Source organism: Ricinus communis, chromosome 6 (genome assembly GCF_019578655.1).
Source record: "Ricinus communis isolate WT05 ecotype wild-type chromosome 6, ASM1957865v1, whole genome shotgun sequence".
Lineage (NCBI taxonomy): Eukaryota > Viridiplantae > Streptophyta > Magnoliopsida > Malpighiales > Euphorbiaceae > Ricinus > Ricinus communis.
In genome coordinates this window covers 4,796,335-4,858,657 of record NC_063261.1, presented here as the reverse complement: position 1 = coordinate 4,858,657, position 62,323 = coordinate 4,796,335, and the positions used below count along the sequence as shown (strand labels likewise).

At 34.8% G+C, this 62,323-nt stretch overlaps 2 protein-coding genes, 1 long non-coding RNA gene and 1 pseudogene across 3 annotated transcripts; all 4 read right to left on the bottom strand.

Annotated features, from left to right (window-relative positions):
• Positions 1-1,947: 1,947 nt before the first annotated feature.
• On the bottom strand, positions 1,948-3,692 carry LOC125370449. The gene is made up of 3 exons (XR_007216420.1): positions 3,013-3,692; positions 2,540-2,604; positions 1,948-2,413 (listed from the first exon to the last, which is right to left on the bottom strand). It is a non-coding gene; the product is annotated as an uncharacterized LOC125370449 (long non-coding RNA).
• Positions 3,693-24,448: 20,756 nt separating this feature from the next.
• On the bottom strand, positions 24,449-25,507 carry LOC125370257. Its single transcript, XM_048375256.1, has one exon. The coding sequence runs from the start codon at positions 25,505-25,507 to the stop codon at positions 24,449-24,451; it is 1,059 nt and encodes a 352-aa protein (XP_048231213.1).
• Positions 25,508-25,786: 279 nt separating this feature from the next.
• LOC107260890 lies at positions 25,787-27,094 on the bottom strand. The gene is made up of 3 exons (XM_015716386.2): positions 26,671-27,094; positions 26,462-26,625; positions 25,787-26,377 (listed from the first exon to the last, which is right to left on the bottom strand). The coding sequence occupies exons 1-3, from the start codon at positions 27,092-27,094 to the stop codon at positions 25,787-25,789; spliced, it is 1,179 nt and encodes a 392-aa protein (XP_015571872.2).
• Positions 27,095-27,230: 136 nt separating this feature from the next.
• LOC8285422 lies at positions 27,231-47,510 on the bottom strand (annotated as a pseudogene).
• Between the last annotated feature and the right edge of the window lie 14,813 nt (positions 47,511-62,323).

Sequence of the window (62,323 nt, the reverse complement as noted above, 5' to 3'; positions counted from 1 at the left end):
ATATATACCTATTATATATAAAATATATACTAATATATAAAAGATAAATATAAAAAATAGTTTTAGATACTAATTATGTATACTAAATTAATATTATTGAATGGATGTTAAACATACGCTAAAAGTATACTAAACATGTAAGAAAGAACTAAATTCTATAAAAATTATAAAATATATATCAAATTGTTAATAATATATACTATTTTGTAACCGCTATATTTTTAAAAGAGAAAATTTTAACAATAAAAATGATATTTTAAACTTTTTTAAAGATATTTCTAAAAAATCCCAATTTCTAAAGCTAGAAAAGAAGTAACTGGATTAGATTTTGTTGTGCTTAAATAATTGTTAATAGATTTTATTCCAAAGTTAGATTTGCATTATATTTGGAATACATTGATGAGGAAAAAAAATGAATTATGTTCACAAGTTTATTTGTGTAAATTATATTTTAGATTTCCATAAAACAATAGAACAATTAATAAAAACTCCTCTTTTGATTGGGATTTTAAGATTGCAAGTATTTTTTTTCTTACTTAGTTGTTAATTGGCAAGGTTCTAGGGCAATTTTACTTGTATATTACAGGAAAAATGGATTTTATCTTACAGTAAACCCTCAACGAATGATGTTGAATAAATTAAAGATTTCGACTAAATAATAAACTTTTTTGATATAAACGAATGAATGTTTGATAAATTAAAAAGGCAAAAGATACAAATATATTTTTAATTTTTGGCCAATTCTCAATTAAGTCCCTAAATTTTAAGTTGGAATAATTAAGTCCATAAACTACATAATACGGAATAACTAGGTCTCTCTATGCAATTACGTTACTGCTATCGTTAATTATTTTGGCAGAAGATATGGATAACTCCTAAATTATTGAATAAATATAAATTAAGCCCTAAACTATAATTTAGAACAATTAAGCCCTTAAATTAAATAATACAGAACAATTAAACCTCTTATGTAACTTCATTACTACTACAGATAATTAATTTTTATTGATAAAGACAAATAAAATGACAAGGAATAGCATGAAGACACATAGATTACGAATTCTATTTTTTATATTTCTAAAAAATAATATAAAAATTAAAATAATATTTCAACAATAAAAAAAAAAATAAAACCAACGTGTGAAGAAATAAAAAAATTAAGATAAAACCTAGGTGTGAAAAATGAAAGGGTTTTATCTTTTTCTTTTGTAGAAATAGTAATATTTTAGTTTAAGGCCTTAATTGTTCCACCTCATATTTTAAAGGCTTAATTGAGATTTAGTGAAAATTTTAAGGAGTTATTCGTATCTTTTGCCAAAATAGTTAAGGCCAAAAGTAAAGAAGTTGCATAGAAAAGCTTAATTATTCTGTATTATTTAGTTTAATGGTTTAATTATTCCGACTTAAAATTTAAAAGCTTAATTGAATTAGACCAAAAATTTGAGAGTTATCTGTCACGACCCGATCTGTGGACCCGCGACCGGCACTAGGGAATGGGTAGGCATAAGGCCACCGAATCCCGTAATAAGCCTGACCACTCACTAACTTAATTAAACCTTATCTAACATCACTGATGTCACAATTAATCTTAACCATTAAATTCTACATATTTAATTCGGTCTGCCAGTAGAATTAGGCAAGACCCGAAACTACATAAAATTACAACTGATAAGTTTATTACTTCTACTGTGGAGAATCTAAAATCTTACAAGTCAAACATACCAAATCAAATACATCACCCGATGATGAAGGAGTCTGGTTATTAGATAAGAGCCACAAGAGGACTAACAATCACAAATCTGAAAAATAGTAAAATTGAGACTATCAGTCTCGAGAGTGAGTTAAAATCATATATCCAAAAACAATTACAAACACTTCAATAACACATTTATTTATTTAAATAAATGTTAAGCCATGCAAAAATAGACGTGTCATGCCATGCTTAAATAAAATAATTTTCACCTACTACGGGACGGAGTGCCTCAGCAGAACCCTAATCCCAACACTAAACATCTCGACTCTCTCTCATTCTAACAGAACTGGCGCCCAAAGAGCGAAACTCAACTAGGATCCTTAAATCCAGTTCAGACACTTAATTATCACTAACACTCTTAGCCTTTCGGCTCTCTTACTCCAATAAGACTGGCGCCCAGAGAGCGTAGCTCAACCAGGGTCCTTAACTCCAGTCTGGTCACTTAGGTTTCCAAATAAGGCGGCGACCAGAGAGCAATGCTCGACCAGGGATCTTTACTCCGGCACACTCACTCTACTCAACCCAGAGAGTAATGCTCGACCAGGGCAATTCCTAATTTACCTTTTTAAAATTTACAGACCTTTACTCCTTTATTTTTTGTCTCTGGTTCATGTTCTACAGTCGTCCCATCTCGAGTCAACACAAAACAATAAAATCGTACTGCAGAAAATGAAACTTATATAAATAGCGATTAAAATAACTGATTAAAGTATTAAATCATGTAATCAAAATTATTCGTAAAATCTCAACATAACACATGTAAATAGAAATATGACTTTAACTCACAGCTTTGACGACCTCCTAGCTCTGCTCCGAGGCCTCGGGTGGAGCGAGCCGAACTGATGGATTATCTAATTACAAAAACAATTCATCAATAACATTGAAACATTTGACCGTTTACCCTAGGTCTAGATTCTTAGGACCGACTATCTAAGAATTTCGACTAAGGTAAATTCTACCGAAAATTCGGCAGAACCTCCCCTAAAATATAGATATTTACCTGCCCCCCCTCCCCCCCTAAAACGGGTCTAGGACCTGCTAGAAAACACTTCAAATATTCAACAATTTATTTTAATGGGAGTCGGGTCCCCAATATTTCACTATTTTTTCCGACTCCGCTACACATCACAAATCACGACTAAAGGCAGACAGACCGACAAACCATTATTTTAACACATAAAATCTCTAATGCTCAACACAATTCAATAAACATATAATTTACCAAAGAATTCTAAAATCAATGGGCCAGAGAAAATTACAGAGACGCTTGATCGCTCGGTCGACTCGCCCCCAGCTGCCGGAGTTCGATCGATGATCTGAATGCACCAATGGACTCGAAACGATGCGCTGATGATGATCCCCGCTTCTGATCTTCTGATCCGACCCCCGATCATTCAAAGAGATTTACGGATGATCTCGGTCGTCAATTTTCAAACGGAGTCCGATCGCCACGAAACCGGTGCCATTAGAAAGCTTGAGCTGAGAAAAGTCCAGATATGTCCTCTGATCAGCCAAAGTCGCCGGAGCTCGCCGGAAAAACCAGAAAACGCCGGCTGCCATCCATTTTCTCTTTCCACCGCGAACTTCCAACTCCAGCCACCATTAGCGTCGCGTCGCTACTGCTGCCAAAATGAAGCCCAGGCCAAGGGGAGTCGATCGCCACCAAAAATAGTGGCTACCGACGCCGGAAACGCTATGAACGGCGTCCAAAAAAGTTGCTGCTTTCCTCCCTTTTCGCCGCCTGCCGTCGTCCCTAACGCTGCCACCTTTGCCACCCTTGAGCTCGGCGGCGCTAGTTGCACCTCCGGCCAGCTTCGCCGAGCCCTAGACGGGCGCCTCCTCCGTCGGCCATGGAAGCTGACGTCTCTCTCTCTCTCTCTCTCTCTCTCTTTTTCCCTTCTTCTTCCTTTCGTCTTTTCCTTTTCTTTTCTTTCTTTCCTTATCGGCAATTAGTCCCTAAACTTTTTTCTTTACCATTTAGTCCCTCAACTTTTTAATTACTAACAATTTCATCCTGCAAAATTTTTAATTAATCCTTAAACTTTTTTTTTAGTTTTTCAATTAAGCCCCTAACTATTTAATTTAGGCCAAATTATAATTATTGAAAATATACAATTACATAATTACCTTTGCTTTTAAATGTAAAATTACCAAAAAGCCATTGCCGACATATTTAATGATAAAAATACCAAATACACAAATTTTCATTAAAACCTCATATTAATAAAATTATTCTTTTTATCTTTATTCCAAATTAAATTTTCAATTTAATCCTAACACTTAATTAATTTAATTAATCAATGTACTAACTATTTTTCAATTAAAATCAACACCATTAGCTAATTAAAATGCCCTTTTCCCCAATAATTCTTTTATAAAATATCCTTTACTAATTCTTCCATAACTCTCAAGTATAGAATCTTAATACATATATATATATATATATATATATATATATATATATATATATATATATATATTTGGAGAAAGTATTAGATGACCAAAAATATAATTTATTTTTTCAAAAAAATTTATTTAATTAATTTCTTAAAAATCAAACTAATTAGATATAGAAAATAATTTCTTTATTTGTCTAGCATTAAAATTCCAAATTGCATTTAAATCATTCCCTTTAAACCAAATAAAAGTAAAGTAAAATTTACTGAAATAAAAACTCATTTATTATTTAATATTAATATTATCATTATTAAAAAAAACATTTTGGATATTACATTATCTGTACCTTTTGCCAATTAAAAACTTTAATCAAATAGTAAATCTTTTCGGCATTGAAAATCAATGTACTAAATTAATGATTTCGTTTATAGAATAAATATTTCTTACAAATCCTTTAGGGGCCAATGAAAATGTCAATTAATAATTGATCAAATATATAAAAGAAAGTTAGTCCAAAAATATACATAAAGAAAAAAAAAATATATAATAAGACACCTTTTTTTTGGACAACTTGAAGCATTTTGTAACATTTTATTTTCTAAATATTAGATTTGAAAACTCTATTTATTATATTTATTATATATCTATGTAACTATTATCATTTCTAAAAATTTTGTCCCTAAATTAATTGTATATCTTTATTTGGGTAGTTATTCTTTTTATGTATATACATAGTAAATTTTAAAATTTTATATACGAATAATAATTTTTGACTATATATTTTTTTAATATATAAGTTGTATATGAATTTTGATAAAAGAATTCTTATACAAATAATTAAAATATAAAAATTTAATAAATATTAATTGACTGATAATTTATAAATTATTCATTTATCAGTAGATAACTTTAATAAAATATTTTTTTTAGTCTTTAATTATATTATTATATAGAAATTATCACTTAGCTGTTGAAAAAAGCTTTTATTTCCTTGAAAAGGAAGTAAAATATAAAAATTTAATAAATATTCATTAACTGATATTTTATAAATTATTCATTTATCAGTAGATAACTTTTATAAAATATATCTTTTCTTAGTTTTAATAATATTATTATATAGAAATTATCAATTAGCCGTTGGAAAAAACTTTCATCTCCTTCAAAAAGAAGTAAAAGAATAAAACGAAGGTTCCCATATCTTTTCCAACCTAAATTAAGTCGGCCTAGTGTTTAGCTTTTTCTTTATACATTTTTTTTATTTTTAATAATAAATATAATTAGTATATTAATATATAGCGCTAGAAGAATATTGTTTTTGGAAAAAGGTACATTTTTGCCCCTAATATTTAATATGAGGAAGCAAATTAGCCCTTAAACTAGTTTTAAATGCAAATAAGTCATTAAACTATCAATAATTTATAATTTGAACTCTTCAATCCAACAAAATGATTAACAGCGTTATTTAGTAATGATGTGGCTAGCAGTAAATCCATTAAAATTGAAATATACAGTGTTTATTATTTTGAAATAATTGAATACATTTATGATAATATTTAAAAAAATAAACAAAAAACTTTCATTTTCTACTCGTTTGAGTTCTTCCTTTTTCCCAAAAGGAATATTAACGTCTTCAAGATAGGCAGATAGAGTCATAGAATGTTTGATTTCCTCTTTCACACGCCATTGCTTGTGTTTATTTCATTTCTCTCACCTACTCTGCTGGGACTAATGGTCATGGTCGCTGGAGACTTCTGCCCGGGCGTTGAATAACTTGGACTTTGGATAACCGCTGATCTCAATATCGCTGGGCAAATCATCTTCTTCACATGGTTTTGGAAAATCTTTACAATTTTCAATTACATTAGTCATTGATTTTACTACCATATTACTTAAAGAGTATGGTGATGCCGATGGCTAAGGCCATTGTTGACCATGTCATCACTTTGTAAACAGAACATGTGTACAAAAGCTTCTCATCGACATGTTAGTATTTATATATCAAGAACAATTAAAGTATTTAGTGAGAGTATGGTTTTGAAATACCTATACATAAAAAAATTAACCTCTAACACTATTTTGGTGAGAGTATCATCTTCATAACTGCTGCATAGATATCAATCTCATATTCTAATTAATTCTTCTTGATTCTCAAACCTTTTTCATAACCTCGAGTAATATTGATACTTTTATCAAACCCAAAAACTCAACATGCCTATATCAAACTAGAATGTTAAGAGAAACAAACATTAGACGTATAAAAGCAGCATATGAAAGTAGAGAAGTAAAAATGCTGAAAGCGAAAGAACAACACAAGCATGCTGCCAGAACAGAAGAGTTGAAGCTTCTTTAACTGCATAATCTCAAGCTTGCAACAACTCCAAGCAAAATAGCACTAGTGTTTTGTATTGCAACAAAAGCACATAAATAAACCTAATTTTAAAACAAAGAAGATCAAAGTAATGAAAAGGGAAAATTACAATGAATGAACATGGCAGTTCCTAAAACATGGCAAATCTCTAAGAACATGGACATTAAACTAATCATGTAAATCTAACATGCCTAGATCTAAATTATGTGAACATATTGATTATCAACATTACCTAACATATTGATTTATACATGTTGTAGAATAATATAGAATATTATAGAATATGGAGTAATTAATAGAAGATAGAGTATAATTAATTAGAGATAATTCTAAAAATTAGAATATTCTAGAATAAAAACTTTTCCAATTGTATATATATATACTTCCATGATCAATAGGAAACACAACAATATTTTCTACTTTTACATGGTATCAGAGCCTAATATGATTATCTGATCCTCCTTTGCTTCAGATTGCCCAAGTGAGCAATCATTTGTTAAAAATAATTTTCTGTCTTAGTGAGCAGTACTGTGAGATTCTTGTGGTGTTTCTTTCTTTGTTGCCTGTGTCTTTGTTATTTGGACACTGCTATTATCCATTTTGTTCTCTGCTTCCTACTGTTGTAATCATGAGTGGTACCAAATCAGTTTCTGTCACTATTGATATCATTCCGGCAATGACGAAAATTACGGATCAAAAATTAAATTGGTCCAATTTTCGTGGATGGAGCAAGACTGTACGTGTGTATTTACGAAGCATCAACAAGGCTTATCACCTAACAGATAATCCTCCGGATGACAATACCAAGGAAGCTTGGTTAACAGATGATGCCCGCATATTCTTACAGCTGAGGAACTCAATTGACGGTGAAATACTTCCTCTCATTGATCACTGTGAGTATGTTAAGGAATTAATGGATTATATAGATTTTATGTATTCGGGTAAAAAGGCAATATTTCTCGTATTTATGATGTGTGTCGGAGCTTTCATCGTACTGAACAGCAATATCAATCTCTCACTGCTTATTTTATGAACTTTAAGCGTACTTATGAGGAGCTTAATGTTTTATTACCCTTTAGTCCTGACGTGACAGTCCAACAGGCTCAACGAGAACAAATAGTTGTAATGAGTTTTCTTGCTGGTCTTCATCCTGAATTTGAGTCGGTAAAATCTCAAATTCTTTCCAGTCCCCAAATTCCAATGTTGCAGGAGACTTTTAGTAGGGTTGTCCGCAATGAATCAACTGCATCAGTTGCTCCATCTCAGCCGACTAATGCCTTCATCAGTCGAAATACTGATTCTGGGCGATTCAGCAGGAACATTAATAAAGGGGGAAGTTCAAGTAATCGGGTTTCAGAACAAGGGGGAGATGTCTACTACTATTGTCATGAGCCCAGACACACAAAATGAACTTACAAGAAATTGCAAAATAGGCTTCAAAAGAATCCGTCTGCGCATATTGCAGCTACTACAACTCCTTCTCCTCAACCAACTGATAAGACAATCATGGTTTCTGCAGATGAATATGCTAAATTCTCTCAATATCAAGAGACATTAAGGTCTTCCTCGTAGCCTATCACTGCTATTGCCGACTCAGGTAATCCAAGTCAATGTCTTCTTTCCTCTTCATATTGATTCTGGTACTACAAATCATATGACAGGCAACCCCAATCTATTTTCCTCTTTTCAACCACATTCCTCTTCTAGCACTGTTAGTTTAGCAGATGGATCGCCCTCACGTGTTATTGGCTCAGGCACTATTAATGCAACTTCATCCCTTTCTTTATCATCTGTCTTACATCTTCCACAATTTTCCTTTAACTTAATCTCTGTTAGCAAACTTACTCGAGCATTAAATTGTTGTATCTCATTTTTTCCTGACTACTGTCTCTTTCAGGATCTTATGACAAAGAAGACTATTGCTAGAGGACATGAGTCAGGAGGACTATACATATTGGATACTCAGGTGCCTAAACCCATTGCATGTTCCAGTGCCCTCAGTCCATTCGATATTCACTGTCGATTGGGTCATCCATCACTTCCGCTACTTAAACAGTTATATCCTCAGTTTTCTAGTATATCTACTTTAAATTGTGAGTCTTGTCAGTTTGCCAAACATCATTGTGTGTTTTCAGGTCCAAGAGTCAATAAACGGGCTAGTAGTCCTTTTGAGTTAGTTCATTCTGACATTTGGGGTCCTTATTCCGTAGTGTTTAAAACTGGATTTCGTTATTTTGTCACTTTTGTAGATGATTATTCTCGTGTTACTTGGCTTTATTTAATGAAAAATCGTTTTGAGTTATTTTCACATTTTTTTTTATTTTTGTGCTGAAAATAAAACACAATTTAATCTTTCTATGCTTAACTTAAAAAGTGACAATGCAAAAGAATACTTATCCCACTCTTTTCAAACTTACATGACTCAAAATGGTATTCTTCATCAAACTTCTTGTGTTAATACACCTCAGAATGGTGTAACTGAAAGGAAAAATAGGCACCTCCTTAAAACAGCTAGAGCTTTTCTATTTCTTATGCAAGTTCCTAAATCATTATGGCCTGATGCGGTTTCAACCGCTTGTTTCTTAATCAATCGTATGCCATCTTCTGTCCTTCATGGTAAGCCTCCTTATAGTATTCTGTTTCCTAATAAACCTCTATTTCCTATCAAACCACGAATCTTTGGGTGTACATTTTTGTCAGAGATGTCCGTCCTCATATTACAAAATTAGATCCTAAGTCTCTTAAGTGTGTCTTTCTTGGTTATTCTCGTCTTCAGAAGGGTTATCGTTGTTATTGTCCTGATCTTAATCGATACTTGGTATCTACTGATGTTACTTTTTTCGAAAGCACTCGATTTTTCTTTGTATCTCCTTCTTCAGAACAAGCTGAGGATGATGATTGGTTGATTTATATGACTACCAGCATAGTAGCTACGGACTCCAATCCACCACAAATTCAGCAACCACCTATTCACCATGTCTATTCCAGAAGGCCGGTTTCCAGCGATTCATGTCCTGTACCTATGGCTTCTTCATCATCAAATCCTTCTCCCGACTTGGACCTTCCTATTGCCATTCGAAAAGGTAAGCGTCAGTGCACTTACCCCATTTCTTCCTTTGTATCTTATGATCATTTGTCACCTTCTTCCTATTCTTTTATTGCCTCTATCGATCCCATCACTATTCCTAAAATAGTGCATGAAGCTTTATCTCACTCTGGTTGTCGTCTCGCCATGATAGAAGAGATGAATGCATTAGATGCAAATGGTACTTGGCAATTGGTTGATTTACCTACAGGCAAAAAGGCGATCGGATAGGTCAGTGGCTCACCTCAAAGCCCGCTTAGTAGCAAAAGGCTATGCTCAGACTTATGGAATTGATTATTCTAATACTTTCTCTCCTATTGCTAAAATGGCATATGTTTGGATTTTTATCTCTCTAGCCGCTACACATGACTGGCCATTACATCAACTGGACATCAAAAATGCCTTTCTTCATGGTGATCTTAAGGAAGAAGTTTACATGGAGCAACCACCTGGATTTGTTGCTCAAGCGGATTCTGGGAAAGTATGTCATCTTCACAAATCATTATATGGGTTGAAACAAAGCTCGCGAGCTTGGTTTGGAAAATTTAGTGAAGCTGTTGAGACATTTGGGATGAGAAAATGCAAATCTGATCACTCAGTTTTCTATAAACACTCGGAATCTGGCATCATTCTGTTAGTGGTATATATGGATGATATTGTAATCACTAGGAGTAATTCTACATGTATTTCATCACTTAAGTCCTTCCTTCATTCCCAGTTTCACACGAAGGATTTGGGAAATCTGAAATATTTTTTGGGTGTTGAGGTAATGAGAAGCAAGAAAGGTATTTTTCTGTCCCAGCGAAAATATGTCCTTGATTTACTGCAAGAAACAGGAAAACTGGGGGCAAAACCATGCAATGCACCAATGCATCCTAATATGAAATTCACAGAAGATGGTGAATTATTTGAGCATCTTGAGAGATATAGACGGCTAGTTGGGAAGTTGAATTACCTGACAATAACTCGACCTGATATTGCCTATTTAGTTAGTGTTATTAGTCAATTTATGGCAGCTCCAACAGTTCATCATTGGGCAGCCTTAGAACAAATATTGTGTTATCTAAAAGGAGCTCTAGGACAAGGAATTCTCTATCAAAATCATGGGCACACTCAAATCGAATGCTTCTCGGATGCAGATTGGGCAGGTTCTAAAATGGACAGAAGATCCACTACAAGCTATTGTGTTTTTCTTGGAGGGAATCTAGTCTCATGGAAAAGTAAGAAGCAAAATTTTGTATCCCGATTAAGCGCGGAGTCAGAATACAGAGCTATGGCAAAAGCAACATGTGAAATTATATGGATATACCAACTTTTGATGGAAATTGGTATAAAATTGTCTTTACCGGCAAGACTTTGGTGTGATAATAAAGCTGCACTTCACATTGCTGCTAATCCAGTGTTTCATGAACGAATAAAACACATCGAGATTGATTGTCACTTTGTTCATGAAAAACTACAACAGGGCCTAATCACTACTAGTTATGTGAAGACAGGAGAATAGATAGGGGATATATTTACGAAAGCTTTGAATGGAGTTAGAGTGGACTACTTTTGTAACAAGCTGGGCATGATTGATATCTATGCTCCAGCTTGAGGGAGAGTGTTGTAGAATAATCTAGAATATTATAGAATATGGAGTAATTAATAGAAAACAGAGTATAATTAATTAGAGATAATTATAGAAATTAGAATATTCTAGAATAAAAACTTTTCCAATTGTATATGTATATATACTTCCATGATCAATAGAAAACACAACAATTTCATATTTATTTTTTACTTTTACAATACATATGATTATTTAAGATTGAAAATTCAAGAATAAAAATTATCAGTTTCAAAACCCGAGAAACATGCATGAAGGAGAATCTCATAAATCTCATAGGAGAATTAATTCTTAACATGTTAAACACAAGAAAAACATGCCATCATGTTATCTAACATGTTAATCTATTCATATGATTCATCAAATTTGAAATCTAGAAACATGGAAGTTATCTAATTCAAAATCCAAGAAGCATGCATATTACAAATCAAATAAATCATACCAAGAATTATTCCTAAACATTCCTAGCATTTGAAAATGTCCAAACATAGTAGATCATGTTGTTTCTAACATATTTCTACCAATCGAAATAGCAAAATCATAAGAAGTCAGAAAAGAAGAAATAATGATGATATGAGTTTTAGAACCCTCAAATTGTCACTGTATTTTGTGTTTACTTTTAGAAATCACAGTATGTATGCCAAAATCTTATGAATCATTCTGTACTCAGTTACTAAACTCTAAGCCCAAGGCTTTCTTTTTCTATTTATAAGGGAAGGTTTAATCAAACCCTAGAGCTTTAGATAATATTCTAATTTATTTGATAAATATCCATAATTAGAAAACTTAGTTTTTAAACTTATCAAAATGTTTAATGAAGATTATCGATAAATATTGAAAATTATGAAAACCATTAAAAATTTGAATAATTATCAATAAAACATTCTAGAAGAGGTATTTTTATTTATTTTGGCATTTTAAAATGAAAAGTACTAAAAACGATGCGAAAATCCAATTTTTGAACCAATTGGCACTATACAGAGCCAACCAGCATTATCTAGAGCCGAATAACACTGTACAAAGTCGATTCGCTCTATGTTAAGCCAATCGGCTCTGTGTACAACCGATTTGGCTGTACGCAGAGCTAATTGGCTTAGGGGTTAAAAAGCTCTAAGAAATTTTATAATGTAGTCACTAAACTTGTATAAACTATTGTTTCACCCCTCAAACTTAATTTTTCCACCAATTGGGTCCAAATTGATTCTAGAAAATCAAATTGATTCTAGAAAATCAATTTGATTCAATTATTCTTAATCCTAACTAGGATTCACCCATTCTCAACCTTTCGAGACTTGAGAAAGGCAGTAGCTTTTGGGTTTTCTGTAATTCTCTCAATATCTAAATCCGAAAAATGGGTGCTGACAGTCTCTATACATTAAAGGCCTACATCCTATTAGATACATTAAAACCCAAATTACCTAAACCTTATTAGATCACTTTTAATTAGGCTCAACCTTATATGATAGTCTACAATACATAATTATTCACATACAAGCTCAATGATGGATTAAGGATCCAACAATCTTCCACTTGAGCTATATGTATAACCTTATAATTATGCGTTGCCAAAATAACCATATAAGCTCAACTTTGTTGTCGTATATGAAATGCATCTATAACCAATCTGATCCGTCAACCATACCAACATAGGATCAAGGTTGCCTTTGTTACATCTTTTCTAACTTGACTTATCAATGGTCACATATATTGACACAATTGAATGACATGGATCATGATATGGATGTGTAGTAAGGAAATTTCATGTAATATGATATTAACATGTCTATTTCTAACTGGTCCATCCTTAAACCTTAGTAAGATCAAACCATACTAAAATTAAAGTGCGAATAAACTAGAACTTTATTTCTATAGAAGACAACCTCAAAATACTATAACCGAAATAACTGAAAATATGTCTATAATATATAAGCATATAAAGTTACAAACATCCACTAAAGCTTAATATAATCAAATGACATGACATCTATACGAGCATGTGCTCATGAAACATCTTGGATGGCAATCCTATAGTAATCGGATCTGCAATCATGGAGTCTATACTGATATGCTCTATAGACAACTGTCTACTCTGAACTCTTTCTTTAACAACTAGAAATTTAATGTCTATATGCTTCGACTTTGTCGAGCTCCTATTATTGTTAGAATACAAAACTGTTGATTTATTATCACAAAATAACTTCAGTGGTATATCCACACTGGCTACTATTCGTAGTCCTATGATAAAATTTTGCAGCCATATCTCGTGATTGGACACCTCATAACATGGTATGAACTCTATTACCATGGTAGAAGAGGCTATAAGGGACTGTTTAGCACTCTTCCAAGAGATACCACTTACAGCTAGCAGATTTTATACTATCTTGGCATCCAGCAAAATCAGAGCCAATATATCCAATGATCTCAAGCTTATATGACCTCTGATATGTGAGCATGAAGTCTTTTGTTCTTTATAAGTACCGCAATGGTCTATTCCATGATTACTTAAATATTTGCTCAACATCCTAGTAATGTATGTGATATCAGGTTGTGTACAAACCTGAGCAGACATTAGACTCCCTATCGCCGAGGCATAGGGAATCTTCTGCATTTCCTTTTTTTTTTCAAAACCATACTTAGGGCACTGATTGAGAGTAAACATGTCTCATTTAGCTAGAAGGGTATCACCTAGTTTGCAATCTTGCATGCCATATCTTTTGAGAACCTTTTCGATATAGCTCTTTTGTGATAATCCAAGAATACCTCGAGAGCGATCCCAATATATTTTTATGCCTAACATAAAAGAGGCATCACCAAGATCTTCCATCTCAAAATTCTCAGCTAGAAATCTCTTTGTTTTATGCAATAAGCCTATGTCATTGTTAGCAAGCAAGATGGGATCGACATATAAAACCAAAAGAATGTATTTACTCGTACAAAACTTAGGTATATGTAATCATCGACAAAATTCATCTCAAAATCGAATGAGATGATCACTTGATGAAACTTGAAATACCATTACGTGATGCTTGCTTGAGCCCATAGATGGATTTTTTAAGTTTGCAAACCATATTCTTTAAGTCTCAAGATTCAAAGATTTCTAGCTGCACCATTTAAATCATCTTATCAATGTTACCATTAAGAAATATCGTCTTCACATCCATCTGTTGTAACTCAAGATTGAAGTGTGCCACTAATGCCATTATAATCCTGAAAGAGTCTTTCAAAGATATCGGAGAGAAAGTCCCTTTATAGTCTATGCCTTTATTCTATGTATAGCCCTTTGCAACTGAGCAAGCCTTATATCTCTCCATGTTTCCTATTGAATCCCCCTTAGTCTTAAATATCCATTTACAACTAATGGGTTTCGCTCCTTCTGGTAGCAAGATAAGGTCCCACACGTCATTGTTCTTTATGAACTTCATCTTTTCATTCACGGCATCTATCCATTTTTAAGAGGTAGAACTTTCCATGGCTTGACGAAAGTTGATTGAATCATCTTCCACCACTCCTATGTTTGTCGCATGTTCTTAGAGAAATACAATATAGTCATATGGCACTGCACTTCTCCTCTCTGTAGTGGATCTCCTGAATGGCATAGGTTCTTGAGGTGCTTAAGTTTGTTCTTCTATAATAGTTTCTTGAAAAGGAGGTTCTCCAACATTGTTTTGATCTATTGTGTCTTGAACAAAGTTAGGAATAGGATTTTGATAAATGCCAATAACACTTGTAGGAATATCAATGTTTCCTCTTTAAAGACAAAGTTCTTAGTTGTATCTCCCCCCGTAAACTCGGCATCCTCAAAGAACCGGACTTCCTGTCTTGAAAATTAACTTGTAGGATTATAAAATCTTTACCCCATAGATCTTTCAAAATATCCAATAAAATAGTTACTCATCATTCTCGAGTCTAGTTTCTTTTCATTAGGCTTATAAGGCCTTGCCTCAATTGGACAACCCCAAATATGTAGGTGCTTTAAACTAGGCTTTTTGCATGTTCAAAGTTCATAAGGAGTTTTGATAGTTGCTTTAGGTGGAACTTTGTTAAGGATATATGTTGTAGTCTTAAGTGCTTCTCCCTGGAGTAATTATGACAAGGTAGAATGACTAATCATGCTCCTCACCATGTCTTTAAGCATTTTATTTCATCTTTCAGCTACACCATTCATAGTGGGCGAACCTGGCATGGTGTACTATAGGACGATACCGCATTCCTTTAGAAATTTGCTAAATGGTCTTAGACGTTGTTTACCTTAACTATCATATTTGCCATAGTATTCACCAATACGATCGGATATGATGCTTTTGATTCTTTTATTGAGTTAGTTCTCAACTACAGCCTTATATTTTTTGAACACATCCGATGACTGTGACTTTTTATGAATGAGATATACGCAGCCATATCTAGAAAAAATTTCTATGAACATTATAAAGCATTGTTGGCCATCCTAAGCAACCATAGGGAATGGTCCACAAATGTCCACATGTATAAGTTAACATAAACATCAAAGTTTGTGAAGTCTAAGGGATCTAGAATTTTATCTGCCACAAGTCTTCCTATTCTCCATCTAGAGATATGGCCTAATATCCTATACCATAACACAACTGAATTCTCATTGGTTAATTCTCTTTTAGTACCTCGTGTACTTAATTATAGGGATTCATTAAATGAAGCAATTGTATCAATTGAATGATTATCGTATCTTGACAAAGAATCGAGGCTAACTAATTTTGAATCATGAAATACACTAAAGTTTCCATTCCCAATTGAATAAGAATAACTTGATTTATCTAAAGTAGAGATAGAAATCAAATTTTTTCTAAAAGACAATACAATAAATGTTTCATCAAGATCCAAATAAAATACAGTCCTTGATAATAATCTAAAAGTTCCCATTGCTTCAACTTGAACTGTTTTGTCATCGCCCATATAGATGTATCTTTCACCATCACTTGGCTTATAGGAATTTAGGCAACCCTGCATAGACACATTGATGTGAGTCATTGCACCAGAATCTATCCACCATGTGTCTCTAGGAACTGCAGTTAAATTAACCTCCAAAAAAACTAAATTAAGACATATACCTTTCTTAGCACGCCATGCGTGATAATTGGTGCATTGCTTCTCCTTATGCCGTTTAGCTCCACAAATGAAACAGCTAGTACTTTTTGGTTTATTCAATTTCTTTTCTTGTTTCTATTGAGATGCTTTATTTACAGCCTCTTTATCTTTTTTTCTTTTGTTTCCCCTTGCCCTAGTCTATAAAGGTTGAGGCCAAGTGAGCACTTTCTGTTCCTATTTTGCTTTAGCCTTTCTTCTTCTTGAGCACAGTATGAGATGAGCTCATTCAAAAACCAACTCTCTTTCTGACAATTGTAGCTCACCTTAAACTGGCTAAACAGTGTTGGAAGTGATATCAAAACCAGATGCACTAGCAAGTCCTTAGAGAGTTCTAGCCTAAGTGCTTTCAACTTTGGAGCAAGATGAGACATCTCCATGATGTACCCCTTGATATTGCCTTTACCCTCATACTTCATAACTAAAGAAAACCTAAAAAGTATATAAACCCTAGAAATTCAATCTTTTCAGTAACAAATGGTATTTTAAGGCAGATTTCCAATTTTAATATGTAGTTCTAGAAATCTAATTCAAGCAAACATAGTTTAATTGTATTTTCCTATCATTTAACTAATCATATTCAAAACCTACTAAAATCACAATATAAAATTCAAAACTCTACATGTTCCTATTATCAGATTCAAAATCTAATAAAATCAACATGTTAAATGGAAAGAAATCCTAATCTAATCATGTTTCTAGATCCATAAATAAACATAAAAGAACTAGTTGAGAAAAGGATGCTGATGATGTGGATGTAGGGGAACCCTTAGGTTATCACTGTTGGTTGTTGTTTTGTGAGTCTCAGGAGATGAGGAAGCCGCTGAATTAAAGATTGATCGAGAATCCAATTATGCTTTTAGATTTCAGAAAAACTTCTGTCATTCTATATGGGTTTTTCTAATCTAGATTCATTTCTTACTGGCTTGCTAAAACTAACTCACTATATATGTCGATGTATCAATGTAGCTTAAAGAATACCTTTAGGAATATAGCTAACCCTAGATCTAGGGTGTATCATTTCTATTTATAGCAGTAGAGTTAGGAAATCCTAGAAAAAATAGATAAATATTCTATTATTTGAAAAATAAACTATCAATTATCCCTTCCCTTTATCAGATTAACGTCAAATAAAAAGAAATTAAATCTTTTATATTCAAACAATTATCATAAAAAATATTTAAAAATTTCAATAATTATCATAAATACCTAGAAACTTCTTTTTACCAATTTTGACGTTTTAGGTCAAAAATACGCTTAAAACAATATCAGATTTCCAAAAATGACTAATCGGTACTATGAGAGCCAATCGGCTCTGCACAAAGCCAATTCGACTCTATGCTAAGTTGATCGGCTCTGTGTAGAGCTGATTGGCTCTAACAGGCAAAACGTTTAAATTTTTTGACAACTTAGTCTCCAAACTTGTAAAAACTACTGTTTCACCCTTTAAACTGTATTTTTTAATTGATTGGGTCCAACTTGATTCTAGAAAAGTAATTTTAAGTCTATTCTCAACCTTTACTCGGATTCACTCCTTTTTAATCTCCCGAGACTCGAGAAAGGTAGTAACTTTCATCATCGGGTTTTCTATAATTCCCTCGATATCTAGATCCAGAAAATGAGTGCTTGTTTTGTGTGTTATGATTATCTTAATCAATGAGATCCTTGGTGGGAATTGAGAAAATTTTTAAATTGCTTCCATTGCGTCTTTCCTTATGTTTTAATATCAATTCCTAATATAAGAAGACGACCAACATCTAGGAGCTGCTGATGCACTCACAAGACCACAAGAAGGCTCTGATTCAGGCCTTATCTAGCATCACCACAAGCACAACAGCTACCCTTGAGGTAATTATCAAAGTGGTAACTGACAAGACCAACGAAATGATCACTTACTCGGATGAGGACTTGTCACTAGAAGGAAGGGACCATAACAAGGCTCTCTATATCGTGGCTGAAGTGAAAAGAAAGAGGACCCCATGTGTAATGGTAAATGATGTGTCAACCATCAATGTATGTCCTTCTCACATACTTCTTAAATTGGAGATGACTGTAAAAGGCCTGAAGCCATCCGACATGGTGATAAGAGTCTATGATGAGACCAAAAGGGACATCGTCAGCACTGATAAAAACGATCCCCATAGAATCCTAGGTCGAATTCACTATCCTAGACATCCCACTGACCTTTGTTTTATTATTGGGTAGGCCATGGTTTCATGCCCTAGGAGGAGTTCCTTCCATTGTGCACCAGAAAGTCAAATTCCCCTATGAAGGAGAGATAATCACCATCAATGCTAAAGGTAGTAAGGTTGTCTCAGCTACTCAGAAAGCCACTAAGGAGCTTGAAGCCCTTACTAGATTTCAGGTTGTTGCCCTCTATAAGGACTATATGGATCCAAAAGTGGCGAGTATGTTCAAGAAGATGGACTTCATGCTTGGAATAGGTATAGGAAAGAATCAACAAGGATTGTAGAGCTGCTAGACTTTAAGGGATAAAAGACCTGATATGGCCTGGGATACCATGAGGACGAAGATAAGGGCAAACCAAAGGGTAAGACTCTAAAAGACATTTTTGCCCAAAAGTATAAGCCCTACTTTATAGAGCCCAAGCCTGTTACAATAGCTAGGACTGAGGTGCTGGAATTTGAGATTTTCAAGAGTTTAATCTTCAATAGGATGGTTGTACTAAGCATCAAGGATGTCTGAAAGAAGGTCACAGCTAAGGTCGAAGAGTTGAAGCTAGAAGAGTTCATATACTTATCGAAGAAATTTGAGTCCGCAAGGGTTAGCTACTTTAATAGAAGAAAATGTCATTGATGTATTTTATGAAGAGATTGATGAAATAACATCCGATCTTTATAAGGACGATGTCTTTTTTGCTTCTAAGATCAATGATATGAACTCTGATTTTACTTAGTTGTGTGATATCTTTCTTGATGGTAGTGTGCATTTTAATAATCATGGCATGTGCATGTTTGACATAAATTTCATACAAATTGATTCATTTAATTTAGGAATAGATGAAAATCCAAGGCATATTTTGATTGCTCATGATATAATTCCTGAGGAGAGGAGAGAATTTGAAAAAATAATAGAAAAGAGAAATTCGGTATTTGCTTAGTCATATGAAAACATGTCAGGGTTAGACAGAAAGATAGCAAAGCATCATATTCTGACCTATCCGCACATCAAGCCTATCAAGCAAAAGAATGAGAAGGCTAAGGCCGGAAAGGGCAGAGAAGATCCGACAAGAGGTCGCTAAGCAAGTAAAATCTAATTTCCTCGATGTAGTTGATTATCCCAATGGTGGCAAGTATTGTCCCAATCTTGAAGAAAGATGGAAAAGTCAGAACGTGTGTAGATTATTGGGACCTAAGTAAGGCAATACCCTAAAGACGGTTTTTCCCTTCCTCACATAGATGTGATAGTCAACAGTGCCACCTCAAGTGTGATATACACCTTTACTGATGGGTTCTCCAGATACAACTAGATATGATGGCAGTAGTAGACAAGTTGAAGACGGTGTTCATCATCGGATGGGGCACGTACTGCTACAGTTTTGAACTAAAGAATGCAGAGGCAACTTATCAGAGAGCAATCACTACCCTATTTCATGATATAATGCAAAATGAAGTGGAGGTATATGTAGACGATATGATGGTTGAAGTTGAAACAAGGTAAGGGCACTTTCAGGCTGTTGATAGGTTTCTAGGATGAGTGGAAAGGTATAATGTAAGACTCAACCCGAAGAAGAGTGTATTCAGAGTGACATCATAAAAGCTGTTAGGGAATATAGTGAGTCAACAAGGTATAGAATTCTATCTAGACAAGATAAAGACTATTCAGTAAATGCAAACATCGAAGATAGAGAAAGAGGTAAGAAGGTTTCTAGGATGTTTGCAATACATTAGTAGATTCATTTCTAAGCTCACATTGATTTGTGATCCTATCTTCAAGCTTTTGAGGAAACACTCGCATGTTGTGTGAGATGAGAATTGTTAGAAAGCCTTCAATAGGATTAAAGAGTACTTAATGAAGCTGTCGTTATTGGAGCCACCTGAGGATTGGTAAGTCGTTGATTCTCTTCTTATCCTTGGCCAATTTATTGCCGGCACCCCGGTTTATCTTGCAGTGTAATTCGTAGACAGAGCCATACGTGTGGGACTGTCTGCTTCTTTAGGTTTTTTTTTCTATATGAAATTATAATAAAATAAATTATAAAATTAATATTATATAATTTAAAATTATATATATTGAATAAATATTTTTATTTATAAAATTAACTTTTTTTTACCTATGCGTTGTACGATTGTTATAATTATTTTAACTTTAAATTATAATTTAAATTGAATTTATATATAAAGTTAAAATTTTTAATACTTTATAACTATTTATGATATTTTTAGAAATAATAATAAATTAAATATTTTTAATGTCTTTCTTAATTTTTTATACATAAACTTAAATTTTATGTGTTAAAAATAAGCATACATGTCAAAATTATGTCAAAATATAATAATACATTTTAAGAAAATTTATATCTCAAAATTTAATAAATATATATATATATATATATTATAGGTAAATAAAATTTAAAAATTAACATAATTGGTGATATATTTTTTTATTTTTTCAATTAGTCATACTTTAGAGAATTAAAAATCGATATACTATTGGCAAATGATAAAATAAATTATCTATTAAAGCTAATATAATATAATTTTTAGAAACTCTTTATATACTAAAATTTCATATTATTAGTGAATGAAACTAATTATTTGTACATTTGAAAATTTAAGAATTTTAACAAAATATGATTGATAATTTCATAACGAAAAGTGTTATATTTTTATAATGGATATTAATATTTGTCATTCATAGGATAACATTCATTGCTTAATGTAATGATGCTCATTTTGTATTACGACAATTTTTAAATGCTTATTATTTTAATGAAAGATTTCATCATTTATGATTTTTATGTTCATTAATTTATTCTTGTTAATTGAGTAGTTATAATTCTATCTATGTTTCTCAAATCACTATGAAGTAATTATTTTCAGATGAAAATATATATTGAAACATTTTTATGATTGATAAAGATATCCGTCATTTATTGACATAATATAAATTGTCTTTACAGCTAATAAAAAAAAAACGTCAAGCTAAAATTATCTTATAAATTTTTATATTATGGTAGAAATATCTTTTTAATAAAATAAATAAATGAATATTTAACGCTTAAGTAATAAATATTAAATATATGTTTAATAAAGAGTTAATGTAAATTTAATACAATTTAATGTATATAAATTAAAAAAAAAAAAAACACATTAGAATTCTAATACATGATACCTAGCAGGACCACATTACAATGTGGTCTGGATTGAATAATATAAGGATAAAAACCGGAGTGCATAATATAAGGCTTTCTATACTTGTAGATATATAATTGATTGATAAATGATTGTTAAGTAAAACTACTTGTTTGTATTAAACTGCAGAGTCGTAAGTCAACAAATTTGGGGTCGGTGAAATTTCAACGTTTTGTATAAACGAAAAGATGTTAAAAAACAAAAGAAAATAAAAGTTAAAGTGAAACAAGACAGGGAATAAGAGTATGAAAAGGAATAAGATGCTAAAATGTCAATTAATTCAATACTTGATTTAATTATTTAATCAACAAATTTCACCATTAATCTCTATTTCAAAAATAGAATAATAACTCTAAAGTCTAAATAAGCCAGAACCACAAATTTCACCCTTCCTTTTTGCCCTGCTGAAGTCAACAACCCCATGTCAACGACTCAGAAAAGCCTCCAAAGATATATATATATATATATATATATATATATATATATATATATATATATATATATATATATAAAAGTTAATGACAAGTTATATAGAAAAGAGATTAAATACTATTTACTTACTGAAGTTTGGTTTCTATATTATTATATTTAATTTTTAATTTTAATAAAATTAACTACTACTCTTTCCTGTGTTAGTCGAATGATTAAACTAGTGATTTAAGACTATAATCTGATCATCAAACTTATTATCAAGTATCAAATTTGTCCAAATTAATTTTTATTATCAAATTAGAGTAAAATTTTATTTTTAGCATAAATTAATTTTAATATCTAATTAAAATCATAAATATAATATCTTTTTCTTGCTCTAATTTTTTCTTAATACAATTTAATTCAAACAAATTTAAATATTTTAAAACTATCTATATTACAACAATATTATTAAATTACTATAATAATATAAAATAAACATTTCTAATTAAAAAAAATCATTCTATTATTATTTTTATTATATATTATAGTTAAACTATATTAAAAATAAAAATTAAATTAAACAATCATGCCTTAATCTAGTAAAATAATCTAGATACTAATTTGTGTTAAGAATAAAATTTTATTCTAATTTAATAAAAAATTTATTTTAGACGAGTTTGATATTTAATAATAAATTGGCTTAATTGCAAAAGAATACTCGACTTTTGGTGTTTTTTTTAATTTAATCACGTGTTTTTAACTGTAATAATGTCATGCGCGACCTTATCAATTTTTTCAAATCGATATATAAATGAGATTTTCGGTGAAGTTTATTCCACGTGGCTACCAGAGCTTTAGTAAAGTAAACACATAAAAACAGTGCGTTTTAAAGCCAAATCAGAAACGGTGCGTTTTGGAGAGGAGAAACAGTGCGTTTTTGACATCTTAAATTGAAGATCCTTGTTTCCAAATTCATTGTGCTTCATATGCCCCAAATATCTTAATTTTCAAATTCATCTGCAATCTCTAAACCTAGTTATTCTTATTCTCGTGCTTCATATGCCCCCAAATTCACATTCGTCTGCTAGTTTGAAGCTAATGGTGTTATATTAAGTTGATTGAAAGTTTTTTTTTTCTGGTCCTATAATGCTTCAATTGTGAGCTCGATCAGTAGTTCGATGGCTTCACCCTAACATAGCAATGGCTTCCTTATACGAAAAAGGTGATGAATCATTTGAAGGCTAGAAGGGACGCATTATAAGAGGTAATGAAAGTGAAGATGGTAATGGAGTCAACGATGGTTGAGAAAGTATGTAGCTGTGAAGAAAAGAATGAATAGTTTGAGTTACTGCAGAAAAATGTTGATGACTGCAGAAAACTATTGTAGAAAACTGTTGATGACTGCAGAAAGCTTAATTCTGAGAAGAAAATGCTACAAGAGAGTGTTCTGATGTGGTTTGAGAAAGTTTTATGTTCTACTACTCATGACTGTGGTTATTGGTATTGATATTGTACTACCTATGAGTTTAGCATAACTATTGGATAAATATTTGTATTGTAATTTGAACAAAAATGTTGAATAAATGAAAATGTTAATCTATGATTATTGAGCATTTTTACATAGGCCATATAACTTGAAATTGGATGCCTTGCACATATATGGTACTAGTAAAATCATAAATGGAGAATACAAGTATTTAAGAAGAATATTTTCTGATGAAAATAAAGGCATTATCTACCTTCAAAACATTCTGTTAATAGGTGTGAAAACAAAGGCAATATTTGCCTACAAAAAAAGAGTATAAAGATTGCTACAAAGAAAGGCACAAGTCTGCAAACAAGATAATAGATACAATATGTGTCTAAAAAAGAAAATGTTCTGCTCTACATTTAATCACAATTGTAATAACCAATCAAATTGTTCGACTCTCATGGGTTCCAATAGGTGCAACACCTCTCCCACCATTTTTAGCTTCTCTGCCATGACCTCTGCCCCCTCCTCTTCCACCTCTATTGTTTGTTGAACTTGCAATTATTGGTCTGGCATAAGAGGGAATTGATTTGCCCTTACTTGCTACTGTCTTTGTACCAGAAATGAATTTCACTCTCCTTGATTCAGGCATCTAGAAACCAAACATAATTGTTCCGTTAGACTAGGCATAAAATCATAAGAAAAAAATAGATATTATATTATCCTCAAATACATGTTGCCAAAATCTTCAAAGATTCTTACTCCATAACCTTGGTTAACCTGTTTGTATAACCATAGTGAATACAAATTGGGCTTCCCATTGTTCAAATGTAAACCAAATACAAGTGTTCAAATAACTTACTAATGCAGTTTCTTTTTTCCTGTTTTGAGACCTATTTTTGGTGGTTTAGCCAGATTGAGGTCCATTTGAAGGTATGCTAGCAAATTGACTTGGTCCAGAGAAGGTGTGCCAGCAAATTGACTTGGTCCACTTGAGCTAAGGACATCAGACTGAGTTGTCAGGGAAGTTGCAGTAGATCCAAGTCTAGAAGTTGCTTTTCGTGGCCTGCCATGCTTGACTGACAATTTAGGAGGCCTCTTGAAAGATGGATCATTTTTCATCTTACAACTCCTCTTGTTGTGCCTGACTCCTCCACAAACTGCACAAGTCATTTGAATTCCTTGTCTGGACAGCTTATTAGGATTCTTTGAATCTTCAATGATATCTCTCTTCCTATTCTTCTTGGGTCTACTAGACATTTTCTTAAATTTGGGTGCCTTGATTAGAAGCCCATCAGCTTGTGGCCACATTTTTCTACCATTCAGTAGCTCAAGAGCATTTTTGTAGGTTTCAATATAAGTTTTTACAGTATAGTACTTGTCCATAAAGGTTGCACTATCCTGGTTCATCCAATGAATGCTAGAACAGGCATGGATACAAGGAATGCTTGTTATCTGCCATGCTCTACAAGTACAAGTGTGCATATTTATATCAACCACAAACTGATCCTCTCCTATTTTCACTTGAAACTTGCCACCAACAGTAGGTTTGCAAGTACATAATCTACTATTGTACTTGGTTTCTTCAAGCTTAGTTCTTATTCTAGGTGTGATGGAGTCAGTTAAACCACTAGCATGCATCAACTTACTGTGTATTCTCTCTATTAATGCACATCCGATCTCTTCTAGCATGTCTATAATGGTCATACTCCTAAATTTCACAATGTAACCACTGAAGGTTTCACTGACATTGTTATCAATCATATCACACTTAGAAAGCTCACGGATAAATGACTTACAAAATTTGGATGGATCCCTCTGTAAAAAATTGTTATAGGCAGCTTCATTCTCTACTTTAATTTGATCAATGGCTTCCTTGTAAGCATCTTCATAAGTACTTCTAGCTGCACTCCAAAACATGTTTGTTTAATACTTTCCCCTTAAACTCCTTCCAATTACAATAAACATGTCTAGCACAATTCCTATGTTCAGCAAAAAGTGCTAGGTTTTTTATAGCATTAGTAAGACCCTGTGCAATAAAGCAAATACAAATATAAACTAAACAACAATTAAAATAGTTAAGAAAAATCACATTTTGTTGGTCTGATATAAAGGTCCAGCCTAAACCATCTGTAATTTGCAGCTCCTCTAAAATAATGGTTAAAAACCAAGTCCAAAAGTACTCATTTTCACATTCAACTACAACCCAAAAGATGGGAGCATTTGATTGTTCCCATCTTTAGCAACTGCACATAATAATGCCCCTCCTAAAAAACTTTTCAAAAAACACCCATCAAATCCAATAATGGGCCTACAATACTTCAAAAACCCTTTCCTCAAGGAACTAAAGCCTATAAAGAACCCTTTAAAAGTGCAGTCTTCATCAAGGAGGAAATCAAATCTGCCTTCCTTATCCACCCTTAGCAATTCAACTTTATAGCCTCTTAACTTAGCATAATGTTCCTGTATAAACCCTTTTAGCATATTAAGTGCTTTCCATTTTGCCCTATAGCATTTTGTTCTTAACACTTGAACACAGAACTTATCAAGTAAGTCATCCTCCAAGTCCTTCACACTCCAATTGGCATTTCTTCTGAATCTATGTATATATTCCTTAGCTATCCATTCAGAGGTAGCTTGCCTATTTTTCATCTCGCTAGGGCACCTATGCTCACCAACATATGTCTTAATAGCAAAGGTATGCTCTCTTTTAATCATGCTTCCATACAGTCTCCATGGGCATCCCTTGTCACATCTCATTTGAAATTGGTACTTGCTGCTTCTCATCACCTGCACTTTGTGACCATTAATAATTGACCATTTACAAATTGTAACTTTGTACTAATGTGCATCTTCAAATCGCATTCCAAGAACCAGCTGTAAATACTTATAATCACATCTGGGATCATATACAACCCTCTTTCTCCTCTTTCTTGAACCCTCTTCAATGTCATCCTCATCAGTACTGTCTGAATTCACATCCCCATTAGAGTCTTCGTATTCACTTACAAAGCCAGATGCTTTATGTCTAGCATTTTCTGCCCCAGTAGTGCTATCAGTAGATGATCTTTTGAACTACAAACCAGTGTTTCCATGTAATCTGTCAGCAAGCTCATTAACAGGCATATAATTCTTATACTTTGCTATACTTTTCCTTGCTTCCACATACTCATCATCATCTGACAGTTCATTATCATTTAGTCCATCATCTGTGTCACTCTCATCAACTGGTAAGTATTCATGATCCTCTTCCGATTCTACTTGCTGCTGCAATTGCTCACTATGCTCAACACTGACATCAATCACAGTGTTCAACTCATCACACTCAATCTCATCCTCAGTTTCATCTAAATTATCTACACCTTCTGAATTTTCACTAATACAACTAACACCACCATCTTTTCCATGAATAGATTGACTTATACCACTAGGCAATGCTACTTGTCCTTTCTCTTCTTCAACATAGACTTGTAATACACTATTGGCATCATCTATATACTTAATCATATATACATTAAACCTTTATCATCCACCATTTCCCTTAACCCATCATTCAAACTCAATCCTGGAATCTTATAAGAAATCTTTGCCCCGTAATACCCTAGTTTTTTCTGCTTCATCAAGTATGTCCAAAAATCTTATCCTATCTGGGGTCTAATCCATGTTTAGGCATAATATCTCCACCTACATAAACCACATTCCCACAAACAGATGCAAAACGCCCACCATAGTTTATATACACAGAAAACCTGTAAGACATTCTGTTGAAAGAGTGCATGAATGTTAATATTTCAACAAGACAAACAAAATCATTACATGAATAAGACCCTACAGACCATGACAAACTCAAATAAATTAATACCAAAATCACAGTACTCTAGAATGACAAACTCAAATATATTTTGACAAACCCGAAAGTGCAGTAATAAAAAAATAATTGATGCCCTACCCTACACATATCGCACTCATCTCATTAATGTAAAAGCTTCTTAGAAAAGCCAGTAACAATATAATAACTTATTTGTCCTTTTCCAGTGGTTGGTACTTCAAGGGACCACAATGTTTGATCTTCTTCAGTGTCTTTGCTGCTTCAAGAGACCACAATGTATTTAATTCTTCAAAGCACTACAATGTTTTCGCTTTTTCAAACAAATGGATTCGATAACAAATGATTTCCTCTTTCACTTTCACTCTCTTTTACTTTCACTCTCTTCAATGGTTTCATTAACAAATAACGACTATTTTAATTTTGGGAATTTAGGGTTTTCTTACACCATATACGCCATCGTTTTGTTATTTTTTTTATTTTTTATTACGATGTCAAAAACGCACCATTTCTCCTCTCCAGAACGCACCGTTTCTGATTTGGCTTTAAAACGCACCGTTTCTACATGTTTAATTTACCAGAGCTCTAGTAGCCACATGGAATAAACTTCACTGAAAATCTCATTTATGTACCGATTTGAAAAAATTGATAAGGTCACGCATGAAATTGTTACAATTAAAAACACGTGATTAAATTGAAAAAAAAAACACCAAAGGTCGAGTATCCTTTTGCAATTAAGCCTAAATAAATAGAATGATCAAATTGTAATATTAAATTACCAGTTTAGTTCTTCGACTAACACAAAAAGGGATAATAGTTAGTTTTATTAAAATTTAAGAGGATTTTAATATAATAAAAAAATTATAGATACTGACTCATATATTAGAATAAAACTCAGGAAGTAAATAAGCCTAAAAAAAGACTACAAAAAAAGACAAAAGAAAAGGCTGCACAACGTTCTTTAGGAAAAAATAAAATAAAAATTGTAAGTTTAGAAAAGAAAAAGCTATGACCATATTTTTGCAAACTGAATTTTTGAAGGTATAAATGTTATTGGTGTAGTATAAAAAGAGATTTGTGTAAAAAACTCTTTTTTTTTAATTTAAAACTTTATTATTTTGAGTTTTTGTTGTAAGAGAATGAAAGTCATCTCCTATTAAAATTAAAAAAAAATTCTTTAAAAAGATAAATAATAATTCATTAATTAATAAAAAATATTAATATATAAAAAAATCATTAAGAAATCAACTAATATATTTTTTTATCCAATTTAATAACTAAAATTTATCTTAGATCAATATTAAATCAATTTTACTTTTTACAAATATCAGCTAAGTTATTAATTATTACCTTTTTTTAGCAATTCATTCTCTTTTATGTGGAGCGAGTTACACCTCTCTTAAATGAGAAATGACTTAAAAAAAAAGATAAAGTTTTGAGCTAAATTAACCCAAAAGGTCAAAAAAGTCCAAATTGAGTCTTGACCATAAAATTTTGGGGCCACATTCCACTAAAAAGCTTCATAAAATTAAGAGTACCAGAAAACCAGTTCTGCTTTTACTTTCTTCGGTTAAAAGAGTGCTCACAATATTCACCTACCAAGATTTCCTAAAGCTTAACTTTCTTCTGTTGCAGCACATTACAGGTCCATCATATATTGGGGCAAAGCTTGCGCCTAATATCTTCTAATAAACAAGTGACAGATTACATACCTACCTATAACTCAAGTGATGCAATTACTGTACAATGTTCTTATAGAACTCCATTATTCAGGTGTTGCAATGGAATCCCTTCTTCAGAGTCACAGATGTACCTTATTGAGAACTTTGGCAGTTAAATCAGCTAAACCAATTGATTATACCAGCTTCCAAGATATAGCTAGGAGGATAACAAGCACCAATATCATCAAGTCAAGACAAGATAAATGCCAACCTGATCAGAATTGAATAGAAACCTAGAATAACCAAGTGGTTTGTCTTTTGGTATTGAGCCACCCAACCATGTCAGATGCATGTGCATCCATTTAAATTGATATAGATGATTCTATGTATGTTTATTGACTGTTTATCAGTCGTTTATCCGTGTATTTGAGCCATATTTATTCCTGTTTGATCGCACTTTGGTATGTTTATGAGTTTTTAGGTTTTCAGACTCCTTGATGGGAAATTGATTGATTTCCGGGTAGAAACCAAGCTATTTTAATGATTTACGCATATTAGATGTTCGTCGGATTCGATTCCTTGTTGGCGTGCATTTCAAGGCTTTTGCACGGGCCGTTGCACGGCCTCCTTTGGACGTTTTTAAAGATTTGCATTTTTGGATATTTATGCCCGTTGCATGGGCTATGGCACTTCTACCTATAAATAGGCGCACGTAAAATGAGACAGGATTCCTCTTCTGACTTCTGGACTTCTCTATGCGCGCAACCTTCCACTTCTACACCTCTGTTCTTGACATTTTGGGAGACCAAACATCATTTCAAAGGATTGATTTAGGAGATTCAAGCAAAGATTGAAGGTTCCAAACTATCGATCGAGACATCCGAGATCCATACTTGAGGCTGGTTTCAGAGTTGGTGCTTGCAACATTTCCACTCCGATTCGAGAGAAGAGAGGTCACATGTTCCGTTTTCTTTTCTGTTATTTATTTCCTTTTGTATTTGTTTCTTTTATTATGAGTAGCTAGGGCTGCCGAACCTATTGGGGTTTACCTTTGTTGATAGATTGTGCTTAGTTGTTAGATTTGTATTTGCCATTCTTGTAATCTTCTTGCTATTCATTAATAAAGTTTGATTCAGCTAATTTGAGACGTTGAATTAATTGTCTTTTAGGTTGTTTCTTGACACTGAGAAATGCTTGTTACAACTGGAATTTGAATAGTAAGAACTGGTAGTTAACACTTAGAGATAAGGTTAATTTACTCGCCGGATTAAGAATTAACAACTCTTAATAGTTCTAAATCACGCTTAATGCTAATCTGTAATAATCTGATAGGAAAAGATTCCATTAGGTTAGTGCAGGTTTAGGAACTCGGTGAGCTCGAGAGAGGAACCGAGTTCGATTCAGGATTTAGGCATGGGTAAGCAAGATTGGTAATTTATAAAATCAACCTTTAGAATTCCATCACTTAGGTCCCCTTTGGGTTTGTTTCTCTTGTTGCGGTTGTCTTTCGGTTGTTAGTTGCTGTTCATTTATTTATTTGCATTCATAGTCATTAGTTAGTTAGTTTAGACTTCTCACACCTTATTTCAGACTAGATAACATAGCGAACAGTAGTAACTCTAGGTTCACCCGATCTCCAGGGATACGACCTTGATACTCACCAGTGCTAGGCCGCATCGATAGGTTCACTGCCTTAGGTGTAGGTTGCATCAGTAGCCCATCAAGTTTTTGGCGCCGTTGCTGGGGAACCCGTAATGATGAACTAGAGTGAATTGTTTTCGTGTTACTTTAGTCATTATTTGTTTATTTATCTATTCTTTATTCTTTATTTTATTGCTTTTGTTGATTGGTGGTTGTTTGGATTGTCAGTTTCAGGTAGTTTATGACTAGGAGCTCTAACCCTGATCCCATAGAACCCTTATCTGACCTGGAGCGTTCTCTCAGATTATTGAGATGACGTTTGCAGGCAGTTGAGGAGGAGGTCGGAGTTACAGTTCAGGTTCATAGAGCTAACGTGATGGAGAACCACAACCCCAGGCCGATGACGATCAGAGGACGATGTACGAGTTTACTCGACCATAAAATTAAAAAAAAATAATGATGCTCAAATTGGCTCAAAACCTCACCATTTGAGTGGATTAAAATTGCATGAATTCTCAAACCAAAGTTTAAACAATCAATCATAATAATAAGCAGCAATACTAACAGTGTTCTATATCCAAGAAAAAGTAAAATGGAAAAATTAAGGAAAAATACCAGTTTTACCTGGCTCGATTGAAATTAAGAGATTCGTTCATTACCTTCTTCCAACAAGATTCTATAAAAGCTATAAGGGTATCCATTTAAAAGAGAAAAATCATCAATTACTCGATTAAAACAAAACTCAAGATAAGGATAGTAAGAATGAACATACTCGATCAATAAGGAAAATAAAAACAGCAGAATATCATCCTTACAGAGATTCGAGATAACAAAATCGGTACCTGCATAAAACTAAGGTACCTACCCCACACTTGAGAAAAACACTGTCCTCAGTGTGAAACAGGTATAGTACCCCACATGATCCAAAATAAAGTTCAATAACTAAAACTAAAACAGAAATAATAGCATCCATAACAAAAAAAAAAGAAAATAAACCGTCCAACAATATAAAGAACTAAATAAAGAAAAGAAACGTCCAATAATGGAAGAGGGTCCTCAATCCTCAACACGATCAACTCAGCCACCTTGGTCCTGCTGTGTGAAATCTGGAGTAAACAAAGGATCATCAAGCTGAGGAGACATCGGGGCATCAGCGCTGGTAGAAGTACTCGGGACTAGGGCTGGAGCAGGTGGCAGTGGAGGAGAAGTGATGGACAAGTAGGGGTCACCAAAACTATCAAAGAAACCCTCAAGGTCAAAGGCTGATACCGGCACAGACAGTGGTCGAGGCGTAGGCTGCATGTGGTGGCACATGAGAATTGGATGCTCGCATCCGAGCCAACTGCTGAGAGATATCCTGCAAAGAAAAATGAAAACTGTTATGGTCTTCTCTCATCTCGATGCACAAGGCCACAAGGTCATCCCGAAGAAGCTGGGTTGCATGTGACTATGTTTGAAGCATCTCGCGCAAGGCTCTCACTGAATCCCTAGCCTCGGTACGGAAGGTCTGTGTAAGATCCCACTACTGCATCATCCGGGCCTCCATCCAATCCAATCTAGATACTACTGATATGCCTGGTGAAAAAGAAGAAGAGGCACCGGCTGCTGATGGACTAAAGAACATAGATGGGTCAGGAACATCTGTGGGCCTAAATGAGGGACGTGGCGGCGGTGGTGGAGGTACAAACTGCTTTCCTAGCTGATCTCTGAATCCTATCCATCTGTGTAGCTATCAGAAACCCTAAATCCAAATAGGTCCTCTGCCGAGTATGCCAAAGTAAAGCAACATCAAGCTTGTTGAGAGCTCCCCAACTCTCACCCCTACCAGCCAATGTGTGCGCCAATATATTGTGGAGGTATCTCAAAGTGTCTGAAACACATGAAACCTTAGTCCGGCTCGAAGAGAAAGAGCGCCTGACCACTCTAATATCCTCCCAATATGAGTCTATATCCGTCCCCAAATGCCTAACTGCCTGCTCAAACAAATCGGAGTCCACCTCCGCTCTAGTCCATATCCCTAAAGCTATACTAAACTCAGGTAGGGACATCCTGTTAGTCCTGCCAGTCACCCTGAAGGAAACCGTGTCTGACAAAGTAAAATCCCTAACAGCTGGCTGAAACCAAAAGGTGTTGAAGAACTCCAAAGTCAGCTTTCTGTAAGTAGGCTCTCTAATGTCAAAGAGACTATTCCATGGTACTGTCTCCAGCAAACTAGAAATCTCCTCAAACAGCCCAACATCCCTTAGGGCCTGCCAATCGATGCACCTCCCAGTCAGAAGCGTCTTCGTCCTCACCACTCAAAATCGATCAATATGCTCCTGGTTGGTGAAGATCAAGTAAGGATGCCTGCCAGCTGCAAGTGTGGGGACAGGTCGAGCTCGAGCTCTCGGGTGATCGACTGCCCGAGGGTAAACTTGTCGTTCAGGAGATACTGGAGCAGTAGTCTAGCCTAAGGTCTGGTGACTAGAAGAACCATCCTCAACTCTAGCTCGCTTCCTAGAGGCTCGTTGCTGATCGTCGGTCATACTACCTGATAAAATGCAATATCAGATAACAAAATAAATAGCAAAACACTATAATCAATCATGCATATTCAATTTACACAAAATTTGACAGAAATTCGGCGGTATAACGAGTTGGTTGTTAACCCAGGAAGCTAGGGGTAAGGTACCCTAACCGCCGAAATCCTGCAAGGCTGAAAATTTAGAGTGGAAGGGGAGAAGAGAAAATAGATAATAACAGATATAATGCCCAATGGCATTTCAGCGCATAACATCACAATGTACCCAATGGTACAGCCAGCACATCCAAGATTCAATGCATGAAAAGGAAAAACAGTAATCAAGGGATAGACCATTACACATTGTAATTTCAAAGCACACAGAAACGACATAATCACATTATATTTTGTGTCCAATGACACAGCCAGCAATGGAGAATGTAAAAATAAAATAACAGAAACGAAAAACAATAAAAACACACATAAAAACTAGTGAAAGAAAAAGAGTAGAAAAAAAAGTGAAAAACAGAATTGAAATAATTAACAGAGAATAGAAAAGCACAATAAAAACAGAATGAAGACAGAATTAATAAAAAGGAACAACAATTGGAAAAACGGAATAAACTCAAAATACGAAAATGAAACAGGGATACGAAAACGAAGTAAAAATTGAACATACCAAAAAAAGAAAAGTAAAGACAAGGTAACAGAATCGAAATAAAGCAAATGAACCAAAATAAACAATAGAATAGGTACTAAAGTCAGAAATTACAACAGAAAATAAATAAAGAGTGGAATGAGATGACATACCTGAGGTGAAGAATCAAAAGAAAATTAACAAAAGTATAAGAAGAACGGAATGAAAATCATACAAGAACAGAACAAAAACAAGCAAAATTAAGTGAAAAACATGAAATTACTTACTTGGATTGCCTCTGACAAGAAGTAGAAAAGTAGAGAAAGAGTTAGGAAGAAGAGAAAATCAACCAAAAGAGTGAAAAGATGTGAAAAACCTCGTTTAAATAGGGTTCGGTGTGCGCTGCCCCTTGCTAGGCCGTGGCACGGGCCGTGCAACGGTCTTTGAATGCCCTCTTCCTGGAATGCCACGTGTCAGCCCGTGCAACGGCCCATGCACGGTCCCGAACACGCGGACGAGCCCGAAATTGCACGGAATGCGATCCAAATCACCTGTAACACATAAATATATTCTTCCCAACACCAAATATCTTCAAAAACTTCAAAACAGAGGAATCAAAACAAGTTAAAAGAATAACACTAAACATATAAACAATCAAGCAAACTAAAATGAATAAAGTCAAATGAAAATAACGAAATAACAAAAACTAACAAAAACATGAAAGCATAACCAAAGTCGAATGTACAAAAGTGCTTATTTTTGCCGAGTCCTAAGCTTGACTCATCCGGATCAACCTTCCTGTGTATACAAAGGCAGGTCAACCCGTTGCTCACCATCCAACGAGTTACCATGGTAAAGCTTCAACAGATGGCCATTCACCTTGAAATCTCCCTTCTCGGGATGATGCAACTCTACCACTCCATACGGAAAGACCTGCCTTACCTGAAATGGTCCAGACCAACGACTCCGCAGCTTTCCAGGAAACAGACGAAGGCGAGAGTTGTAAAGCAACACTCGATCCCCGACTTGAAACTCCTTAGGCCCATGAATCCTTTGATCATGCCATTTCTTCATCCTTGCTTTGTAAGTTAACGAGTTTTCATACGCCTGCTGGCGCCACTCATCTAACTCACTCAGCTACCACTGTCGCTCCTTACCTGCAGAATCAATATCAAAGTTACAAGTCCTAAGGGCCCAAAGTGCCCTATGCTCTAACTCAACAAGCAAATGACATGACTTTCCATAAACAAGATGATAGGGCGTAAAACCTATAGATGTCCTAAAAGCAGTCTTAAACGCCCACAATGCATCATCCAACTTAAGAGCCCAATCCTTCCTACTGGTACTAACGGTTCTCTCTAAAATACGCTTAATACTCCTATTAGTTATCTCAACCTGCCCACTAGTCTGGGGGTGATAGGGAGTAGAGAACCGCTGAGTAACCCCGTATCGCTTAAGTACCTTCTCTAATTGGGCATTGCAGAAATGTGTTCCTCTTATCACTAATAAGCGCCCTAGGTGTGCCAAACCTGGCAAACAATCGCTTAAGGAACCTGCAAACAACCCTGGCATCATCAATGGCCACAGCCTGAGCTTCAGGCCACTTAGAAAAGTACTCAACAGGAATCAGAATATACTTATTACCATATGAAGAGGGAAAGGGTCCCATAAAGTCGATGCCCCAAATATCAAAAATCTCAACAATTTGCATACTAGTTTGAGGCATCTCATCACGAGAAAAGATATTACCTGCGCGCTGACAAGCATCACAAACCTGAATGAATTTCTGTGCGTCTTAGAAGAGCGTAGGCTAATAGAATCCTACCTCTAGCACCTTCCTCGCTGTATGGTTTGCCGCTTGATGACCTCTAGTGGGTCTCTCATGGCAGTGCCTCAATATTTGGAGAGTCTCTTCGCCATACACACAACAACGAATCACATGATCTGCACACACTCTAAACAGAAAGGGATCTTCCCAAATATAGTATTTCAAATCAGCAAAGATTTTTTTTTTTTGCTGATATGTCATACCCTTTGGTAGAACCCTAGCAACCAAATAGTTAGCATAATCTGAAAACCAGGGAGTATCAATGTATACCTGAGTGACATATAAATGCTCATCTGGAAATCGATCGTCTATGGTCGTCTCATCAAGTGCATCCAAGTGAGGATTCTCCAATCTCGATAAATGGTCCGTTGCCAGATTCTCTGCGCCCTTCTTATCCTTGATCTCGACATCAAATTTCTGCAACAAAAGAATCCACCGAATCAATCTCGGTTTCGCATCATTTTTTAGAAATAAGTACCTTAATGCTGAGTGGTCCGTGAAGACAATGGTTTTGGAGAGAACGAGGTACGATCTAAACTTGTCGAAGGCATAAACAACAGCCAACAACTCCTTCTCTATGGTGGTGCAGTGCTCCTGGGCTCCTGTCAATGTCTTGCTAGCATAATAAATGGGTTGGAACTTCTTTTCAATCCTCTGTCCAAGCACAGCTCCAACTGCATAATCACTAGCATCGCAAATCAACTCAAAAGGCAGCCCCCAATCAGGCGAAACCATGATCGGGGCTGTAGTCAGAAGTTTCTTAAGTAACTCAAAAGCAGCCAAGCATGCAGCATTAAAAACAAAAGGTACATCCTTAACTAACAACTGAGTAAGAGACTTAGCAATCTTAGAAAAATCTCTAATAAATCTCCTATAAAACCTTGCATGGCCTAGAAAACTCCTAACTGCCTTAACAGAACTAGGAGAAGGTAGCTTAGATATAACCTCTATCTTAGCTCTGTCCACCTCCATCCCAGCCTGAGAGATCTTATGCCCTAACACAATCCCCTCTCTCACCATGAAATGGCATTTTTCCCAATTCAATACCAAGTTAGCCTTAATACACCTAGCTAACATGCGCTCAAGATTTGCCAAAAAAAAAAGAGACAAAGAATCACCAAAAATAGAGAAGTCATCCATAAATACCTCCATAGACTCCTCAATCATGTCCTCGAAGATAGCCATCATGCACCGCTGAAATGTAGCCGGTGCATTGCACAGTCCGAATGGCATCCGTCTATAAGCGAACGTCCCATAGGGGCAAGTGAAAGTAGTCTTCTCTTGGTCCTCAGGTGCAATAGGAATCTGGAAATAACCTGAAAAACCATCAAGAAAACAATAAAACATGTGAACTGCCAAACGTTCAATCATCTGATCAATGAAAGGAAGAGGGAAATGATCCTTCCGAGTTGCATAATTAAGCCTCCTATAATCAATGCAAACTCGGAAGCCTGTTACCGTCCGAGTCGGGATCAACTCATCATTCATTCCTTACCACCGTCATGCCTCCTTTCTTGGGCACAACCTGCACAGGACTCACCCACGAACTGTCAGAAATGGGATAGATTAAACCTGCATCAAGAAGTTTAATTACCTCCTTCACCACTTCTTTCATGTTCGGGTTGAGCCGTCTCTGAGGCTGAACCATGTCTGATGCATGTGCATCCATGTAAATTCATCTGGTACTTCAGCCTGCCAAAACCCATAGTAAATTGAAAATTTAAAGTTTCACATTTGTTATAATTGAGGCAGTAGATCAACACGGACCATGAAACTCAACATGTTGTACCTTTGAACTCAGCAAGACTGTGGTCAAGCAGCATTGCCTCTCCTCCCCTGCAACATCAGTAATTCAGCCATGATTATATGAAAAAAACTGCTAGTATTTGAAATGTAAAAGACCTAAAATATATATTTGTTGTTAGACAAGAATGATGTTTGAATTACTGCCTCCCCATTTATAGTTGTATAAAAGAAATGCAGTTATTAGTTTTTTTTCAGGAAAAATAAAAGTAGCATCCCACTTAATATTTAAATAAATATACATTTTTTTTTTCATTTTTTTCATTTATTTCTTTTTGGAAAATTAAATTACACATCTATCAAATAATTAACAACTTCTGCATATTGAACAATGATATGACGTTTACTAATCATTCTTTGGTAGAATACCTATTTGTTTGTAGCATATAATGACTGCAGCTCATATTTGTTTCAGTACTACAAAATTTGGTTTACCTTGCTAACACGCACTTTTGACTTTTTGAGCTTATAAAGCATGCCTAAGGCCACAACATAAAACGTGCACGATATCTTGGTTCTTTTCGAAATGTGAGCAGAAGAAGGATATGCAGATTGGGCTAAAAGGAAACAACTAAGGTAACCTACAACTCTATGCCAATCAGAGAAGAAAATGAACTTTGAAATACAAAAATAAGAGCTATAATATGTGTTGGAGATCGAAATAGCACAAAACAAATCTCACCAGATATCTCCCATTTGTAAAACTTCACAAGCCACGAGTCTGAACCAACTTGTGCTGAAGAGACTAGATCCAGCCAAACCCAATAATGCTTTCCTTGCATATCCCCATACAGTCTTGTCATTGCATCTACGCAATAGTGCAGAGATTGGTGGACTCCCGAGGGATGGACAAAAGTACCTAATGGGAACTGAAGATACAAACGAAGGTATGCAATCATGTCTCAAGTGTTTTGGACAGAATAACAGAAATGTAAGGCAAGTTTATACATGGAGAAAGAAACTACAATTTAACAAACAAAAAGGGAAAAAGGTAATGGAAAAAGCAGAAAATGGTTGAATTATCAAAATTGCAACTATTCAGATAATAAGACAAATCAAGTAGTCATGCAAAGGTTTATCACTAGTATGATTTGCACATTAAGTGAATACCAAAAGAGTCAGCATTGAAAAAAGAAAATGATTGCATCATTAGAGACTTGAGACTGGACTTTCCAAAACGTCATTGCCTAACCATAGATATCAGCAGCAAAATTCCTCTCCAGCAATTTTAAAATTCCAGTATGAATTTTATATCAACAGAGAAAACATATAAGCTGTCTATGCACCTCCTCAATCCATATTAACTCTTTTGGTTCCTACAACTCTTTCCTTGCACCTTCAGCTCAGACAATATGACCATACTGCCACTAAGGTTAAACTTCTAACCTAACACAACGCCTACTAAAGTGCAATGTTATTAGAATCCCATTTTTGAAAAAACAGGACTATCGTACTTACAAATGCTAATTTTAAGATTTGCATATATTCATTGGATTTCTCAACTTCTGCACGTCGCCATCTCTCATAAAACAAATAGAATTTCACAACTTCATGACCAGGACTGAAAATCTCCAGTATGCATTTTTGGAAGTCTCTAATATCTCTTGGAGAAACATTTTGGACCCAGTCTAAAACTACCAATGGCTTGTATAATTCTAGCTGCACATCTCTCAGTTGCATGCATTATATTAGGATTGTTCTTTGCATTTTCTGCATGCCACTCCAATAATTCCTCCTGTGCATTGCTAACCTAAGTATAAGAAACATTAAACTTGTAAGCGAAAAGGTGGCAGAATAGTAACTATGAGAACAGAAAAAGCTTATGAAGATACAGACCATCACACCATATACTCTAGGAATGCTGAACAGTTCAGCATCATTTCCAGAGTCACCACATACAAGAGTACTGACAGGCAATTTTCCATTAGCTTCCAATTTTTTAAGCAAATAAACAAGAGCCTACCCTTTGCCAGCACGTTTTGGTAACACATTCACTGCTGTTCCATTGCTGTATATCACTTTCACATCTAGCTGGTCAACAAGATTTCAAGATCAAATATGAGCAAATATCAGGGTTAATGATCCAATTAAAACTTTGGTCCAAATATCAGTTTCAAATTTTGTTGCTTATCGTTCATATCAATTTCGCACCTATTACATTATCGTTCTATCATTCATAGAATAGAGAATTTGTGTGCCAAAGAACCCTACGTCCAGATGTGGACTGCATTTATGCATAAAGTATGAAAAATCTTGACATGGCATTTATTTAAAATTTTACAACAAGACATGAAATTTTTAAATGTATTTTCTTGAAAAGGAAAAGAATAAAAGAAATCCAGCCACTCTGTTTTTCATCCTTTCGGCACGTCTACTCTAGACTAGCCATAATCATTAGTGTTTTAGGTTGTATAGAATAGAATAGAAAGTAATTAAGTTTGATTTATTGTAGATTGATTGTAAATGATTCTCTTTTCTAAAATAGAATTTCTCAACTTGTATATATACCTATACAATTGGTGAATAAAAGATACAACAAGATGTTCATTCCTCTGTTTGTCTTATACTCTGATTACATGGTATCAAAGCGATCTGGGGGTTTTTAATTTTGTTCACATAAAATTCTGGGTAGTTGGATGTGTCAAGGAGAGGCTGCCAATTCTGGTTCGTCACCTTCGGAGGTTTCTCTATTAACACCGCCAACCACGCCTTGTGCCGATCTATCAGTACCCAAAGACTGGTCGCCTGAATCCACATGCGTGATTCACGCGCGTTGCCAAAAGTTTTTGTCCAGATTCCATGCACCGGCGCATGAAGGCGCATTCCTTTCTGGAAGCCACTCTGGCTCGTCACAATCAGCTCGCCTCGATGTCCACAACTCCTTTGTGTACCTGTTTAGATCAGCATCAATGTGGTGTGGGACCTCTTCTATTACATGTTTGATTTTTTTCTTCAGAGTTTTATAGGGCAGAATTTGATTTCTATATTTGTTGGTTTGTTCTTAGTGAAATATGGCGGAGAGAAAGGTGGTTGTTTCTGATGTGGTTTCGTGGATGTCAAAAATCACGGAAAATAAACTTACTACTATAAATTATCTTGATTGAAGTCAAACCATCTAATTATATTTGGTAAGTATTTCTATGGATAACCGATGATCCTCTTAAATATAATTCTAGATTGCGTTGGATAAGAGAAGATGTTCGCTTGTTTTACAAATATGTAATTCTATTGATAGTGAAGTGGTTGGTATGGTTATTCACTGTAAGACAGTCAAAGGATTAATGAACAATTTAAAAAGGTGTATTTAATTAAGACTTTTAAAAACTTTTTTTAAATAAATTACTCTTAAAGATTTCCTGAACTTTTAATGACTTTTACATAGTTCATGATTTTATGAATTACTTTCACAGGCTTTACTTAAAAATACGTTTATAGATATTGATAGACTTTTATTGATTTTCACAGGTTATTATTTGTCTATTATTTAATTATTTAAAAATAGATTTAATCATTTTACTTTTATTATTTTCTTCATCTTTTTCTCTTTTTTTTCTGCATAACATTATTCCACGTAATGTTATATGCTACTTCATACACAAGTAACAGATTTTATATTATTATTATGTTAAATTCATATCATTTTTAAATTTTTTACCTCACAACACGAGTACAATTTTTTTTGTCAAGAGAATAATTTTCTTAAAAAAGAAATCATATTATTATTTGTCTCCAATTAAACCACCAAATTCATATTATACTCATTATATTTTATTTATTACTGAATTGATAAATACCTAAACTAATATCACGCTTACTAATTATTTGATAAATATCTATACTGATAATCACGTTTATCAACAGAAAATATTATCCAAATAGTCTTTCTAATAAAATCTAAAAGTCAATATATGGTGGGGTTGTTTGCTCAAAAAAATTCACTAAATGCTTCATTTAAAATTCATTTTTTTAAAAGGGCCCTTTTAAAATTAGATTAAAAACTTAAATTAATTTTTTTGTATGTGTGAGTATAAGAAAATAGTATTAGTAAATAATTTTTAGCTTCTAGTTTCATCCAATTTCATATATTTTCTAAGATGGAGAATATAGTAAAGAGAAATAAAGACGATCATGCAGAAGAATTTGAAAAAAAGAAAGATGAGTTTTCAAAAACAAGTCTATTGAAATTTTAAAGACAAATGAAAGAGAAATCTTAAGAATTTTTATTCATAACAATGCATAAAAAATCATTAAAAGTATATAAAAGTCCATGTCTTTTTTAATACTAGCTTACTTTCTATGACTTTACAAAAATTGTAATTGAATACCCCCTAATTTCTTTAGGCTTTTTTAAAGTCTTTAAAAGTCTATATTGAATACCCCATAACTTATACAGAGTTTTTCAAAGTTACTATTGAATACACCTTAATTTTTAAACTCCATCAAAGTCTTTAAAAGTCTTAATTAAATACACCCTCCTTAGAATTCTTATACTTTGCAAAGAGAAATATTTCTCGATTTTATGATGTGTAAAGCATTTTATAAGGCGGATAAAGGTAATAGGTCTCTCACCAACTATTTCATGGATTTCAAGAAAACATATGAAGAACTCAATATGTTGCTTCCTTTCAGTAGTAATATGACTATACAACAAACTCAACAGGAGAAGATGGTTGTTATGAGCTTTTTAGCTGGTCTTCTATTTGAGTTTGAAACTGCTAAATCACAGATTTTTTATGGTTCAGAGATTTCTTCCCCACAAGATGCTTGTAGTAAGGTTCTCCGTACAGAGAGTTCGATGCCTGTTCAACCTGCTCTTAGCAGTCGTAATAACAAATGATTCGGGAAAACAACAATACAAGAGTGGTGGTGGTAATAAGGGCATGGGATCCAACAACAATAATACTGGTACTCGTGGATAGGAGTCGGGGAAAATAGTTTGTTACTATTGTCATAAGCCAGGTCATATCAAGCGAGATTGTCGGAAGTTGCAGTATAAGAAAGCTCAGTCTGCCCATGTTGCCTCTACTTCTGAGACCTCTAGAAAGTCTGTTATGATATCTACAGATAAGTATGCCATATTAATTCGGCTTCAAAAAGCAATGAAACCTCAGTCCAGTCTTGTTACTGCCATTGCCGAGTCAGGTAAACCTAATACATGTCTTATTTCCACCTCTTCAAAGTGGGTCATTGATTTTTGTGCTAGATATCACATGATAGGTAATTCTAGTTGATTATCTACCTTTCAGTCATATAAATCTATCTCTCCTATTACTTTAGCTGATGGATCAACATCTTGTGTTATTGGATCTGAAACAATTAATCCCACACCATTGCTCTCTGTCATCTGTCCTTAGTCTACCTCAGTTATCCTTTAATTTGATTTCTATCAGTAAACTCACTCGTACTCTCAATTGTTCTCTCTTTTTTTCTGATTATTGTTTAGTTCAGCATCTTACGACGAAGAAGATTATTGGTAAGGGACATGAGTTTGGAGGTCTCTACATCCTTGGCACACAAATACCAAAGTTTATAGCATGTATCAGAGTCATCACTCCTTTTGAAGCATATTGCCGGTTGGGTCATTCTTTTTTTCCTACGTTACAGTGTCCTTGATTTTCTAGCATGACCTCTTTAGATCATGAGTCTTGTCAGTTTGCCAAACATCATCATCTCAGTTCTAATCCAAAAGTCAATAAACGAGCCAATGCTCCTTTCTTAGTTAGTGCATTCGGATGTTTGAGGTCCTTGACCAGTCATATCTAAAACTGGGTTTAGATATTTTATTACTTTGTTGATGATTATTCTCAAATGACATGGTTGTATCTAATGAAAAATCATCGAGAATTATTCTCTCATTTTTCCAACCTTTTGTGATGAGATTCGAACTCAATTTAGTTCTGTGCAACTTTTGACAAGTGATAATGCTAAGAAATATTTATCAAAAACTTTTCAAAATTATATGATCCAACATATTCTTCATCAAACATCTTATGTGGACACCTCAGAATTGTGTTGCTGAGAGAAAGAATAGACATCTTAAAACTGCTAGAGCTTTGTGATTTCAGATGCAGGTTCCTAAACATTTTGGCCTGAAGCTATTTCTACAACTTGTTTTCTAATCAAACGAATGCCTTCCTTAGTCCTGTTTGTTAAGATTCCTTTTCATGTTCTCTTTCCTAATAAGACATTTTTTCCCATTGAACCTAGGATATTTGGTTGCTTTGTTCAGGATATCCACCCTCCGGTTACAAAACTTAATCCTAAATCATTAAAGTGTACCTTTCTTAGATATTCTCGTGTGCAAAAGGGATATAGGTGTTATTGTCCTAGTCTTAACAGATACCTTGACACATTTTATCCTATTGCTAAACTTACCTCTGTGAGGCTATTTATTTCTATGGCAGCTGCTCATCATTGGCCTCTGCATCAGTTAAACATAAAAAATTTCTTTTTTCATAGTGACCTTTAGGAGAAAGTCTACATGTAGCAACCACCTAACTTTGTTGCTCAGGAAGAGTATGGGAAAGTATGTCGCCTTTGCAACTCCTCGAATGCATGAAACAAAGTCTTCATGCCAGTTTGGTAAGTTAAGTCATGTTGTTGAGAAGTTTGACATGCAGAAAAGTAAGTGATCACTCTGTTTTCTATAAACAATCTGATAGCGACATCATTTTATTAGTTTTGTATATGGATGATGTTGTCATCATTGGTAGCGACTCTACAGGGATTTCACTTAAATCCTTTCTTCACATTGAATTTCATACCAAAGATTCAGGAATACTAAGATATGTCTTAGGAGTTAAAATGACCAGGAGTAAGAATGAAATCTTTTTGTCTCAAAGAAAGTATGTGCTTAACTTATTATTTGAAACAGGAAAATTGGGGGTTAAACCGTGTAATACTCCAATGGTTTCTAATGTGCAGCTTATAAAAGATGGTGAATTGTTTGAAGATCCTAAGAGATATAGAAGATTAGTTGGGAAGTTGAATTATCTTACTGTAACTCGTCCATATATTGCCTATTCAGTTAGAGAAGTCATTATATTTTATCTCCAACTAGTGATCACTGGAAGGCAGTGGAACAAATCTTGTGCTATTTAAAAGGGGCACCTGGATGTGGAATTTTGTATGATAATCATGGTCACACTAGGATTGAATGTTCTTCAAATGCTGATTGGGCAAGATCTAAGAAAGATCGAAGATCCACTTCAAGACATTGTGTTTTTGTTGAAGGTAATTTAGTTTCATAGAAAAGCTAAAAATAGAATGTAGTTCCACGATCAAGTGCAGAATCTGAATATAGAGCTATGGCCAAGTCTGTGTATGAGATAATGTGGATACATCAGCTTCTCAATAGTGGGTTTTAAGGTCTCAAGGCCCGCAAAGTTGTGGTGTGACAACCAAGTTGTGCTTCATATTACTTCTAATTTGGTTTTCATGAGCGAACCAAACATATTAAAATTGATTATCACTTCGTTCGTGAAAGATTCAGTAAGATTTGATCTCTACAGGATATATGAAAATTGGAAAACAATTTGGAGATATTTTCATAGAGGCTCTTAATGGAGTTAAGGTTGATAATTTTTGTAACAAGCTGGGCATGATTAACATTTATGCTCCAGCTTGAGGGGGAGGGTTATAGGTTGTATAATATAGAATAGGAAGTAATTATAGAATGATATATAGGAAGTAATTAAGGTCGATTTATTGTAGATTAATTGTAATTGATTCTCCTTCCTAAAATATGATTTCTCAACTTGTATATATACATGTAGAATTGGTGAATAGTAGATACAACAAGATATCCATTCCTCAGTTTGTCTTATACTCTGATTTCAATTAGCAATAATCAAGAACGCGTATATGATAGATAAAAGTTAACGACTATATATTTTTTTAGTTATTAACTGAACTTAATCAGATAGAACAAACTTATACATGACTGACAGCCTGAGAATACAATTGACCTATTTTGAGATGAAACTACACACTCTTAAGGTTTTGATCAAGATACATTCTTACCCCACGTTTCTCTAGAAGACTTGAAAGAGACTTTATTACTTCCAAGGCTTTAGTCTTCTCCACGAAAAAGCTCACCTTGTGAGGCCGTTGCTCGGTTTCTACCTGCAATGATCTACTAATAAATACTAATATACCATACTAACATTTTTATTTATTTTCCGCGCAATTCTAGTATAATAGAAAAATAAAATTCAAAAGTCATAAAACCAGTATCTAGACTGAGCTATTAGACATATAAGCAATTAATGTCAAGTAGCGACATAGCAATACTTGAGGAGTAAGCTCAGGAAACTTGCTTGTTTCCTCTATGACAATTTTTTTGTTCCATTTGTTATTCAAATATTGTTCCCATCCATCATCTCTTACCAATGATTCACCATACATAATCTCAGTTCCAACAGATGTTATGGTTATGTCAGGGGTCAGTAAGGGTTTCTCATTCTTCAACTATTTATAAATTGTAGGTGACCTTCCAATAGAGAAAACAAGCAGAGAATTTTGGCGGTAGTAGGTTTCCCATAGTGCATTAAATCTCAAAAGGGCAAGGTTCTTAAGGTCAAGATGATCAACCTACAATGACAAGCATGTATTGAAATAAGATGACTTCAGGATGGCCTTCAGCACACTAGAACAAGTAGCCAACAGATTTACCATTGTAAAATCAAGATCTGAAACTATCACGAGAAATGCAGAACCATCAAGGCGATCCATAAAGTCGTCTATCCTAAAGCTCAAACTCACGAACATCTCAAATTAGCAAATAAGCAGCGCTTTGAAAAATCCAGATCTTTGAGGTTTGAGCATAGTAAGTTCCCTAAAATTTCTTTTTTGACATAAAGTCGGCGACATTAGGCTCAGCAACAAATAATAACATCAACTTAAAATGATTGATTGTTAACAGCAAGTCAGCAATAATGATATGCAAGGATCATGAATTGAGGAAAAAATGAGGATAAAGTGGCTTTTTATGCTATTATTTGAAGTAAAAATTGCTAACAGTCATGGCAGACAAGGATGACAAACATATACGGGTGATTTAATGATCAACATGACATCAGAATGTACTGCAATAATTTGATAACTAGATATATTAGATGGTCATAGTCATTATCGTATTACTATACAGGCTTGGGACAGGTCAACTGAAGACGGGATCAGATTAGATTGTTTTGTTTTACAAGAGTATCGTGGGTTGCAAAACATGAAAACTGACTGTGTTGATGGCATTTAAAATTTACATATGAAACAATCTCTAGCAGTTAATTCCTCAGCAATGCTACTGGAAAATTATAGCACCACATAACTAAAAATCATGCAACAAATTGCAAAAATAGAAAAAGAGCACAGTGTTACACTCTAATCATCCTAAATGAATGTTTCTTTGCAATAAGTCATTCAAGTTACACGTTCAGCAGCATCAAACCAACCAACCACATTACAGTAAGCATCAAATCATAGCACGTAATGTGATCACAGAAAGTAGGAGTAGTATATAACATCAGAACAAACCATGGGCATTAATTCTTTTAAAAAAAGAATTGTCGGTGATGCACATTAAAACATTTGATCAAACAGGTGGAGGGTTAGAGTTAAAAAAATGCTGAAACGTAATTGTAACAGAGTTTTTAATTAAAATTAGGCCCGGTAATGGCTTGCAAGAGACAGGTATTTGAAAAGAAAAAGAATAAGTTCGGCTATGAGTATTCTTCTGCGCACTTCTGCTGTTTACGAGTTTGTCTACTTTTCGAAGTTCCAGGTTCAGCAGTTTGGCTCAGTGGCTAGAACATAACTTCACGTTGCCAAATAGAGGCTGGAAATGGACGGATCAAGTCGGATTCGGGTAAAATGATTTTGGATTTTGGATATTTTTAGATTTGGTCATTTCAGCTTAGATGACTTCTGGTTCTACTAATATCACGTTCAAGTTGTGCTGAACTCCGATTTTTTTTGCCATACTTTTTTCGATTCCGATAATCACAGATTTGGATATAATCGGATGTATTAACGTATTCAGTTCTGGTTAAAATTTTAAATTATTTTATTTAATTTTACTTTTCAATTTCATAAAATTTATTATTTGCTATTTGCCCCTTGTATTTTTTCATATTATACTAATTACCCCACAACATTTAAAAATTGTCAGCATCTTTTTTCCGGATCTAAATATTGAGAAAAAAATAAAAAAATCCCATAATGAAAGTTACTGTCTTCTCGAGTCTCAGGACATAAAGAATAGGCAAATCTGAAGCTAGGATCGAGGTTAGAATTACCTTTTTGAAATCAATTTGGACTTAATTGTCAAAAAAATTTAAATTTGAGAGTTAAAATGGTGATTTTTATAAAATCAGGGACTAAACTGTAAATTTTAAAACTTCCTCTATAGAGGTAATCGGCTCTACATAGAGTCAATCGACTCTTCATAGCACCGATTGAATTTTGACAGTCCAACGTCGTTTTTAGAATGATTTTATGTTTAGATACAGATTCTTGAAGGTTACATTGACGATAATCACTGTTTTATCGATAATTATTTAAATTTTAAATAAATCAATTGGATATTTATCGATATTTCCTAAAATATTTTATTTTTTTATGATTTTCTTTGAAACCCTACCTCTATAAATAGAAAGAAGTGTTTAGAGTTTTAGGGAGGAATCACAAATTAAAATTCAATCATAAATGAAATCAAGAGAAAAGAAACATTGAGAAAGAAGAAAAAGAAAGAAAATCAAAAGAAAACAGAAAGAAAAGTACTGTTGATCGAAGTCAATATTCAAGAATACAATTCACATAAGAAAGAGTAATTTTAGGAAACAAGTCACTTAAGAAAGAGTATTTTATAAAACTATTTCTCAATCGACAGAAGATTTCACAAAGCTAGATCCAACACTGAATTCCTACCTAGTCTTCGACTCAACTACATCCTCATCGCTTGAGACTCGCAGATCCAACATCCACGGTGACAACCTGAGGGTTTCTTCTACCACACATCCGCATTCATCATAAAAATCGGTTCTTTCATTCCTTCTTGTGTTTTTATTATATTATTTATTATTAGAAGCATGATTAGGATTTTGATCTATGATAAATATGATTAGATTAGGTTTTTATTAATATGCATAATAATAAGGTTTTGAACTTAATATTAAGAATTTGAGATTTTTTGAGATCTGATGTTTTGCCAATTAGGGTTTTAGATTTGATTAGAAACATGTTATAGGGTTAATATTTAAATCTATTTGTTAAAATGATTAAGCAATTAAATCTGTTAAAACATGATTCATCTGTTTTGATCGTCTTCTGTTAAGTTCACAATATTTAGTGTTTTTTTGTTATTTAGGATTTTGATTGGTTTCTGTAACTTTTACTTTGATGTTTTTAATATATTTCATCTTATTCTAATCAACTTTTAACGTTTGTGCATGTGTAAATTGCTTTAGGGACATGAGATTGTGCTAGCGATCGAAGGAAAATCGATAAATACCGGCCAAAGGACCCTAGAGCCGATATGCTCTTTATGTATAGTCGATCGATTGTTCAAGCAGACACTAAATTTCATGTATTTTTTATGTGTTTTGATGTATTCTTGGCCTCTATATAGTTTTAGGTCTTTTCATTTTTGCAATTGTAGTTGTAGGCGGGTTGAAATAATTAGGTTATTTTTGTTTTATTTTGGTTTTTATTTTATTTTATGTTAATTCAATACATGATTAAGTGCTGATTAATTAAAATAGGCCACATAGACTAGGGCTAAAAACTTATCCAACATGAATTTGGTAGTCTGATAGGCTAATCAACCTTAACCGAGCCTGAAACCTTAAAATCCAAATAGACTAGCGGGCTTTAGTATGTCTAGTTAGGGTTATGAACTTAATTAGGGTTGAATCATAATGAATGGGCATCTCATAATAAGTAGTCCCTTAGGCCTAAAGGCTGGAATCTAAAGAACATAACATGTAATCAGGCTAGACTAGGTGGGCCTTACACAAATTGGTTAGTAAACTAGATTAACAACTTAAACATGGGTTGTGCTTGAATAAAATGGGCTAGACTTAGGTGCATTATTTGTTGTTTTAGCATGTCTGTGTATAAATTATTTGTATTTATAGGGAATACTTTGTTAAATAATAAAATTAAGGACTAATATACACAAATAAGGAAGTTGGCTTCCGGATCCATCTCTGGACTAATAACCTTCCTTATGAAATCTGAGAAACGCCACTCATTAGTAAAAGTGTCCCGATGATTATCCGGGTGGCGGCTCCCACCTCGCGCTAGTTTCAATGATAGTTAGCATATTTTTTATTAGGTTGAAAAGGCTTACAGTGCTATAGTAGCTAAAGATACTTGGGTGCGCGTCCGAAACCGCCGCCCATAGTGGCGACTCCACTGAGGATAAGAGAAGTTGATTCTATTGTATGTTTTTCTTTAAATTTATTGTTTGAAAAATTATTCTTGCATCACTATACTTTCACACACTATACACATTGGTCCCTATAGCCCCGATGGCGTCGGCTAGCAGTCCTTTGGTTCCACTCGAATCCTAGAATTGCGACACTAGCTACCATCACTTACAAGTAATGGGTGTATTTTCTTCATCGCATGGACCCTTAAGTGGGGAGACGAGCTAAGAAAGAACACTTTTTGCTTGTGGAAGCCTTTTATTCTTACCCAAGATTTAGCTCGTGGTAATGACCGTAGTAATCTCCCTAGGTACATGATTGCTTGCTATTTTCTTCCTTGTAAGTGTTCCAAGCCCAAGTATTGAAAGGCCTTGGCCCAAATATGGAACCATGCCCTATGCCCAAAATATGCAGGCTTTTATGCTTATGTTGAGAAATATCACCTTGTTTGGTTTAACCTGTTTTGAGAGCTTATGGTATGTGTGTCGAGCCTACTATCCCCTGTTGATAGAAAGCCCAAGCCAAGAATTCTAGGGAAGAAAGATTCATGACGAACCGTGTGCGAGAGTAATAAGGTTGGAAGGAGGAATTGTATTCTACTATGTGTGCTAACCTTTTTTTCTTTTGTCCTTGTGCATAACACATGCATCATGCATCACATGTATCATACTAACTTTTTCTTTTTTAGCCATATAGACTCTCTTGCGGGTTGGAAGAGGTAAGACAATGGGAGGTTGGAAAGAGTGCCCATCTCTCTAAGGATCAGAATTGTGTTGAGCAGTTAGAAAGACCGAGATGCCAAGAAGAGATTGCCAACGAAAGAACTAATAAACAAGACGTTGAGATCCTCAAGAATGTTGTAATCAAAGACTTGAGGGTTGTGATTCGGGAGGAACTTCAACAACTCTTAGCCGGGATGGCTGCAAACCAAGAGCCGGGATGGCTGCAAACCAAGCCTCACCTCTTGCTCTGACTGCATCGGCTAACCCGCTTGTTGCTATTGACCCAGCTGTGGTTATTGCTGAAACTGTTGCTGCTACGACCAATGCCAAAGACCTAACTAGAAGGGGAGTGCCCTAGAACTTTTAAGATTTCGATGAGTGCATGCTTGACCGGGCTAAGAGGGAGACTGCCCTTGTTAAGTTATTTGTGTTGTCATTGGAAGGACCTGCAGTCAACTGGTACCACGATCTTGGGAAATCCACCAAAGCTGAGTGGCGAGATTTATAACACTTATTTGGAAGTGTTAATCAGGGATCTCGAATCCACTAAGCAGAAGCCAAATGAGCCCTTCTCTGATTTTCTGACCAAGTGGAGGAATAAGGCTAGCCTGATGAAGAACAAGCCCTGTGAAAAGGACTAAGTTCATATGGTGGTCCGAAATATCCTTCTTAGATAGGTTGAAAGGTTGCAGATGATGAACCCAAAGATCTTCATGGATCTATACGATGACGGGTTGCATGTCAAGGAATAGAGAATGATAAGAGAAAGATCGTGAGAACTGGTGGAAAAGCAAACTACCAGGTTAGAGGAAGTAAGAACCTAGATGTGAATGTTGTGTAACAACCGAGGAAGTTTTCTAACTTCAAGCAACCTCTCTCTAAGATCTTTGAGAGATTAGTTCAGAATGGCATGCACCAACCTACCACCTTAAAGAACCCACCGAACCCAAACACACTTGGATACAACCTTAATACTTACTGCAAATTCCACCAAGCACCTGGCCACCATACCGATAACTGCATCGGGCAAAAGTGTGAAATCCATGAGCTATTCGATGCTGGAAAGCTCACTGACCGAGACCAACCTAGCACTAGAAGGAACCTTTTACCAAGCTACAACTACACATCACCCCTAAACCAAGTGTCCATGATTAACCCAGACTTCAGTGAAGAGAAAACCATGAACTCTTTCATAGACCCGCCCCAAGCCGAGCCAGCAGCCAAACCAAAAAGCCCATAAAGAACCTTCATCGAGCTGGGGGCACCATTATTTATGGTGTTCTGACACTTAAAATGGAGTAGAAAGCTTAAGCTCCAATCGCTGAAAGATAGTCTTAAGCCTCAAAAAGGTCAGTATTGTGAGTATCATCAGGCTTTGGGGCATGTGACAGACCAGTGCAATTGTCTCAAGCACGAGATCCAAGACTTAATCAACTTTGGAGAATGGGAGGTTGAAAAACTTCATCGATATGAGTGTGAGACCTGCTTGGACAGCCCTCGGGCAAATATGATTTCAAGGTCTAATATTAGAGGCCACCCTCAGTTGATATTCGAATCAAAGGAAGCTATAGGGGCGATGGTATTACAGTGCAGATCTAATAACATGGAGCATGCGATTTATTACCTTAGCAAGAAGTTGCTGCTTTATGAATCAAAGTACAACCTTGTAGAAAAGATGTGCCTAACCATGATATGGGCTACAAGGAAGCTGAGGCACTACTTTCAATCTTATAAGGTGTGCAATTTCAAAAATAGACCCTTTGAAGTACTTATTCAAGACTCCATCTCTTACAGAAAAGCTGGCTAGATGGTTGGTGCTCCTAATAAAATTCGACATTAAGTACATCACTAATAAGGTAGTCAAGGGTAGGGTTGTGGCTGAGTTTCTAGCCTAGAACGCGATTGAAGAGGACGACCCTGAGGATCTATAATTCATTGATGAGAATTTGGGGGCAACCGAGATCTAAGAATGGAAGATGTACTTTGATGGAGCCATGAATGCAAGAGGTGCAAGCTTAGAAGTAGTTTTGATCACACAAAAAGGGGAGATGCTGCCAATGGCAAAAGGTTGGATCTTAAAGTGACTAATAAAATGACAGAGTATGAAGCATGTTTATTTGGATTAGAAGAGGTGGTGGTAGCATGAGCTAAACATCTAATGGTTTACGGGGATTCAATGCTGGTAATTCAACAAGTCTTCGAGGAATGGAAAGTAAAAGAAGAGAGATGGAAATCGTATGTCAATTATTTCAAGACTTAAGTGTGGAACTTCTCCAAGTGTTCCTTTATACACTTACCTCAGGATGAGAATCAGATGGCAGATGCATTAGCTACTCAGTCATCTATGTGGGTTAATCTCTTGCAACTGTCAATGAAACCTTTAGTGATCGTGAAGTCAGGTGCGCCGTGTTATTAAGGGAATCCAATTATGCAAGTTTAGATGGGACTAGAAGAGAAGCCATGGTTCTACGATCTAAAGAAGTTCATAAAGGATATGGAGTATCTAGAAGAAGCGAGAGCCAATGAAAGGTATCCGCTGCGAGTCTAAGCTAGGAATTACATTAGCCACGAGGGAGTCCTGTATAAAAGAATGATGTCAGGTGTACAACTCAATTGTGTAACCAAAGTAGAAGCTTAGATAGTGATGGAGGAAATACACAAAGGAGTATGTAGGCCTCATATGAGCAAAATTGTGTTAACCAGGAAGATCATGTGGCAAAGCTATTACTGGTTGACGATGGAGAAGGATTGTATAGCATTAGTAAGGAAATACCAAGAGTGCCAGTTATCCAATGACCTGAGTCATGTGCCTCCAACCAAGCTGCACAATTTGATATCTCATTGGCCTTTTGCAGCTTAGGGTATCAACATTCTTGGAGAAATAAAGCCTCCTTCGAATGGCCACAAGTTCATAGTCATAGCCATCGACTACTTTTCAAAATGGGTTAAAGCTGAGTCATTCACCATCATGGGAGCAAGATAGATGGCTAGATTCATAGAAAGGAAGCTGATCTGCAGATACGAAGTCCCACATTATGTTGTGATGGATAACAAAGTGCAATTCATAGGTGAGATAGCAGACCTGCTAGCAGAATACAAGGTCGAGCATCACAGGTCTTCTCCGTATAGACCTCAGGCGAATGGAGCGGTAAAGTTAGGCAATAAGAATCTGAAGAAGATACTTTCAAGGATGGCATGGAATCATAAGGATAGGTCGTTTCGATCACCCTTTGCGCTTTGGAGATATCGAATAATCGAACAAACATCAACCAAGAAAACGCTATACTCTATGGTTTACGGAAGTGAAGCGGTTTTACGAGTTGAGTTAAAGCTGAAAAATCTTTGAGAGTTGTATTGGAAGCTGAAATACCAGAATATCAGTGGGTTGAGCAAAGATACCAGCAATTGGCCTTGATTTGATGAGAATAGGATGAAAGCCTTATACCACACTTAGTTGTATCAGAAAAAGATAGCTAGGGCATTCAATAAGAAAGTAAGGCCAAGAAAGATCAGAGGTGGTGAGCTAGTATTGAAGCATACAAGAATTATGCATTCGACCCAAGAGGAAAGTTCAGGCCAAACTAGGAAGGCTCATACTTGGTCAAGAGGATTCTGTCTAGAGGTTCTGCTAAGATCTCAAACCTAGAGGGGGACGAGTTTGCTGAGCCAATCAATATAGATCGTCTCAAGAAATACTATGTGTAGAGTGAAAAAAATGAAGATTAATAGAAAAAATAGCTTGCTGATCAGAAAACCTGAAAAGGCTGGTCAAGAAAAAATCAAGGCAAAAGAAAGAAAACAGTTAGCTAGAAAATCTAAAAAGACGGGCTAATAACAAGAGTTATGTCGTGAGAAATCAAAACGTACCCATTTGGGCTTTTACTGAATGAATAAAATTGTCTTGAATTAATGTCAAATATATGTATGTTTGTTTATCATTTACATACTAACTGAAAGAAAAAATAAAACTAAAAGTTCTAAGAAAAATAAATGAGATTTGAAAAGAAGCATAATTTTTTCGCATAATTTGCATATTGAAACGACTTAAGGGGGACCTCAAACTTTGGATAAATATGTTGTGGGATCGACCTTAAATAGAGCAGCTAGTTCTTGAATCAAGCAAGGCTAAGGGAAATCAATACTTGAAGCAGCCAAATCTGCAAAAAGAAGTAAGTAAAAAAAGAAAATAAAAAAGGAAAAGAACAAAAAGCTAAGTTAAAAATTCGAAAGGGCGACTTAAGGAAATATAAAGTTTGCTAAGTTGAAAACCCGAAAGTTCAACTTAGGCAAAAGTTAAGAGAAAAGCTTGCTAAGTTGAAAACCTAAAAGGGCGACTTAGGCAAAGGTTAAGGCAAAAGCAAAATAATAGAAAAGAGATTTGGTTGCATGGCCTCCTGATGCAATTTCTAGCGTGCAAGTTCATACAAAGACAGAAATATAAAAGATGAGAAATGGGGGCAATCCAAAAGGGCAATATGTTTTATACCTTTAGAAATAAAAAGTCTACACAAAGGTTTCAGGTTTTACTTTTAATGAGAAAAATAAAAGGTACAAGCAAAGGCAAGTCAGAAATAGGACTTCCCTCCCGAACAATCCATCTCATCGTTCGAGTCTTTGGGTTTGTAAGGTTGATAGATTGAGAGTCAGGGTACCAATCCACTGTTGTTGGACATCAAGCTAACATTGTTGGTCGTCTAGCTACCCCTGCAGTCCCTTATGGTCGCTCTGATGAAAACCTAAAAGGAGAATTAGTTAGCACATTTCACACATTTCATGCATACATTTTGCATTTTCATAATTTATAATTTGTTTTGGCTCTTACTCGTCAATTTTTCGCTAAGGATAAAGAACTGTCTCCTTACGGCCCCAACCAATCAATGTACGTGCTCAAACTGGTCTCTCTGAACCTATATTTGTATATATGTCACTAACCTTTTCATGAAAGCCAAAAGATAAAAATGTAGAAGGAAAGAAAAAGCTTACATGGGTGCAAGTGCTCGGGATGAACTCCGGAGGGAAATACTGATCCATAGCAAGTCGCTCTATCACACCGAGTGGGCTCCAGTATGAGACCATCGTATCATGAGGGAATGAGATAGCCCCTGGGACCACATCTGACATAGTCATTGGTGGTGCATCAAAAGTCACACCGGCAGATGAGCCTGCAATATGGGAAGGCCGGGTGCGTCAAGAAGATCGTCCTATAGTCGGCTCGTGAGTAGCAAAGGTCTGGCGGACGAGCTGTAAATAGGTGAATAAAATAGCAGTACATCGTAAAAAGAGAGAATTCCAAGATAATCTGAGAAAATACTTAGACAACAGCGTCATCACTAAGAGGTAAAGTTCCCAACAACTATGGGATGAACAAGGTGTAATTGGTCATCCGCGATCGGATAATGAGGTCCTCAAGTTCGTCATACCTATTCAAGCATTCCGCTAGCTCCTCTTCGGCAAGATCCACCGTCTAGAACACGGAGGATGGAGGAGATAAAGGAACTCAACGTCTTCTAGGTCCTGCAATCTCAACCATAAATCTTATCACCGAGGTACCAAGCCTGACAGATAAGCCCTGCCAGCAGCACTCTCCTATGCTCTAGGTCGGCTGCAGAAAACATAAAAGGCTTCAACTGGTCGCGCTCCCCCAACCAATCACTCTAGATCTATAAACCAGAAAAGGTAGGCAACGATGTAAATAAAACACAAATATAACAAATAAATTATGTTTACCATGTCCCAGTTCAGACAATTGATCCACATGCAGTGCATGTGAACCTGTGACCTCTCTAGTGTGATCGTCCCGCTCGAGCCCCAGCAGCTCAAGCGAGGGAAGGCTTGTGAAGTGCAAATGGGTTGTGAGCCCACCAGAAGGCCGATCCCTATGGCCCAAACCTACAAGAAACAAGAGTCAGCACACACAATATCTATATAAAAGGAATTAAAGAAAAAGAAGTCCGAGCAACTCCTATGGATCGCATGCTCGAAACTGCAAATCCTCTTACCACCATGGATGGTGACGTCCATCTAATGATAGAGGTACACAAGAGTCGTAGACCCCCAATCGTAAGACGAGACCTGGTACAGGTCCTGCAGAGGTGCTAGATAGGGCTGAGCATGGATCTCGGTGATTCCTGCCCGAACCGAATAACCGTACTAAAAAGTACCAGAACCGAAAAAACTGAAAGTTTTTATAACCGAATTGAACCGATCCGAAATTTTTTACTATTACAGTATGGTACTGGTTCTTTAGTAAAAACCGTACTATAACCGTGCATTCGAACCGATCCGTCTTGCATCGATCCCACCAAACCGTAGAACCGAATTTTTACATATATTTATAAATAATTATTTATATTATATAATTAATACATATATTAAAAAATAATACATATACTCTATAAAAAATTATTTTATATTTTTCATTTATATAATTCAAGTAATTGTTATCGAAATACAAAAAAATAATACATATTAAAAATAACTATAATATTATAATATACTTTATACTCTATAAAAAATATAAGTTATATATATTAATATGTCACATAGTATATTGATACTAGTAATCTAGTATACATATTATAATACTAGATTTAAAATTTATTTACTATCTAGAAATTTTTGACAAGTTAATTAAAAAATTACTTAATTTAATAAAAAGTTATATAAATTAGTAAAAATTATAAAAACATATTATTATATAAATATAATATTATTTATTCTATATTTATTAATAAATTAATTTTTAATTATATAATATTTTTATTTTAAGAATAATAATATTAATTATACTAAAAGTATTAATTTATATAAATATTAAAATTAAGAAATAAATATTTTAAAAATAATTTTTATATTATTATACTAATAAAACTTAAAAAATTATATATTTAGAAATAATTAATTTATTAACTTTTAAAATATTATAAATTAAAATTAAAATATAAAAAATTAAATTATATTTATAAATTTAATTCTTTTTTGAAAAGGATCAAACAAAACTTGAGAAAAAATTGTCAAAACATCTTTTAACAATATAGAAGTTCTTTACTTCCTACAACAGTGGAGGTCCTCATTTGTTGTCAAGATTGGCTTAGAAGTTCAAATAAACCTATCCAACTAGAAGAATCAATAGAGGATATTGAAAGCATAGAGTCAGGTAACATTTCTTTACTTCTTACATATGTTTGTTTATTGTTGATACTGTTAAGTCTTATTGACGTAATTTTTTACTTTTATTGTAGAAATTATTCAAGATCCTGAGATTGGTGAGTCCCTTATGCCAAGATTAAATGTGGAGTGCTAATTTTGAGGGGAGGTAATAACATTCCTTTGCTAATTTTGGACATGTATTTTAGTGCTACATAAAGTTTGTAAATTTATTTATTTTAATGATTGCCATCTGTAAAATATTTTTATGCTAGCAGTAATATATATTTTAATGGTTTGTATTTGAATATTGAATGAATTATTGTATTTGCAAGTGATTGAATTGCGAAACAGTTTGTTCAAGAATGTGATTGCAATTTTAATTCAGATTTTCATGCTACTTTTTTTAGATTGGTAATCATATTTTCTCTAAATGTATTTGATTAAAGATGATATTAAAGTTGTGTTTTTTAAAATTTTTAGAACCGAAAATAGCACCGAACCGAACTGTATTGAACCGTAAAATTGGTACAATACGGTATTGGATCCTTTTATGTTTGGTACGGTACTGGTACCTTTAATTTTAAAATAACCAAGGTTTGGTATGATACTGGTGATTTATAAATAACCGAATTGGACCGATCCGTGCTCGGCCCTAGTGCTAGATAGAGAAAGTTTAGCGAGTTTCCAGAGTCGCTAAATAGAGTCGTACCAAAAAGGTACACCAGAAAAACCCGGGTCATTTGGTCAACTTCTCGAGCATTCCAAGGAATGAAGCCCTGCAGTAGAGAGGGATGCACTAATAAGCAATGCATCTCGCATTCTTGAGTGTCAGTGAGAACCCGAGTAAGTCGATGATGAAGTGCTCTCGAGCCTCAGAATGCCGATAGTGGATTGCATCGTCAAAAGGGACAAGCGTGTCGAAGAGGTCGATGCCAATAATAGCAGAAAATGCAAGAGGATAGAGAGTCAGCTCGCCAATAGGGGTATGGAAGGTGTGCGTCGTGTCCATCCACCTCTTAAGCAAAGTATAGACTGAGGTATGATCAACTCTTCCAATGACTGCAGAAAGTGTAGCCACGAACTGACGAAAGCCAGTGTCCCCAATCCTAGCCTGAACCGAGCTAGGCAGCTCATCGAACCATTCACATGCACTATAAAAGTTTCTGACGAACTGAATCGACACTACGTCAAGGTAAAAAACATGCATTTAAGTATCACATGCATACAAAAGAACTTGAGGAGGTAATTATGTGTCTATCTGGTGTTATTTTCATGAAAAGACTCTAAATTGCTTTGACCTGCCTGTCTATAGCTATTTGTGCTGTGTAGAGCCGAATCAGTACTACACATTGCTAATTGGCACTATGTAGTGCCGATCGGCTGTACAAGTCAGGGTTCCCAAATTTCTTTAATTTCTTTTGCAAATTCACATGTATCTGAGTAATTAACATGCATACTAAGTTTCTAAGACACAGAAAATGAAGTTTAAGTTAAGAAATTACCTCTTTATTGGCTCGAAAGGTGTGATGTGTGCTCAATTTTGCTAGAAGAGTAATCTCCTCTCCTTTCACAAGCCCAAGGTCATCTTGTCGAAAAATCAAGGTGGTAAACTCCTAATTTGGTGCAACTGGGGTGCGTATAGTAAATCTAGAAGATGAACTTGCTATTAAGAGACTGATTTTCTAGAAATCGGCTAAGAATTGAGTAAGAAATAAAAGAAAAAGCAAAAGGAGCTTTAAAGAGAAAATTAAGGAAATGGGTAAGGAGAAGGAAGAAAGGATAAGCCTATATATATGTCCTAAGGAAGAGGCAAAAATGTCATTTAGGTCTCTGACTTGTCAAAATTGAATTTTAGTCCAAAAGTTGGTACAAGCCCACAGTAGACACATAGAAGCTTGGTTGACACTCTAAGCAGAATTTTTTTAGAAAACTACAAGTTTCGTCCCTGACTTGGTAAGATTACATTTTTAGTCCCTGAATGGGCCAAATGTCAGTATAGCTTCCAAAAAGCATCAAAACAAGTCAAATTGTACCTTGAGGTAGGAAATTTCAACCCAAGTACTTGAAAGAGGAAAATTACCAAATTAACTCAAAGCGATGAAATTGTTTCCTAGAATGAAAAGTAACCAGAGGGAGGTCTCTACAGTCACCAATTCAACAGGCATAGCCCCCAATTCCATAGGCATGGTTCCCAATTCGAACGGACGTGGCTCCCGAAAAGCAAGCGAAGTCCTCAACCCAAGCAAGTGAAGTCCTCAATCCAAGTAGGTAAAGCCCTCAATCCAAGCAAGCAAAGTCCTCAAATTTAAGTAGGCGAAGTCCTTAAACCCCTAGTGGAGTGATGATTGCCATCTATGCAGCTACAATCTAAGGCAATATACCTATCGATGCAGTCTAGCACTAATGGCGAGTATCAAGGTTGTATTCCTCGGGAAAGTGAAAGCCCAGAGTTACTCCTTTGTTCTTTGTTATATTAACCTAAAATGAATGATGAATAATTTCTAAACTAACTAATAGCTACAAGCTAAGTTCTAAAGGAGATGCAGGAATAAATGGATAAATGAAATAACCAAGATAAGAAAGCAAACCCAAAGGGAACCTAAACTAGTTGGCAATCAAACAAAAGATAAAAGATTGATGACTCCAATTATGCTACCCGTGGATGAATTCTTAACTGAATTTCATTTCTCTCTCGAGATAACCGAATTCCTAAACCTAATAACCTAAAGTTGGAATCTCTTCCTAACGATTGATTCTTAAATTAGCATTAAGCTTTAATCCGCCTCTATTAAGCTTTGTTAATTCTTAATCCGGCTAGTTAATTATCCTTATCTCTAAGTGATTATTAACCAGTTCTTGCTATTCAAAATTCCAATTCCCAAATGGACTTCTCAATCACATAAAGCAATCTAAACACCACAATTCACAACGTCTCATGAATAATGCATTATCTTATTAATACTAAAAGCAAGAAGAATACAAAACTAACTCAAAAAATCCAACAATATAATATTAAGCCAACATAGTAAAGAAATCCTAATGGATTTAATCAATCTAGCTAAACATGTTCATTATCAAAACCCACAAGAATTCAATTACAACAACGAGTAAAGGTAGAGAAACCCGATTACACCCTTGGATGAGAGTAAACAGCCCCAATTCCTCTTGCTCGAATTGAATCGATTCTTGTTCCTCTTGCTCAAATTGAAACCAATCAACGAACCTCGCCCAATCTTCAATCTTTGAAGGGAATCCGATTTAAACCTTGGTCCAAGTCTCCTTTTTCCTTGGTTCCAGCTCAGAAAACCCTTAGAGAGAGAAAAATTAGGGTTTGGGATGTTCTCCCCATTCTCCTTTTCCTTTCCTCTTTTCTTTCTTTTAATTAATTCGTCCTGCCATCACGAACATGGCCGTGTTCATGCCCGTGTTGGGAACGCGGGCTGGTGTTGATGGGCGTGTTTGGAACACGGCCCTTGCTAATGCCCGTGTTACTCTCTGTGGTTGTGCTCCTTAACGCTTCTTTTTCTTTGATGTCGAATGCACCTAAAACAGCCCGTTTTGGTGCCCGTGTTGGGAACACGGCCAGTGTTAAAACCAAGACGGCCATGTTCAGATTAGGGATGCGCGAACTCGACTTGTTTCAGCAACTTTGACGTTCAATTCTGCTCCAATTCTTCCATTTATCACTCTTTGACTTCTTTTGGACCTAAAGCACATAAACAACCGCATAGGGTGAGCGTTGGGACCAATTCACATCCAAATGTACATAAATTCTGCCTTAAAATCCCTATTTAGATATGTGTATTCTACGCACATCAAATCACCCCACACTTAGCTCATTGCTTGTCCTCAAGCAATCAAAAGTAAAATAAGGAAAATAAACCACTAAGGAACGACACTTAAACTGATAAACAAGCTAGAGAGCTGCTGCACATATCCTTAACAAGCATAAGTTAAGCAAAAAGAAATGAAGCAATCAATTCAATCATCACAACCAAAATGCTATTGATTCACAAAATACTATCTCAACAAAATTATTCAGAACCAACTCCTCACAAGATTCACTCTAAGTCACTCAAAGTGCTTAAAGGATAGTGTTAAATCGCTCAATGCATCAAATACTGCCTCACTTACTATATGCTTGCTCTTAAATCCTACTCCTACCACTTATGGAGAGTCAACAACCATGTCAAGAGGTCTTTATAAGGGTTGTAATGGGGATTAGGTAAGGGTAGGTAAATTTGGTAAGAGTTGAATCTATGGTGTTCTGCAATGAGATAAATGACCTGCACACAAGCCACAATAATCACAAGGGGTAAACAATGGTCAGTAGTCCAAGGTGGGAAATAGGAATCAAGTCAAAATGTAAACTCCGAAAAGCAATTAACCAATTAGCTCACTTACTTTCTTTCTTTTCATCACCCTTCCCTCTTCTTCTCATTATTATTTTCTTTCTTTCTTTTTTTTCCTCATAAGGGAAGAACATTCACATAATAGAGTGAATTTCTTTTGGATTGAAGGAAGCTGCTACAAGATTCCAACAC

What these genes read in the sequence shown, in the direction of transcription:
- LOC125370257 (XM_048375256.1), bottom strand. Translation starts at nt 25,507, where the DNA reads ATGTTTTGGAGTGCAGCTAGAAGTACTTATGAAGATGCTTACAAGGAA.
- LOC107260890 (XM_015716386.2), bottom strand. Translation starts at nt 27,094, where the DNA reads ATGATTAAGTATATAGATGATGCCAATAGTGTATTACAAGTCTATGTT. An exon ending in CAGATTACATGGAAACACTG is followed by an intron (nt 26,626 to 26,670) that starts GTTTGTAGTTCA and finishes CTACTGGGGCAG; the next exon opens with AAAATGCTAGACATAAAGCA. An exon ending in ATTATAAGTATTTACAGCTG is followed by an intron (nt 26,378 to 26,461) that starts GTTCTTGGAATG and finishes CACAAAGTGCAG; the next exon opens with GTGATGAGAAGCAGCAAGTA.